The sequence below is a fragment of the Nicotiana tabacum genome, chromosome 1, assembly GCF_000715075.1.
Source record: "Nicotiana tabacum cultivar K326 chromosome 1, ASM71507v2, whole genome shotgun sequence".
Classification (NCBI taxonomy): Eukaryota; Viridiplantae; Streptophyta; class Magnoliopsida; order Solanales; family Solanaceae; genus Nicotiana; species Nicotiana tabacum.
The window spans coordinates 2,609,108-2,680,832 of NC_134080.1; the positions used below are offsets into that span (position 1 = coordinate 2,609,108).

The following is a 71,725-nucleotide window of genomic DNA, read 5'->3' on the forward strand; positions in this document are numbered from 1 at the left end:
AAATAATGAACCGGATAGTTCTTCTCATGAATCTTCAACTACCGCGAAGCATAGTCAATGACCTTGCCATCCTGTATTAATACCGCACCAAGTCCAATACGAAATACATCACAGTAAATTGTATAAAGCCCTGAACCTGTGGGCAAAACCAACACTGGTGCCATAGTCAGAGTTGTCTTAAGCTTCTGAAAGCTCGCCTCACACTCGTCTGACCATCTGAACTAGGCACCCTTCTAGGTCAATCTGGTCATCAGGGTTGCGATAGATGAAAACCTCTTCACAAACCGACGATAGTAGCCTACTAATCCCAAAAAACTCCGGATCTCCGTAGCTGAGGCTGGTCTAGGCCAGTTCTTGACTACCTCTATCTTCTTCGGATCAACATGAATACCCTATGAGGGTACAAAATGACCCATGAATGCAACCGAACTCAACCAAAACTCACACTTCAAAAACTTGGCATACAACTGACTATCCCTCAGAGTCTGAAGAACCACTCTAAGGTGTTGTTCGTGCTCCTCCCGGCTACGGGAATAAATCAAAATATCATCAATGAAGATTATCACAAACGAATCCAAGTAAGGCCTAAACACTCGGTTCATCAAATCCATAATAGCTGTTGGGGAATTTGTCAACCCGAATAACATTACCAAGAACTCATAATGCTCGTACTGAGTGCGGAAAGCTGTCTTAGGGACATCGGATGCCCTAATACTCAACTAATGGTAGCCAGATCTCAAGTCAATCTTCCAAAATACCTTGCCACCCTGAAGCTGATCAAACAAATCATCAATCCTCGGCAATGGATACTTATTCTTGATCGTAACCTTGTTCAACTACCGGTAATCAATATACATTCTAATCAATCCGTCCTTCTTCTTAACAAACAACACCGGCGCACCCTAAGGCGAAACACTAGGTCTAATGAAACCCTTTTCAAGCAAGTCTTGCAACTGCTCCTTTAACTCTTTCAACTCAGGCGGGGCCATACGATATGGTAGAATAGAAATGAGCTGGGTGCCCGGAGCCAAATCAATGCAGAAGTTAATATCCCTTTTCGGGTGGCATACCCGACAAGTTTGAAGGGAATACCTCAGGAAACTCACGAACAACGGGCACAAAATCAATAAAAGGAACCTCAGCACTAGAATCACGGACATAGGCCTAATAGGCCAAACACCCCTTCTTTACCATACGTTGAGCCTTTATATATGAGATAACACTATGGGTAGAATGACCAGAAGTCCCTCTCCACTCTGAACGAGGTAAACTTGGAAAGTCTAAGGTCACAATCTTGGCATGACAGTCCAAGATAGCGTGGTAAGATGATAACCAGTCTATCCTCAATATGACATCAAAATCAACCATGTCCAGGAGTAATAAATCCACACGAGTCTCAAGACCCCCGTTCATAACTATACATGAGCGATGGACTCGATCTACCATGATAGAATCACCTATCGGTGTAGACATATATATAGGGACACTCAAGGAATCACTAGGCATGACAAGGTAAAGTGCAAAATAAGATGACATATAGGAGTATGTAGACCCTGGATCAAATAAAACTGAAGTATCTCTGCCACAAACCAGAACAGTACCTGTAATAACTGCATCATAAGCCCCAGCCTCAGGCCTGGCTGGAAGATCATAACATCAGGGCTGGGCCCCACCACCCTGGAATACATCTCTGGGACGGCCTGCAGCTGGCTGGACTCCACCTCTAGCGGTCTGAGCTCCACCTCTAACACCTCTACCTCCACCTCTAACACCTCTACCTTCACCTCTATCACCTCTACCCCCACCCCTAGCTGGTGGAGCAGGCGGTAGAACACCTGGTACCTGAACCATAGCACGGGAACCCTGCTGATGCGACTGAGTACCCACCAATCTCGAACAAACCCTCCAGATATGACCATACTCGCCACACTCAAAGCATCCACCTGAGTGTTGTGGCTGAGAAAACTGAGACTGACCTTGGCGACCTGAATGACCACCCCGAAAACTCTAGAGCGGCGGTGCACTGATAGGAGCTGGTGGTGCACCATAGGGCTGCTGATCAGAATACTGCATGTGAGAGCCACGGCCACCTGAAGCACCGTGAGAAACTTGAAGGGCCAACTGAAAAGGCCTAAGAGGATGGCCTTTACCATACGAATCTCTGCCTCCAGATGAGGTACCACTGAATCGGCCTGAATAACGAGGCCTCTTGTGTGACCCCTGACCACCTCCCTACGATATAACCCTCTCAACTCTCATGGCCACATTGGCTGCCTCCTGGAAAGAAATTTCACTCCCAGTCTCCTTGTCCATCTGAAGTCGAATAGGCTAGATAAGTCCCTCAATGAACCTCCTCACCCTCTCTCTCTCGGTGGGAAGTATGATAAGAGCATGACGGGCCAAGTTGATGAATTTGATCCCATATTGAGTAACAATCATAGAAACCTGCTGGATACGCTTAAACGGCCTCCGATAGATCTCTCTCTAAGTAATGGAGAGAAACTTCTCCAGGAATAGCTGAGTAAACTGCTCCCAAGTCAAAGTTGGCCATCCGGCGGGTCTAGCCAAATAGTAATCTCTCCACCAAGTCTTGGCGGATTCAGATAAGCGAAAAGTAGCAAAATTGACCCTATTGGTATCCATTATCCCCATGTTCCTGAGAACTTCATGACAGTTGTCTAGAAAATCTTGGGGATCCTCAGAAGATGCACCGCTGAAAGTAGTAGGGAAGAGCTTGGTGAACCTGTCCAATCTCCACAAAGCATCGGCAGACATAGCTGCTCCCCCACCGGTGTGAGCTACCACACCCAGCTGAATTGCTCTAACTGGATGAGCTGTTGGAGTCTGGAACTGGGGAGCTGTCTGCTCCGGAGTGCGAGTAGCAGGAGTCTGGGCTCCTCCTCTAGCCTGAGAGACGGCTGGTGCTACAGGAAACAAGCCTACCCATGTGATACTCTCCATAAGGCCCACTAGATAGACCAGAGCATCCTGGAGTACTAGGGTAGCAATAAACCCCTCTGGGACCTGAGATGGGCCCACCGAAACTGTCTGAGACGGAACCTTATCATCAAAGTCAACCTGAGGCTCCGCCGCTGGTATTGCTGCTCTGGGCTGAGCTCTGACCCTACCTCGGCCTCTAGCACGGCCTCGGCCTCACCCTCTGCCCCTAGCGGGAGTTGCTGCTGGGGGCTCGGGCTGCTGATCAGCAGATGAGGAAGCGCGTGCTCTCACCATTTGCAAAAGAACAGAGTAGAAATTCAATTATCATTGAGAAACCAAACCGCACGACATGAAAGAATAAATGTGAAGTTTTTCCTAACTCTGTATCCTCTAGGGGATAAATACAGACGTCTCTGTACCGATCCCTCAGACTCTACTAAGCTTATCAGTGAATTGTGAGACCTATGTAACCTAGAGCTCTGATACCAACTTGTCACGACTCGGATTTCCCACTCTCGGGAGTCATGATGGCGCCTACTCGTGAAAGTTAGGCAAGCCGCGTAATATAGAATCACTAACCCTTTTATTTAGCCCTTTTAACAATTTAAGTTAACAATGAAATAACAGTGAAATATTAACGATAAATAGATACAAGAGGAAGACTTAATCTGATAAATTAAACATAAATAGTACGACAATGCCAACATACATCTCTACCCGAAATTCGGTGTCACAATATCACGGACTATCTATGAATACTATATACAAATATCTGAAAAGAAAGTAAAATCTATCTTGGAAGCAAATGAAAACAGAATACACATAAAGATAGAAGAGAACGTCGGGCCTGCGGACGCTTGCAGGACTACCTCGGGATCTCTAACTGGACTGAAGGCAGCCACCCAATGCTACTGTCCAAAAGCTGTCGCTCCGGGATTTGCATATAGTGCAGAGTGTAGTATCAGCACAACCGACCCTATGTGTTGGTAAGTGCCTGGCCTAACCCTGGCGAAGTAGTGACGAGGCTAGGACCATACTACTAAATAAACCTGTGGTTACATAATATGCAGCGGAAAAATAAAACAGGAATAACAAGTAGAGATGGGAGGGGGTACATGCTATGGGGGAATATCAGTACCAACAGTAAATTAAGAGAAAAGCATAAGAACAATTTAGAATTTACAGCAAAATAATAAGGAACTCATAACCAATCTATAAACACTTCGTATTATCAATTGTTGCGGCGCGCAACCCGATCCCAAAACATAATAACTCTATTGCGACGTGCAACCCGATCCATATCATTTATCACTGTTGCGGCATGCAACCCGGTCCAATTATATTATTGTTGCGGCGTGCAACCCGATCTAAATATAATATTGTTGCGGCGTGCAACCCGATCCAAATATAATATTGTTGCGGTGTGCAACCCGATCCAAATATAATATTGTTATGACGTACAACCCGATCCAAATATAATATTGTTGCGTCGTACAACCCGATCCACATATACAGTTCAACACCAATCACAAAAAGAGTCCCGATAAGGGATCAATAAAGAAACAACACTATCCTGGCAAGGGGATCGACAGTATAAGTAAATACATCCCGGCAAGGAAAAATCAGCTATAACCCAACTTGTTCGAAGATCTAACTACCTCAACTAGCACCAATACTCAATCATAAGTAATTTCCACGAGGATAGTCATAATCCTTATTCAACTCAAAGAATCCACAACTTAGGCATACGTAGTATTTATTCAGAACACAATAATTTCAATTTAAGACTCACGGTCATGCTTGACACCAACATATAGATACTCGTCACCATGCCTATACGTCGTACTCAACAAGTAACATGTAGCAAATAGGACTCAACTCCTAATCCCTCAAATTAAGGTTAGACCAAACACTTACCTCGAAGCCACGAACACAATTCAAGCCTCTACTATCACTTTACCTCTTGACTCCACTACCAATTCGTTCGTATCTAGCCACAAGTTACTCAATTACATCAATAAATGCTAAATGAATCAATTCTAATGCATGAAAATGAGTTTTCTAAAGTTTTACCCCAAAAGTCAAAAATCGCCCTCGGGCCCATATGGTCCAAACCCGAGGTTCGAACCAAAACCCGATCACCCATTCCCCCATGAACCCAAATATATAATTTATTTTGAAATCGAACCTCAAATCGACGTCCAAATCCCCAATTTTTGAAAAATCTAGGTTCTACCCAAAACACCTAATTTCCCCCATGAAAATCATTGATTTTGAGTTGAAATCATGTGAAAAGATGTTAATGATTGAAGGAAACGAGTTAAAATTGACTTACAATCGATTTGGAAGAAGAGTTGTCTTTGAAAAATCGCCCAAGAGTGTTTTGGTTTTGAAAGAGTGTGAAAAATGAAAGATTTTCGGCTAAGTTATAAAATTGCAGATTGCAGATGTCGCATTTGCGACCAGGGTTCGCAATTACGAACCCTGACTTCTGTTGAGTTCGCATTTGCGAAGAAGTTCTCGCATTTGCGAGTTGGAAATTGCGAACAACTTGTCGTATTTGCGACTACTGGCTAAAGCTGGGGGGATAGCATTTGCGATTGAATCCTCACAATTGCGAGGTAGGCTGGTCTGGGCTACATTTTGCATTTACGACATGGCCCTCGCATTTGCGAGCCAGCCTGCAGGCCGGCACTGAAACAGCTGAAAACCTGCAACTCTCCAAGTCCAAAATCCACCCTGTGGCCTATCCAAAACTAACCCGAGCTCTCGGGGCTCCAAACCAAACATGCACACCAACCTAAAAACATCATACGGACTCGCTCGTGCATTAAAATCACTAAAATAACATCAACAACTATGAATTTAGCACCAAAATCATGAAATTTCTTAAGAACTTCAAATTTTCCCATTTTCTAAAAAATGATCCGATTCACGTTATCTCAAATCCGCTTCTTACCAAATTTCATAGACTTACCTTAAATAACATATAAGACCTGTACCGGCTGCCGGTACCAAAATACGGGCCCGATACCATCAAGTTTTAAACTCATTTCATTTCCACAACTCATAAATAATTCCAGAAAATAATTTTCTTTAAAAATTCATTTCTCGGTCTTGAGACCTTGGAATTCGATTTCGGGCATATGCCCAAGTCCCATATTTTCCTACGGACCCTCCGGAACCGTCAAATCACGGGTCCGGGTCCGTTTACCCAAAATGTTGAGCGAAGTCAACTTAAATCCATTTTAAAAGCAAAATTCATCATTTTTCACAGATTTTCACAAAATGGCTTTCTGGCTACACGCCCGGACTGCGCACGCAAATCGAGGTGATGCCAAAAGAGATTTTTAAGGCCACAAAATGCAAAATTCATTTTAAAACAAGTGATGACCTTTTGGGTCATTACAGGTTAGCAGAGGTTTATATCCGGGAGATTGTTCATCTGCATGGTATTCCAGTGTCCATCATTTCGGATAGAGGTACACAGTTCACATCACGGTTCTGGAGGGCCATTCAGCATGAGTTGGGTACTCGGGTGGAATTGAGTATAGCATTTCACCCTCAGACAGACGTACAGTCCGAGTGCACTATTCAGATTCTTGAGGATATGCTCTGTGCATGTGTGATTGAGTTTGGAGGGTCTTGGGATCAGTTCTTGCCATTGACGGAGTTTGCTTACAACAACAGCTATCAATCCAACATTCAAATGGTGCCGCATGAGGCTTTATATGGTAGATGGTGTAGATCCCCGGTGGGTTGGTTTGAGCCGGGTGAGGCCAGATTATTGGGCACAAACTTGGTTCAAGATGTTTTGAAGAAGGTCAAGGTGATTCAGGATAGACTCCGTACAACCCAGTCCAGACAGAAGAGTTACGTGGATCGAAAGGTTCATGATATTTCTTATATGGTTGGAGAGCGGGTTCTACTTCGGGTTTCGCCTATGAAGGGCGTTATGAAATTTGGGAAGAAAGGGAAGTTGAGTCCGATGTGTATTGGCCCTTTTGAGATATTGAGGCATGTTGGGGAGGTTGCTTATGAGATTGCCTTACCTCCCAGCTTGGCAGGAGTTCATCCAGTATTTCATGTTTCGATGCTGCGGAGGTATTATGGTGTTCCGTCACACGTGTTGGATTTTAGTTCAGTCCAGTTGGACAAGGATCTATCTTATGTTGAGGAGCTAGTGGCAATATTGGATAGGCAGGTTAGAAAGTTAAGGTCAAAGAACATTGCATCCGTGAAGGTTCAGTGGCGGGGTCAGCCGGTAGAGGAGGTGACCTGGGAGACCGAGCAGGATATGCGCAGCCGTTACCCTCATCTTTTCACTACTTCAGGTATGCCTTTATGCTTGTTCGAGGAGGGACGAATGTTTAAGTGTAGGTGGATATGATGACTCGGCCGGTCTTCTTAAGAATTTATGCCCCGATCCCCCATTAACTATTTTCCCCAAGTTTATTTCTGCTATTTTGATTTTCCGGGATGTTCCATTTTGAGTTACGGAGAGTTTTGGGATACTTAGTCCCTAAATGAGAGCTTAAGTGTTGGAAAGTTGACCGTAGTCAGAACAGTATGAAGATAGCCTCTGAATGGAAATCTGATGGTTCTGTTAGCTCCGTTGGGTGATTTGGGCTTAGGGGCGTGTTCGGATTGTATTTTGGAGGTCCGTAGCTAATTTAGGCTTGAAATGCCGAAAGTTGAATTTTTGAAGCTTTCGGTTTGATAGTGAGATTTTGATCAGAGGGTCGGAATGGAATTCTGAAAGTTAGAGTATCTCCGTAGTGTTTAATGTGACGTGTGTGCAAAATTTCAGGTCATTCGGACGAGGTTTGATAGACTTTTTTATCGAAAGCGTATTTTTAGAGTTTTTGGAATTCTTAGGCTTGAATCCGATGAAAAATAGGTGTTGTGATGTTGTTTTGAGCATTCCGAAGGTTGGATCAAGTTTGAATGAAGTTATTGGATATGTTGGTAAGTTTGGTTGAGGTCCTGGGGGCCTCGGGTATGTTTCGGATGCTCAACAGACCATTTTTGGACTTGGAAAAGCATCAGATATTTGCTGGTATGTGTTGCAGACTTTTCTTCATCGCGATCGCGTGGAGAGGATCGCGATCGCGAAGGCTTAGATGAGGCAGAGGGAATTTTGCCCTTCGCGTTCGCGTGAAGAGGAATGTGAACGCGTAGCTATGGGAAAATGTTGAATTGTGAACGCGTGGGCAAGGCCGCATTCGCGTAGAAGGAATAAGGCGGTAGTGGTTTGTTAAGTGTTTCTTTACGCGCTCACGTGGAGTCAACCGCGATCGCATAGGTTGAGGGAGCTAAAGCATCTCGTTTGTGGACGTGGTTCCGTGTTCGCGTAGAGTAAATCTGAGGCGCGTGATTTTTATTCTTTGCGATCGCGTCTAGACTTCCGCGATTGCAATTAAGGGAAAAGCTTGGGAGAATATAAAAATTTCAAATCGAGGTTTTAGCCATTTTTTAGAAAACTTAAGCTTGGGAGCTCGGATTTGAGCGATATTTTGAGGGATTTTCAGAGATATCGATTGGGTAACGATTCTTAATTCCTTTTTGATTGTAACCCACTAATCTAAACATGAATTCTTCATTTAATTTCAGATTGGAGATGAAAATTGGGGAAAATTGGAAGAAAGTTCTTAGACCTAGAAATCGACTTTTGATTGGGAATTTGACCTTGGATTTGGATAATTTTGGTATGCATGAACTCGTGAGAGCGTGAGGATTCTGAAAATATAAATTTTACCCGATTCCGAGACGTTGGCCCGAGGGGCATTTTGGTCATTTTCCCTATTTCGCGTATTAGCTTAGAATTTCTTTTTAGAATCAGTTACTTGAAGTGTTATTTACATTATGAAATTGAATTGAATAGATTCGGCCATTTGGAGTCGAGTACTCGTGGCAAGAGCGTGGTTTCAGATTGATTATTGCGTCGGTCGAGGTAAGTGGCTTGCCTAACCTTGTGTGGGGGACCTTTCCCCTTAGGATTTGGTATATTTGGTAATTGAAATGCCTTGTACGTGAGGTGACGAGTGAGTACTTGAGCTATTTGTTGGAAATCCGGTTTTCATTAAGTAATTACTATTATGTTTCCTTTCCTGTTTTTATTACTCACACTATTAAACATGTTGTTAGCTTAGGAAAGCATGTCTAAGTGATTTAATTGCTTTATTTGCTCAAACTGTATTACCTGAATTATGTGAAGCATGATAGGCTAGAATTACTTGTTGCCTTAATATAAAATTTGCCATTTCTGAATATTTTCCTGTTGTCGTTGTGTATTTACATTGGACTACAGATGTGGGATTCCGGTAGATCTCCCTTGTCTGTTTATTTGGGACTACGGATGTGGGATTTCGGTATATCCCCCTGCACAGTTATATGGAACTACGGGAATGCACCCGGTAGATTCTCCCAGTACTGGGTATTTACATTTGGGACTACGGAACGGGATTCCGGTAGATTCCCGCACACTATGAGTTGGACTACGGGACGGGATCCCGCGAGATCCATTGGATATGTATATATAGGACTACAAGACGGTATCCTGGGAGATCCCCAGTTGTTATTTTGGTGCTAAGTCGCATTTCATTCCGTGATTTGCCTTGTCTCTGTAATAGTTGTTGTTGCCCCTTTTTTATATCTTGTATTACTTTCACTGTTGTATTTATTTATACTATTTTGTTCTACACTGTCAAACTTTATACTTTATTTAACCTCAGTAGGGCCCTGACCTTCCTCGTCACTACCCGACCGTGGTTAGGCTTGGCAAAAACATGTACTTCCAAGTCTTCACACAGAACTACTACTAAGAAACCATCATACATACATAATAGATTGATTAAACATAATAAAGACCAATAATTATCGCAATAAAACGAGAACAACAAGTTGCATCCCCTTATTGAACATATAAATATTTTGTAAAGATGGCACAAGCAAGCGCATCTGGTGTAGTGGTATCATAGTACCCTCCCACGGTACTGACCAGGGTTCGATTCCCTGGATGCGCACTCCTCTCTTTTTTCCGCCACATTTTGCTGTTTCCCCAATTCGTATTCCTTTTTTAAGAGCCCCATGTTCCCCCGCATGGCGACATGGGGGCGAAAAAAGGGAAGAGAGGGATAGGTTTCTCACTTTTGGCATAGAGGGCCCCGGTGGGAGGCTGGCATGACAGGTCAGTGGTAGAGCGCGCCCCTGATAATTGCATCGTTGTACCTAGGACGTGAGGGCTCTCAACTACGTGGATAGATCAATGTGTTCATCGGCGCCTAATCCTAAGATGTGGATCATCCAAGGCACATTAGATAGCGTATGGCGTATTCCTGTTCGAACAAGGTTTGAAACCAAACTTCTCCTTAGGAGGATAGATAGGGCGATTCGGGTGAGTATTGTATCGACGATATTGTCGTTTTGCCACTATCATCCCCTGTAACCTTTCCTCAGTTTGCTGGCACAATATAGTTTTACTTTCTTTGATATTCCTCGTTAATCTTTACTAGCTGTATGTGACTTGCGACGCACCCTCTTTATTTTCTCGCCTCTTTTTCTTTCTCCTCGTTTTCCTTCATCTTAAATTTTTCGCGAGCCGAAGCCTACAGGGTTGTACACATTTACAAGGGTAAAGTATTCTCAAATCATTTGATGTAGTCTATAATGCCCGTACATTTAGTTGAACAATTTAGCATTGCTTCAGCAATGTTTCTCAACACCATACTAGAAAAAAGATCTCAATACAAAAATACTACAAGATATACCCTTGATTTTATAAAAGGAAAGACAAGATAAAATAAAGATTCAAATATATATCACAAGCCAACAAAATTGGAATAAAATCAAGCTGATCATCTCTGCATCGGTCTCATGCGTACTTTGAAAGCTACATTTTCCTGCATATTCTTTAGGGGTCTAGACCATAAGATTGGTAATAGAGCTTTGTCGAACTTCAGGAAACTGCAACCTTTGTTACAACTGTTTATGATTGCAGAATTTTCTTGTAATCCTGGAATGTCCCGTCGAAAGGCGTAACCCTGCCCTCAGAAACGGCCCAGAGTTGATCAACACTGCCAGATATTAAATGTTCATCGTGACTGACCTGTAAATAACATGTAGCAGCAGAGCATTAGAGACCAGCAAAAACAAAATACCGTTATGTTTCCAATTAGCCAAAGAAGCTGATAGAAGTTTCATAGTACCATCAGTACGCCTCCTTGGAACAAGACAAGACCTTGTATCAGAGCCTCCACTGCGTCAAGATCCTACATAGAGCTAGATCAGAATTTTGCATACATCGCTAATCTACCAAAATCAAGCAAGAGATATGTTCCCACTCGAACAGAGTGTCAATAGCAGATAATGCAATCACATATGCAAATACTTTGGATAAACATCATACTGACTACTAGTGCATCCTTTGCCTTAGCTGGTGAGGTGAAACGAAATGCAAGTAAGAAACTAAAACAAGTAAAATATAACTTACCAAGTGATTTGATGGCTCATCAAGAAGCAATATGTGAGGCTTCTTGAAGGTTATCTTTGCAAATGCAACTCTGCTTTTTTGGCCACCTGAGATTCCATAGATCAATTCATAATGTAGAGAATAAGCTATTATCATACTCTTGACTCGAAATGACAACACATAACAGAAGGCGGAACTGATATCATTGTGATCTGACCAGAAAAAATAAATAGAATGCTAATGTACCAGACAAAGTGTACATGGGCTGAAGAGCAAGATTTCCAGTGATACCAAATGAACCTAGATGACCACGTAATTTTTGTTCAGGCACTCCCTGCAGGAAGCCAGAGCAAGGTTATGCATTAAAAGAGAGAATTTGCAGATCCACTTTCTGCAATATCAGATTTAAGAGGGTGATAAAGCCTGTAAATATCTTATTCAGGAGTTCGGACACAAATAAATTAAGAAAAATCAACTTCTAAATCCACCTTCTTATCCAGAATTTCTTGCATTCCTATTTGGCTATTGTTTTTTTTTAATAGGATTTTTTGAGGAGGGAGAAGGAAAAACACTAGTTGAACCTCATCAGCAAGAACAGCAGCCGCCTGTCAAAAATCACAAGCTCTCTTTTCCTTCCATTAACTATTTCATTTTTTATCTTAGAAGTGGAACAGAACTCGATATCCAACTCCATTCAGAACAAAACTTCCAATAATGGACAAGCTTTACCAATCAATGGAAATCAGAGGCAGTGGATAAAGTAGAATGGAAGATTTATTACGCAAAAATGAACATCAATAATGATCCACCATTATGGTGGATCATTATTGATGTTCTTTTTTTCGAATTTACAAGAAAATTCATCATCAATTAGGAGAACTTACTGGAAAGCAACGCATCATGTATAAGAGGGGATTTGAGGACAGATCCAACCCATCAACATGATGCTGACTAAATACAGCAATGCGGACCTAAACAAAAAGAAAAGTGCAGTTAGAATGCATTAACACCGAGTAATTGAAATAGAAAAATGAGACAATTGCCTGCACGACAATCATTATAAGCTCAAAAGATAACCACTAGCATTTGTTTATACAGAAATATTAGTCTATAGACTTTTACTAAATGAAAGGTGACAGGAATTGTAATGAGAGAATGCTAGAACGGCTGAAACGCAAATTGACCAAACAATATGGTATACTGACAAAAGTTGGTGAAAGTTATGATATCAAAGAAAGAACTAGTAGATGTTGGAAGTGATAAACAAAAATAAACCCTCACAAAATCTCCAAGTCTTTGGAAAATAGCTACCTTAGCAGAGCGGAAAACAGTTCCTGAAGTTGGTTGAAGCTCCCCAGAAATAAGCTTAAGTATTGTTGACTTTCCAATACCATTAGGACCAACCACTGGAAAATATATATGGTGAGACAAGGCACATGATATATAGAACAATATAAATGATTAAAAGAAACAATTATAAAGATATACATGCCTAACCCATACTACCTAATTCACAAATAGAGATATCCAATTGTACTTCCAAAAGAAAAACTCAATGTCAAATACAGAGAGGCATATTACTGATCAGAGGAAATGTAAGAGGTTTGCAACAATTAAGCAAAATAAAAATTAAAACACTTGATTGTTAGGCAATAAAGGTCTTACTTGCTACTCGGCTATCCAAATCTATACCAAAATTCAAATTTTTGAACAATATTGGGCCCCCAGGATATCCAAAGGATGCATCACTGCATATGTTACAAGAAGGTAAGAAATTAATTAACTGAGATTTGCTACCGGACAAAGAGATTCAAAAGAATGTATTAGGCACGGAATAAGAGATGCTTAACCTGAAGCTTATAATAGGAGCACCAGGTCTATCATCAGGAGAAGGGAACTCAAACTTGTAGCTGCATACGCAAAACAACATGAGTTCATATAATTAAAAACTGTAACAAGACCGAGATCAGAGTTTTATAGACTCAGGTGATAACATGTTAAACCATCAGAGAAAGTTAAAATAACAGAAATATATAGGAGCAATGTGTTAAAGGAATGAATGCGTACTCAGGATCGTTGATGACTTCATCCACACGACCAATTCGTTCCAGTGCCTGTTAAATTCAAGGAAAACCACTCAAATACTGATCATGGCATGCTAGGGCATCATAACTAGACCTAATCAAATTATTAAACAATCAGATTGGGCAACTGATCAAATCATTTGAGCAAACAACCATAACCACTGAACGCTGACAAGATATGTAGGAGCAGCCTACGATAAAATGAAAAAATACCTTAATTCTAGATTGAACAAGGGATGCACGCTTTGCATTGTACCGGAACTTATCAATAAAGGTCTGCAAAACATTAAAGCCAAAAAATGTATCAACATAATAAACAGCTTAATAAGAAATATGCAAATAAGGTCGCAATTAATCTGTTTGCAATAGTCTACCAATAAAAACTAATAATTGAGAAAGACCTGCATGTGGGCCCTTGTACGTTCATTCGCCTCGAATGCCTTCTGTTGATTCTTAACTTGTTCATCTCGTGTCCTTTCGAATGTATCATAGTCTCCTTTATAGGTACTCAATTTCTGATTTTGTAGATGGATAATGTCTGTGACTACCTGAAGAAAGAAGCAACGATAGGATTATGAGATATCAGAACAAACATCAACCTCTAGACATACTGAACCCAACTATTGTTTTAACTTTTAAGTCAAAGAGAAGAAAACACGTACAGTATTCAAGAACTCTCTAGCATGAGAGACAACTATAAATGTCTTCGGCCACTTCACCAGGTAAGTTTCCAGCCATAAGACAGCATGCAGATCAAGATGATTCTGCAAGAAAAGGAAAACATAAGTTCTATGCCATTCTGCATGCAAAAGAAGCATAAATTCATTGTATGTCTAGATGTATATCTACATCTTCAAGAAAAAATAACACACCGTAGGTTCATCAAGCAACAATAGATCAGGTTCAATGAACAATGCCCGAGCAAGAGCTATTCTCATTCTCCATCCTCCAGAAAATGTTTTAGTCGCTCTCTTTTGCATTTCTGTAGTGAAGCTCAAACCCTGGAAGTAATAGCCACCAATGAGAACTAGTCTAGTCATTACAACTGGCTTGAGCACAAATGACCAATAGGCAAAACATTCTTGAAGCCTTGAAGCGCGTCAAAACTACAACAGAATCAAACCCCAGCTTCTTAAATGATACAGTTCTAACTTTCGATTGCCAAAGATAGATCGACTTCTAGCATCTTCCCATTTTCTCAACTTTCAGTTTTAGATGTTAGTACACAGACCCATAGCTTAAGACGTATAAAGAGTCTAATGCCAAAGTTATGGAAGCCTGAATATCTACAAATAGAAGAAGACACTACATCTATTCTGGAAAAAGTAGCATAAAACGAGAGGACAACATGACATTATCAGAGAAAAAATAATCTTAACAGTTAACAGACAACTTAAACTCTGAGGAGAGGCCAAAAACAGCAAGATATTTCGGCAAACGTAAAGTTAGGACAGAAGCTAGGACAACTTAAACTCTAAGGAGAAGCCAAAACAGCAAGATTAGCTTGAGACTAGCTTGCATACTTTTGTGCCCTATCCAAAACATATTCCTTAGACAAAGTAAGTGGAAGCATAATTGTAGTAACAAGGAAAGAAAAGCAACAGGTATCTCAGGTACACTAATTAGTAGGTCTCAATCTTGCTCATACATTATAAGTTAACATCATTACATGTGCAGTTTATCCCTGATCTACAGCAAAGGTGTGCAATATTAAAAATCAAATGCAAACTCTGCTTTAATTAACACAGTGCATAAAGTGAACAAACTTTCTCAACAGTTATTAGGAGACAGACGCGAGCAAAAGCTTGGGAATCGAATTATTGTGCAAATTCAAACTAACCGAAAGTATAGTTGCTGCACGTGACTCAGCTGAGTAAGCATCAATGAAATCAAGTCTTTTGTATATCTCTTCAAGCCTTTTCGCCATGGCATTTTTGTTGATCTCCCCATTCAACTTATCACTCTTTCCAGCTTCGCCTTCTAGGTCCATTTCTCTCTAGAAAACCATGAAAATACTAAGGAATGGGAATATACTTCATCTCATGAGAACAAAATACATGGGAATATAAGAAAATAAACAGTATAGTATGACATAAAAGCTTAGTCATTTAACTGTTTCTAACCTGTAATTCAAGCAGACGACCCTCTTCTTCCAGAAGTTGAGTTCTCTCCATATCAGTGTTAAGAATACATTGCAAAACTGAGGTATCATCACCAACCACTTCTTGCTCAACATGCAATATCTGGCAATTCTTGGGAATACCATCAATAGCGTGCATAGCCATGTGTCTTAGGAGAGTTGTTTTCCCCGTACCGTTTCTTCCAATAAGGCCTGCACCCAGATCAGAGATTCAGGTAAGGCTGTGGATGCATAAACTTAACTGCCAATCATAGTCAAAAAGAGGAAGTGAACTACGTCACTGGCAATAGGCTATGCTTTTTTCATAAAGTAATAAATATTATTAATGAAGAGCAAAAAAATAGGCTATGCTGTTCTTCTTTGGTCTGAAATGAGTCATCTGCTTACTGTTCTAAATTGCTTCCAATCCCATTTGTATCTAGTTAAAAGTTGGCTTTGTAGAATATACAGTATGAACAAATATATTCATCTCCCCCCAAGTTTCGCCCCTTGAGATTTATGCTATATTATCGCAGTTTTCTTCCCCATGACAAAAATGTGGATACTGGATTCTAGCTACGGTAGAATAGCATGTGCATAATGACTTACTTGCTTAAGAGACTGAAATGTGTATCAAGATAAGTAGATACTTGCACTCTCTGAACAAAATGGCATAGTTTCCTTTTACACAATAATCTTGACTTCTTTCCTTGATGACAACATTTTCTCCCTCCAACATTATTAAATAAATATAAACTAAGTCTATCATGTATTATATCCAAAGAGATGTGTATTTTCAACTAAGTTTCCAACATTTCACATTTCAAACTATCATTTTCAACATTCTTTTACATAACTGCTATCAAATTACATAGTAATCAAATTATTTCTATATACTAACATGTTCAAAAATGTCATCATTTAACTCTGCAATCAGAATGGGTCATTCTTGTCCGCAAGGAGGGAGTAATACCATGTAGATGAGATACAGACTACTTGATATCAAAAGGTCTAGGAAAACGCAAAATCAAACTACAGAGGAATGAGTTTTCATCTATTTTTTTCAAAAATATTCAAGCATACCATAGTGTCTTCCAAAAGAAAGTGTAACAGAACCATCGACAATAAGGTCGCGACCAGCAACAGATATATTGAAATTTTCCATACGGATATCCTTGACAGTTGGTCCATCACCCTGACCATCATGATTCACACACACTAACGGCATACCAGCTTTCACTTCTTCCACTTCTTTCAAATGTGCTTGGTATTCTGCCTGCAGAATCAAGCCATACATATTACCAAAACGAAGGAGTAAGCCAGCCACTTTTTATTTTCCTTTTTTTGTCTTCTTTTCATCCACATGACAGGGAGGAGAGGGTTATACATTTTTAAGCAGTAGTAGGAGAGGGATTACATTTATTCTGTCTCAAACCCTCAAGAGGACAATCGTTATCCAACAAAAGGAGTATTGCGAAATGTCATACACATACACACCCTTTAGAATAATAAATGGAAACTCAGTGAAGGGTCAAGCTATGTTGCGCGAACTCTCCAAAAGTATTGTCGCACCCGTGTCGGGTCCTCCAAAAATGCACTACTTTCGGAGGATCCGAGAAGCACCCGGCAACATTTTTGGAGAGTCCGAGCAACATAGATGTCAAGTCAAATCAGCATGGTTCACAGACAATAAAAGTTGGCTTCCCCAACATAACAACCAATATTTGTGTCAAACAGGTTCATTCTGGTTATTGACAAAATTATCGCACCTCTCTCAGGCGTTCATCTTTCCTCTTCTTCCTTTCGATCTTAATCTTGTCACGTTCTGTGAGCAAAGGACCATCAACTGGTTCTGGCTTTTTATTCTTTGGAGCTTCCTCTTCATCCATTCCATCAAACATTCGCAGCGGCATTTTTAAGCTTCTCACGGTTGGTTGAGGTTTAACCAATCCATGCTTCTCTAACTTCTCTGACAATTTGCTACAAACCTGTCATGATTGGAAAAATCGCTCTTTATGCTACTGAAGATAGATTTCAGACAATTCAATCTATTACCATAACGGGATGCAACAAAAGAAAGACCGACATAGAGGAGTCTAACAACCACAATCATAGTGCCGGTATGATCAAAAACACTGGTAGTAACAAATTACTTATAAATTTGTTCACCGTAATAAAACTTTTTTGGTTCATAAATTGCTCTGTAATGGTTATTCACCATTTGAACTCCTTATGTCCCCTTAAAAAGGCCGTTTTTTCTCTGGTTTAAGAAGTTCTCAATTCAAATGAGCTAATAGGCAATCATCTCGCCTGACAACACCTCAATCCCAAACAAAGTTGGACTTGATTATATGTTTTTGTAATGGTTACTATTTTTTTCCCAGATCAAAATCATTCAAATGCTACTCCACTTATAGATAATTTGTCTTTTAAAGCAGTCATAAGCTCTCTAGAAACCAGAGGTTCTCTGAATCACGCAATTCTTGCTTCATAAACCAAAGCTAACTACCAATATAAACACTAAATTTCTAATTTTTATTCCTCAAAGCTCGTTGTACATAATTAGCAGCTCTCTAAAACTACAGCTTCTCTAAAGCATTACACCTCTTGCTTCATACATGTTGTCAATATAAACAATAAAGTTTTAAATTTTAATTCAATTAAAATGATAATAAAAACTTAGTGAATAACTTTTATTCATCAAAACTAGTAACAGAATAAGTAAATATTTCTGAATCAATTCAAAATTTCGAGAGAAAATATTAAAATAAGCAGAAGCAATAACGAAATTGAGAACGATTAATACCGCACGACATTCGGGGAAGTCAGTAACGCAACCAGAATCGACGAGTAATTCGCCGAGGGCTTCAAAAGCACCTTCACCGTCAAGTCCAAAATCGAAATCTTCATCGGCGAGGACATTGATTATATAGTCAATAATCGGCTGATCTACATCTTCAGCTCGTCGCCCTAAGACTTCGTGCACAACGTTGCTCGTCGCCACTTCCGTCATCTGAACCGGGATGAACGGAAAAATCTGTGCTAGACCGGTTTTATGGGTACAATGTGAGGCGGCTCCGGTTCGTGAATGGTGTTATTGTTGTCTATCTATGAAAATTGTAGCTCGTGTGCTTATCGGTCAATAGAGACGGCGATTTATGAAACCTGAAAGAAGGGTCCGTTATTTTCTTTTTTTATTCCCTTTTATGAATTACATCCCAAAAGGAAAAGGAAATTACACAAATATCTAAATATAAAAAATTTATATGAATTTTACTACAAGGAATTATAAATCACACAAATATCTCAAATTTGGGTTTTTTTTATAAAATATTTGCCACCACTATATAATCATTTTATTTGTTTATCGTTTTACAGCGCTACTATCTCATGAGTTTAAAGAATATTAATTAGATGGGAAAAAAATACATAGACATATGGAATGATACAAATAAATCAAGTATATAATACCGCGTCACCCTCCATGTCACGGTGGGCTCGTAGGGCGATGTGTGGCTCTGATACTATTGATACAATCCAAAGAGAATCACACCCCAAAAGCTAGAGAGAAATTCAAAAATAGCCAAATTTACAAGTAGTGATTGAACAATAGACACAGTTTCAAAAGTAATCGAAATTTAGCAATTTTTTATATAAAATAAATCTAAACGAAAACACTTTTCAAAATCCGGAAAATATTCCAGCATAATAAACGCTAGCTATTTTCATCCAGTCCGAAAACTGACTAGCCCGTGCTATTTTACTAAAAGCTAGCTATTGAGATGGAAGAGCTCAAGGCTATATAAACTTCACATCAACACATTGGAGTATCGATGTGGGACTCAAGTCTCATACCTTGCAATGGACCATAACAAACAAGGTATGGGACTTGAGTCCCACATCAATAATGCAATGTGCTCTTGTGTGATTTATATAGCCTCGGCTCTTTCAATTTTTGGGGTATGATTCTCCCTGAATTGTATCAGTATGAAGTACACTCTTTTCTTTTTTAAAGTTAATTAATATTTATACCGTGAGGGTCGTATGTGAAAACTTGGTCAGCTTCTGTCGTTACAATAATGAGTTTTTTTTACTCTTCGAACCAATCTCAGCCTTCCAAACTCGAAATAATGGATCTGCCCCTCAAACCTTCTTCACTTAAATATCGGAACAATCTTTTTCCATATTAATTTTTTTTCCTTTTCTTTCGTGCTATTTATATATTATGTCCCTTTATTATTTTGAATTTAAGAAAACGGAAAAGGTCCAAAAATATCCTTAAACTATGGTATATAGCTCACTTATGTCCTCCGTTAGTAAACTGGGCCAAAAAAATCCTCCCCGTTACCACAATGGGCCACTAATACCCTTCAACCTAACAGCTCCTTCCATCAGCATTTTGTATCCTACATGGCATCCACATAATCCATGACATGGCATCCACATAAGCTGTTCAACATAAAGCTCTGAATCCAAATAAGCGAATTCCAAACAAAAACGGGAAGGCAGAAGGTCCAAGCCCCATTTCCAAAGAAAAACCTAAGTTCTTCCATTCTTCCATGGCGATTTGAGAGGTGAGGGGATGATACGATAGATCAAGGTTTAACAACTCAAATTGAAGATCAAATTTCCACATTTCTGCTCCAATTTTTGCTCAAATTTCCATATTTCCGCTCAAATTTCCACATTTCTGCTCAATGTCTGATTTATCTGTGAATGTGCATGAAATTCAATATGCAAGAAGGTATCATTGCGGATTGATTGTGCTATATTTGACGGCTTGGTCAGATGCCAATGCTGGAAGAAGGTTCTACAAATGTCCAAGATCCAAGGTTAGTTTTGAATTTATTTTATTTTTGGTCGATTTATGAGATTCATCTTCTTTTGTCGAGTTAGGTCGTTCTTGATTTTTATTGTTTATGTACAAAATTAGAACTGTTGTAAATCCTAATAATGGTGTAGGTTAGTTCTTGCGGGTATTTTGAATGGATTGACAAAGAGCTCCCTCGTCGAGCGGTGATGGTGATCAAAGATTTAAAAACTAAACTTGATGCTGCTAAGGTTGAGAGGAACAATTTGAGGAATAAAGTTTACCTCATGGAACAAGCTACGATAGTTCAAAGGGACTCTAAGAACTTGTTTGATGAAATGGAAGATGTTATGACGATTGAAAGGCACACTTTGAAGATGAAACTTGACGAAATGGAGCAATTTCAACTTGTGGAAGCTGGAAAAGCTAGTAAGTTAGAGGTCAAAGTGAAAAAGATGAGAAATATTATTTTGGTTTCATGGGCTTTATTATTTGCTTTGGTTGTCGTAGGGAAGATGAAGTGAATGTATGTTATTTTAGTGTTTTGTTATAGTATTTTGGTTTAGTTATAGGGGTGATGAAATTAAAACTATGCATGTTTAGTAGGTTGTAGTATGATGAAGTTAATCTATGTATGTTTAATCTATGTGTGATGAAGTTATTCTAGTTCTATTTTTCTTGTTGTTAAAAGGACTGTGAGTACCACTTCTATTTTTCTTTGCCAGATCATGAGCTCCTTATAAGTTAAAAGGACTGTGAGCATATATTCTCCAAATTATCTTAATTCTCAAACGGAAGTTCACAGGCATGTAGGCATCACTTAGAACAACTGAAATGGAGTCACTACTAATATCTCTCAAAGCACTAACATTTATGAAGGTTCAATCATGAGCACAAGAGTTGGTAGAAATTGAACAAGCCTGATATTAACATCGCCAAAGCTTGTGGATTCCAGTATTAAGTCAAATGCATGGGAAGGAATTCAAAATGAGATGAGATCATCTTTTGGTGGTAGTTGTTTCTTTGTGTCATGTCCTGACTCAGATGTGTCATGTAAAGAGAAGGTGCAATTGTTGTTGTTTACTGCTGAATGCTTGTAATACTATCCAGATTTACAAAAAAACACTGTCCAAATTGTCCAGATTTGCAAAAAAAATTGTTGTAAACTGTACAAGTTCATTTATAGACAACACATCATGCTCCAAGCAATAGCTGCAGATATTCGAACCATTTATACTTGACAATTTGCATTGTAGTAGAACAAACCACAGAATTTCAGCATACAAGCATACAATTGTAGTTAATTGATGCTTACTCTACTCAACATATACACATCAACCATATGCAGTAGACTGGCCAAATATCAATAGCACTGCCCAGCAAATTATCAGCACTGCTACTGCCCAACAAACTACCAACACTGCTACCAACAAAACAAACACTGTCAAAATAGCTGCAACAAAATAGCACTGTTGTGCAACTAAACTCGTACAACACTGTCCAGCAAAATATCAAAACAAACAGCATTGATGTAATATTAATTTATTGCTGCTAAACCAAACAACACTGCATCAAAATTTTAGTTTACTGATGCTACAAAACAACACTGTCCAGCCATCAAAACATATTTACAAAACAACTACTAAACCAAACAACACTGCTATAATATTACAGTACCAACCAAAACATCAAAACAAAAGGGTTCTGTGAGTTTCCAGATTTGCAACTACATACAATAACCAAGATTCCTAGATTTGTGAGTTCCCATTGAGTTTCCTACACTTCAACTTCCCGACTTTCTTTTGTCTTGCCACTTTCAATTGATTTCCAGTCACGGCTTCTTTGCCTTTCCAAGTGAGCTTAGTAGGTGAGTAAGGAAGATCAGTGGGATAACTGACACCAGTATGATCTCCTCTGAAAGAGATGACTCTTGTCCCTGCTGAGGCCAATTGTTGCTACCTCATCAGTAGTCGTGTTTGATCTTCAGAAATAATCTTAGGCATTAAATCAGGGTCACTTTCATGCTCACTACCATCACCAAAGGATTGTGCTTGCTGTATTGGTACTCTTGGTGTAGGCATGAACACAAATTCACTTTCACGTTCACCTTCCTGTGTTGGTTGAGTTGGTTGAGGGGCTGAACAACTAACATCCTCAATATTTCCTTCACCACCAACCTATTCAAAAGAAAAACTTTCTATGAAGTTAAGAATAACTGCAATTATATAAGAAGAAAGATAAGTTAAGAATCAAGTACCTTGCATGTCCTTGAATTGTGGTTCAATTCACCACAAATGATGCATGTCATTCTAGTTCCCCTTCTTGATGCAGCCCAATCTCCTTGTCTCTTGCTAGCCTCATCTTTCTCCCTATTTCTTTTGACTTTTGGCCTTCCAACAGTTTTGGCAAGTTGAGGAGGGTCCATAGCATGTTCTGGTAATACTTTCCAGAACTTTTCACCTCTAATAGGCATCAACTTGGCCCTATATGTCATCAGGTAAGCTTCATTGTTGTGCCACCAACTAATTTCAATCATTGGATCCTCTTTCTCGTATTTTAGTGCCCTGATGGTATGAGGGCATGGGATGCCAGTCAACTGCCAGGATCTACAAGTGCATTTTTTTCTCTACTAGATTCACTGTATGTCTATCACTACCCTCAGAAACCTCATAACCAGTTTCACCATTGAAATGAACAGTACATAAGTTGGCTACCTTCAAATAAGCAGCATACAACTTCATACAGTTAGGACTAAACTCACATTCCCATGTTCTAGCTTCTTCTTCCTTCTCTCTCAACCTGTTCATGACCTTGATTCTAATATGTTCAAGCATCTTCAGGATAGGCTTGCCTCTTGCTTCTAAGATCCAAGAGTTGAAGGACTCTGTAAAATTATTGTCCACCATCTGATTTTTGCACAATGTATCAAAGTAGGACCTACACCAATTCTGTGGTGGATACCTAAGCAACTTCTTGGCAGCATCAACAGACAATTCACCAAGATTCTTTAGTTGATCTTTAAAGTCCTTCTCATAAGTGCTCCAAGCAGACCACTTGTCACGCCCCAAAACCAAGGGGCACGTCCGACGCTCGACCGGGCAGCCCCAGCCAAGCGGACCTGGGTGCTTTTCCTATTCCACGTGTTACCCCGCGTTTCCATTTCCCATTAACCAAGTGAAATAGCCATTTATAAATTTAAACACATTCTTACGAGATTTACATAACATACATAGTTACTTAGCGTGGTTTACAAGTTATACTGCCCAAAATACATAAGTACATAACCCACATTTCCTGTCTGCGGAGCCTCTAGGGATACAAAAGAGTGTTACAATACTTGCCGGTAACAAGGCTCCGGCTATACCTTACACCAAAAACCAAAACAATACTCCGAAATAAAAAGCGGAATGAGCCACACAAGGCCCCGGGAGGAAAAAGGCTCACCAATGCTTCTGGTGGAAAGTGAAGGGGAGCTACGTTCGGTGGACTGGAGTACCTGCTATGGATCCACCTACAATCATAACACGAATGTAGCGCCCCGGGCAAAAGGGACGTCAGCACATTTGAATTGTACTGGTATGTATGAACAAACTTGCCCTAAGTAAACTCAAACCATACACAAGTAACAAGTAGTAATGGAACCAACAATCAAATACACATGAAAGAAAACCATCAAGCCAAACAAGTTACAATCTCTCCATTTCCCCTTCAACATTTTCACATCAATGATTTCATAACTTTCTCATATTTTTATTTCAATAGTGATTTCGATCACTTTTCCTCCCTTATTACCTCGGCCACCCTTATCACCACAACCCACACCTTATTACTTCGTGTTGCGGCGCGCAACCCGATCCCACCGAACAATCACAATTCACAAACAACACAACAACAACAACAACAATTCTTAAAGAATTTCTATAGCCATCAATACTATTTCCATCATATTCAACAACTCATATGCATTTTATGTCACCGCGATAATTGCCAATACAAGCCATATATGTTATTACCACAGTTGTTCCAACTGCATCATTTACGATTTCCTTCTATCATTTGTTTCTCAACTCTTACCACATAACACATTCACAATCACACATTTGTTTTATTGCCAATTACGTACACCATTATATCGGGAGACTTAACCACGGACAATCAAATCATACCAATCACAAGAATTCCACAAATAATCCACGTAGATATCACATACCAAATATTCGTACACCAAACAAAGTGACTTTACAAAGGTCAAAGTTAGCCATACATACCTCGTTTGAGCTTTCCTTAAGTTACTACGACGTTTCGAAAATTCTAGCAATCCCAATCTACTTGAGACATAACAAAATTAACACAAATTAGGAAGGTATTCATGGTTTTAGCTCATTTGAGCATTTTATCAAACACTAGTTGAGCATCTTGATTTTAAATTCCTTTTACAAGATTTTCTTCTTTCCCCATCCCAATCTTTACTTATTTATATTCATCAATCTTCTCACAAACCTAATTTGTACATGCATGTATACATAATACTATTACCTCAAGAATCATACCCCAATAACCCACCTCACAATCTCTACAATACCAACACAACCTAGGTTAGGCACCTATGACTTCCAATCCCCATCCCATGAGTTACAATACTTAATTCATACTCATATTTCCATAATAACTCCATATATGTAAGTCTAAGGTGTAGGATTACCTCTTGTAGACCAAATCTTGAAAGACAAATTTGAGGTGTTCTTGAGATTTTGAAGAAACCCTATGAAACCCAATCAAAATCATGTTGTAACTAGTGATTGAGAAGTGAAATCACCATGAAAATACACTTAAAAACTCACCTTAGGTGTGCAATTGAATGCCTTGATCGAGTTGGGGGTGTAGAGGAAGCCATAAGCTTGATAAATGACTCAAATTCTCTTATTTCCGGTCTTTAGGATATTTAAAAACCTTCCAGGCACGCGAGCTTGCGCTATGTTCGCTTGCGGGAGGCAGAATACTCAGCATAATGAGCGACTTCGCGCTAATGTTCGCGCTAGTGACACCTGCCCAGTAAAATGATCATACCTTTCCGTATACACCTCCAATTAATGAACGGTTTGTTGAGTTGGAAACTAGACTCAAAGGGCTTTAATTGGATAGGTTATGAATCACACAACTCCTTATAGAACTGGAGATATGATCGTTCAAAGTGAGGTCTTGTGCGCACTCATTTACAGATTTCGTCTAATATGAAACTTTTCTAACTTGGCTTAGACTTAGGCCTCTCCTTAGACCCCAATTCACCTCTAATATGACTTATACACTTCTTAACATATCCAATTGATATCCATAATATCCTTAATCCTCATTGGCACGCAAGATAAAATATTTGGCCTACCTTGGCACCACGAAATCTTAAATTACTAAGCAATTTTTTTCTGGGGCTTTACATTCTCCCCCGCTTAAGATCATTCGTCCTCGAATGACGATCAAGTTTCATCCATTAGCCATTCCTTATGTAACTTCTGTTTTTTCATATTATGAAATATATTATCAGCCCCAAATTTGGCTAACACCTTAAATTTCCGAAAATTTCGCTAGAGTTTCCGTTGTAACTAGGACTATCCACCTGTCAGAGAATCACCTAAAACTATCCTAAAAACTCATCCATAGCTCGACAAAGTACCATAATGTATATATCAATGACAAGAACCTCAGCATTACAAACACTACTTTATCACGATGATACCTGGGCATGGACTGCACATTTTTAAATCATATCACCTAGAAGGTACCTTTCAAATCAAAACCAACTGTTATGCAATCAAGAGAAAATATTTTATTCCCACAATACTCTCGGCCCACAATGGCCTCCCATATCTACAAACTTTGCCAAAACATATTCACGAGAGTAATTTCGACCCCTAAACTTACTTAACAAGGATAACAAGTAGATATTTCGCATAAGCTAACCATCCACTAACTTCACCTTCAATAATTTCTACCGGAATGATACACAATGATCTCCACCTACCTTCTTAGACATAGATATATGAATCCACAAGATATATCGCGGACAACTATGGGAACATTTCATACTCCTAGTGCGGCCTAATGTGGAATACACTTATGCAATCTTTATTATCAACTCACATAACATCTTCAGGGGAAAATATTGAGAATAGCCTGCTCACCCTCCAAACTCTAAATCTCTAGGCGAACACTCACACTAAACCCATGATGACCTTCAACAATTACTCTAAGATGTGCTATTATAAACTGACCATAAAAATACCTATCAAATATATATGTGATCACACTACGGAGCTTCCTATATGACTTGTCTGATATTACAATACCCAATGGACCTAATACAATGAGGAACAATAGAGTTCAAGATTAGGCTGGAACTATTCAGGAATCCATTAATGCGCTGAGTAGATTTTTTTTTTGAGGTTATATGCTAAGGGACACGAAAGTTATGACTAATAATGCTAACATGGTTAATTACTGTGACGACGTCAATTATTACACAAATGAGGCATAGGGGTAAGTAATACATTGGCAATAGGAATCATTAAAGAGGAATATTCAAGTACATGACCCAGTCGTTTCCTAGGGTGAAGGAAAAATCAATTCATGCTCTGGTACCTTAAATGCGATATGGGATTCAAAATACATGAAGTGGAATTACACTCCTGACGTTAGCTGACACAAGGAATATATGACGTAAGCCCATGAGGATGAAAATGAAATTGAACACTTATGAGATTATCATATTTCAAACAGCTTAACCCATCCTGATAGTTGATCATATATGATAGAACTAAAGATACGACAACTTGTCTTCCAAATCAATATGCTCATGATATGTGCAAAAATCTGATGGCATCTAATCTCACCCCCCTTTCACGAGTAAAACCACATAGCTCTGACATCTAAATGTTGGGATGAAATCATGTACTGGTTAGAGGCATTCTAATGATAAACATGATGCCCCGGGGAGAAAGACAAATGACACTCTTATTCACCCAAGGAGGTGTAATACCAAGGGTAGCAAAACTCCCCTCTCATGACAATGATATAGTCAATTATTCTAGAGACCGAGTGAGAAGAAAGCCATGTAACCCATCCAATCCGACCCATTTAAGACTTTGGAAAAAGGTATACACTTTGGTTTGAAATTATGGCAATTAAATCTCGAACTTTAAGGAAAATCATTACTTACTTTTTTTTTTAAATCCAAGAGACAAGCCCTCGTAGTCCTAGAAAATCGTCAACAATGGCAATAAAGTACTTAAAACCATTACGAGTTGGTATGAAACAAGGCCTCAAAGTGCCCACATGGATAAGTTCGAATGAATGAGACGTCTTAATGCATTTATCGAGGAGAACTAACCTGGGTTATCTAGTCACATGGATAAGCAGAGCAGGTAGATGGTTGTTAGAAGAACACCTACAAAGAATACCAACAATAATTACTTATTCCAACTAAAGGAATATGTCCCCTTCCTTAATGCTACCAGACTTCCTCTTTGATGCCATGAAACATAAATGAATTTTACAATGACAGTTATAAGATGAAATAGATATTAGTGTAGCAAAACTAATGAGCACCATTTGGAACCAACAAGCTTAAACTAAGTCGAAGATATTAGAAATCCATAATAAAGGGGGATTTACCTACTTTCAGTGTCCTTTTAGAAATGGGTACTTGTAGAGTGTAAAAAAAATGAGGTAAATTTAATCGAATCGTATAGTTGGATGACTAGTCAAGACATTGAGATAATATCGCATTGAAGATTATGGGTAAACAACACACGATGCAAGAAAAATGAAAAGAAAGTGAAAGAGCCTTATGGAAGTCCTTTTACATTGTAACCACTAGGAATGGTGGTAATATAAAGCGATTACGAGAAGCTACATTTTTTAAAGAAGATCTCTGTATGAAGTCACGTGATGTATAGCTCTGGAATTCTAAAATCCAATTATGTTTAGCAAATCTACTTCATAATGAAGCACTACAACACACTTCCATACAACCAAATATTGCAAACCACTTTGGGAGATGCTATAAGACTTAACGGAGAGAAAGGCTTTGACATATGAATGTGTTACTAGGTGTATTTCTCATTTGTCAACCCAAAACCTAAAGGCGGGAGTTAGACTGATAAGCAGATCGTTGGACTAGCACAAGTGTAGATAATCCATTATCGGAAAGAGATCATTCAATTTCAGTAATTGCGGCATGATAGCATGACCCTTGATGAACTTGAAATGATATGAGATCCCAATGAGACAGTATAGAATAATCATGGAGGGTTTGCAGATGTTCATAATGAGTTCTTCATAGATTTTAACTTGAGAACTACCCAGATGCTAATAAAATACAGAAGAATATGAGAAATAGGCGTTGTGCTATAATAACCCCCAAATGTGTGCTTGGTCTTGACGGAGAGCCTAACAGAAAGTGTTACAATGACTCATAGAAGGATATGTTCTCTCATGGTTATCGAACAAGTGTGGGGAAACTGGCACAATGAATTCACTAACTAAAGAACACAATGAACACATGTTATGGAGGTGTAAGGAGAAGGTAAACATTTGTTATGAGATGGACATGCTTATGCTATATTAACTCCCAACTGCAATATACGACCATGCCATGAGCAACCACAATACTAGGACAAAGTGAGCTACTTACTGCGGCACGTCCCAAGTGGACACGAACGTTATGGCGACACATGATCTTCCTATGACGTGGATATGAGGATCTCAAATTTCAGAGAGATTTATGCACACGGTGACCATTTCGATTGACATGCACTCATGTGAGGTGTTAAGGTATGCTCTTATGTTACTAGGCAGTGAGAAGCTTTCATGATAGTATTCGCAAGAGAGTAGATTGACTGTTCAAACCATATAAGCCATATACACAACTGAGTAAAAGGGTGACTCGAGCAGGATCGCAACGCTGGGATGCTTTGCATGAAACTTGACACCACATAGGTAAACTTTACGACGGTGCAAGTATAGGCACAAACGAGTAGATTTTGTCCATTTAAATAAAAGATTCTATAAGAAATTCATCGGATATAGTCCCTTGGTGAGAATTTAGGAAAAGCAAGTGGGAAGTATCAATCTTAGAGTTATAACTCAATTCAAGGGCATAATTATAGAACTTAATTCCACAATAACGTAAATAAGAGAATTCATAATATAGTGGATTCAAGAATAGTGCGTCTCGTTCAAAGAGTCAATACACGCAATGTTTTGTTATTCAACACCTTGTTAAGACCTTGTTTATGAGAACTCTTCAATATGGATGTACATATACAATGAGTAGAAATTTTCATTTGACTCCCTTAATGACGTTAGGTTGATAGGGCAATAGCTTAATCGATACCCATCGACTCCACATCCCTAACGTATGTAGGTAACATACTGATATACTATATGATCTGATGGTGAAGAGACATCAATAGGGACAAGGACACTCCCCTCTTAGCGATATGTTTTACCAATCCATCCACAGCTCAGTACATTCTCCTACAAGTCCTTGGGCAATACACTCAGACTCAATGGTGGGATCAATCCCTCCTTACATGCTTCTAATTCACGGATTATGGTATCAAGGTTACCAATCTTGAGAATAAGACTTAGAAAGGAATTCAGTTCCCTAACTTGAACTCTATCACACGATTGGAGAATCAAAGAAGGGTGAAATTCTTAAATATCTGAATAGCCTCCAACTTATAGATATGGTCGACAATACACCGATAAGAAGGACTCTACTAGACACGGCTCTGAGAAATCCTAGGACACTTTAAAACCTTAGACTCTGATACCAAGTTTGTCACGCCCCAAAACCGAGGGGCGCGACCGGCGCTCGACCGGGCAGCCCCAGCCAAGTGGACCTGGGTGCCTTTCCTATTCCACGTGTTACCCCTCGTTTCCATTTCCCATTAACCAAGTGAAATAGCCATTTATAAATTTAAACACATTCTTACGAGATTTACATAGCATACATAGTTACTTAACATGGTTTACAAGTTATACTGCCCAAAATACATAAGTACATAACCCGCATTTCTTGTCTGCAGAGCCTCTAGGGATACAAAAGAGTGATACAATACTTGCCGGTAACAAGGCTCCGGCTATACCTTACACCAAAAACAAAAACAAGACTCCGAAATAAAATACGGCATGAGTCACGCAAGGCCCCGGGAGGAAAAGGGCGCACCAATGCTTCTGGCGGAAAGTGAAGGGGAGCTACGTTCGGTGTACTGGAGTACCTGCTATGGATCCACCTACAATCATAATACGAATGTAGCGCCCCGGGCAAAAGGGACGTCAGCACATTTGAATTGTACTGGTATGTATGAACAAACTTGCCCTAAGTAAACTCAAACCATACACAAGTAACAAGTAGTAATGGAACCAACAATCAAATACACATGAAAGAAAACCATCAAGCCAAACAAGTTACAATCTCTCCATTTCCCCTTCAACATTTTCACTTCAATGATTTCACAACTTTCTCATATTTTCATTTCAATAGTGATTTCGATCACTTTTCCACCCTCATTACCTCGGCCACCCTTATCACCACAACCCACACCTTATTACTTCGTGTTACGGCGTGCAACCCGATCCCACCGAACAATCACAATTCACAAACAACACAACAACAACAACAACAATTCTCAAAGAATTTCTATAGTCATCAATACTATTTCCATCATATTCAACAACTCATATGCATTTTATGTCACTGCGATAATTGCCAATACAAGCCATATATGTTATTACCACAGTTGTTCCAACTGCATCATTTACGATTTCCTTCTATCATTTGTTTCTCAACTCTTACCACATAATACATTCACAATCACACATTTGGTTTATTGCCAATTACGTATACCATTATATCGGGAGACTTAACCACGAACAATCAAATCATACCAATCACAAGAATTCCACAAATAATCCACGTATATATCACATACCAAATATTCGTACACCAAACAAAGTGACTTTACAAAGGTCAAAGTTAGCCATACATACCTCGTTTGAGCTTTCCTTAAGTTACTACGACGTTTCGAAAATTCTAGCAATCCTAATCTACTTGAGACATAACAAAATTAACACAAATTAGGAAGGTATTCATGGTTTCAGCTCATTTGAGCATTTTATCAAACACTAGTTGAGCATCTTGATTTTAAATTCCTTTTACAAGATTTTCTTCTTTCCCCAACCCAATCTTTACTTATTTATATTCATCAATCTTCCCACAAACCTAATTTGTACATGCATGTATACATAATACTATTACCCCAAGAATCATACCCCAATAACCCACCTCACAATCTCTACAATACCAACACAACCTAGGTTAGGCACCTATGACTTCCAATCCCCATCCCATGAGTTACAATACTTAATCCATACTCATATTTCCATAATAACTCCATATATGTAAGTCTAAGGTGTAGGATTACCTCTTGTAAACCAAATCTTGAAAGACAAATTTGGGGTGTTCTTGAGATTTTGAAGAAACCCTATGAAACCCAATCAAAATCATGTTGTAACTAGTGATTGAGAAGTGAAATCACCATGAAAACACACTTAAAAACTCACCCTAGGTGTGCAATTGGATGCCTTGGTCGAGTTGGGGGTATAGAGGAAGCCCTAAGCTTGAGAAATGACTGAAATTCTCTTATTTCCGGTCTTTAGGATATTTAAAAACCTTCCAGGCGCGCGAGCTCGTGCTATGTTCGCGCGTGGGAGGCAGAATACTCAGCATAATGCGCGACTTCGCGCTAATATTTGCGCTAGAAACACCTGCCCAGTAAAATGGTCATAACTTTCCATACACACCTCCGAATGACAAACGGTTTATCTTACATTGGAAACTATACTCAAAGGGCTTTAATTTGATAGGTTATGCATCACACAACTCCTTATAGAACTGGATATATGATCGTTCAAAGTGAGGTCTTGTGCGCACTCATTTACAGATTTCGTCTAATATGAAACTTTTCTAACTTGGCTTAGACTTAGGCCTCTCCTTAGACCCCAATTCACCTCTAATATAACTTATACACTTCTTAACATATCCAATTGATATCCATAATATCCTTAATCCTCATTTGCACTCAAGATAAAATATTTGGCCTACCTTGGCACCACGAAATCTTAAATTACTAAGCAATTTTTTTATGGGGCTTTACACCACCATAGGTATTTTTTCATCTCTCCTAAAATTTTGATCCTTTTACTCCAATTGGCTTCAATATGCCTCACACAAAACCTATGATTTGAGAGAGGGAGGACAGTTCTTATTGCTTCTAACAGACCCTGCACATGTAAATTTAAACAGAATTAACTATATAATAACATAAAATAACTAGAATAGTCAGTTAAACAAAATCATAAGTTGTACCTTTTGCATATCAGACATAAAGGTAATACTGGTTCCATCTTTCAGATTCAATGAGTGCTTCAGCAGCTCCAGAAACCATGTCCATGTCAAGGTGTTTTCCTTATCAACTACAGCCCAAGCCAAGGATAGAAATGATTCTGACAATCTTGTGCAACAGCCACCAATAATTGCCCCTTGCAATGACCCTTTAGGAAAGTCCCGTCTAGTCCAATGAATGGTCTCAACCCTTGTTTGAACCCCAACTTCATTGCATTGAAGCATATGTACATTCTAAGAAATCTTTTTTTACCTTCAGCCATGGCATCTTTTGCTAAATTGATAACTACATGTTTGCTCTCCCTAATCTTATTTGCATATGCTTTTAATCTGTTATAGTCATCTAAAAAGCTTCCTTGCAATTGCTGAAGTGCCATCCTCTTGGCCCTTTTCAATATGGATTTATGTACATTCAATGAAAATTGATTTTTCAAATCTAGTTTCATATCCTTTATTTTGTACTTGGGGTTATTCTGCACCTTACTCCTGAAATATTCAGCTATAGTTTTTGTTTTGGCTCTAGGATTCTCAAATGCATCTTCACAGTTGTGCTCTGTCTTCAATGTTTTTACCTTAAAGCCAGGACCCTTCTTATCTTCAGAGATGAGGCATACAAAAGGGCAGCCTACTACACATCTGTACCTTACTCTTATTTTATCACTTTTTCTAAGCTTCAAAGGTTTGTAATTTGCAATAGCATAGAAGTTCATGACTTTTTTTGCCTCTTCCAAGTCCTTAAATGTCATAGACTTATCAAGCTCTTTGTAGTGACTAAGCTTATCATTAACTTCTTTACCCTTTTGCATCCTAAGTGACTCTAATTCTTCAAAATCATATTCACTAGCATCTGAACCATAATCTGAACTTTTATCACTATCCGATTCACAATCAGTACCTAATTCACACGGATATTGACCTGAAATTGGCTCTTCATGGTCCCCCATATTGAAATATCTATAATATAGACACAAAAGAAAACATAGAGTGACCGCATGAATAATTTAATAATTTTGACAATAAAATATTAAACATACAATAAATTACTGCATATAATATAATGAAAGCAATAAAGCACACACTTTAAGAGATAAAGCACACGTCTATACATGTTTTGTTGATTTCAACAGTTGAAAGCAAGAGAAAAAACAGTCTTTAAGAAGAAATGCACATGGTTCTGTCGATTTCAACAACCCAACCCTACCACACTATAATAAAATATGTGAAAAGGACACTTGCAGCCAAAGACAATATACGTCTAGGACACAAATTGACACCACATAAGGAAACAACAAAGATACCAAACAAAAAGAGTACCAGACCCACATGCAAACACTATACACTAGAAGACAGGTAAAAAATACCAAAACATGACAGAACCCTAGAAAATTACAAAAAAATAAAGTGAAGTTCGACACAAAAACCCAATAAATAGAAGGGAAAATTACCTGAATATCTTCAGATGATTTTCAATTTGAGTTGTTAAACCTTGCTCTATCGTATCATCCCCTCACCTCTCAAATCGCCATGGAAGAATGAACATGGAAGAACTTAGATTTTTGTTTGGAAATGGGGCTTGGACCTTCTGCCTTCCCGTTTTTGTTTGGAATCCGCTTATTTGGATTCAGAGCTTTATGTTGAACAGCTTATGTGGATGCCATGTCATGGATTATGTGGATGCCATGTAGGATACAAAATGCTGATGGAAGGAGCTGTTAGGTTGAAGGGCATTAGTGGGCCCATTGTGCTAACAGGGAGGATTTTTTTGGCCCAGTTTACTAACGGAGGACATAAGTGAGCTATATACCATAGTTTAAGGATATTTTTGGACCCTTTCCGTTAAAAAAATAATCTTTTTAGATCTCTTATGTTTAAAAGACAGATCTCTTACGTGCAAAAGTAAATCTCATGTGTGTAAAAAAAGTAGTTTCATAAAATTTAAAATATATTTGCAAAGAGCCAAAAAATCAATTGAGCCCTTTTTCCCCCAAATTTCATTTACAATGACTATAGATTTTATCTCCTTTTTTTGTTTTTTCTCTCCTTCTTTTTCCTTTTCCTTTTATTAGGGGAATATCAAATCTTTTACCCCCACTTACAAGCTGCAACACGCACTGAAAACCAAGGAAATATTGATATTACAGTGCTGAGTGTGCCTCTCCAACTTGTTGGACGTGTCAAAAACTCAAATATCTCCCGAGTTTCTGGACCTTCAATTTTCCAAACAGTGCGTAAAGTCCAATCTAACTTCTATTTTCCCTTTTTTTTCTGTTCGTTCATACTTCGCACAGTCTTCTTTGCTCATTCAGCTGAAAATCTAGAAATTCCATCAAGTAAAAACCTCGCATTTTCACAATTCTACAAAAATCAATTCATAATCCTCGATTTTTTTTATTTTGAAGTTGGAGATTTTTTTTATTAGTTTAAAATTTATTTGCAGATAACAGAAAGTGAGAATTGAAGATGAGGCTATTGAAAGTGGCGACGTGTAATTTGAATCAATGGGCTATGGATTTCGACTGTAATTTGAAGCACATTAAGGAATCTATAGCCGAGGCTAAAGCTGCGGGAGCTAAGATCAGACTAGGACCCGAGCTTGAAATCACTGGATATGGTTGTGAAGATCATTTTTTGGAACTCGATACTGTTGCTCATGCGTAAGCTTCGAATTTCACAATTCGTTTTTAAGTTATATAAATTGACTGTTAATATCAGTGTAGTTTGACATGTTATAGCATGTTAAATGCCAGTTATTCTCTATCAATGCTGTTAAATAGGTTACTTTAATTATCTTATAAACATTTTATTGTGCTTGTGATAACGTTGGAAGATGATCTGGAAGTAACCTGGTTGTTTATGTCAATGCATAAAACTTAAACTCAAATAGGATATAATTGAGCAATGGCCAGTTGATCAAATTTCAACAAGTTTTCTTGTGAATAAAGCACTTCAAACTTCAATATTCAGGTCTTTCTCCAATAGTCAAAGAAAGACAAAACCAAATAAATAACCTCAATTAGTTTGCAGTATTTGGATTAGAAGTCAGATATCCTTTGCTTGAGTCTCAGTGAACAGAATACTAAATTTAACCTCTGTGAGGACTTACTCGCCCTCACCTACTCTGTCTAATTAAGCGGTCTTCTTTAGCAATTTAGACGGCGTAGATGAGGTGAATCGCACAATTCAACAACATCTGTTCCATACATATAAATCTCATTAAGAGCTTTGTGCATTGGAAAATATGCAGAAGATAATTGGCGCGTCGAATTAATTTTGGCACAGTAGAATATGGATTAACTTTGCTCTTTTTCCCGATTAGAATTGCGAAATATGAAAAAGATATGGAAAATCTTGCAGTATAGATATTTCGTACTAATACTGACATGACATGACATGACACGACATAACATAAAATTAGCTTAGGCACTATACATGATCAAGTAAGGTTGTTACCATTGGTTTCACACATACTAAGTGTTCCATTTTTATATGCCAGGTTTATCTTCTGTAAAAATGACATGCTTTGGGTGCATAAATTTTTTTTTCTAGCAGGTGTTACGACACTTCAACGTACAAGTAACATCAAATTAGCAGTTAGATACTGGCTAAAATAGACATGACTTGTTTTGGAGATAGATGAAGGATGTGCTATGTCAAGATATCTATCTTCTCTCTCCTTTTCCTCTTTATTGCTTTGCACATGTGAATATTTGATGTTCTTGTCAATGTAATGAATATTGATAATATGCTAGTGTTTCCTTTGAGATGAAATTCAGTTTATTTTGCCTTCCCAGATAACGAAACCAGCAAGTCAATTATCATTATTGAAGTACATGTTGATGTTTAAAGAAACACTTGCTGATAAAGTGGCATCAGAAAAAGTAGAGAGTAGCTGACATTAGATTATTGTCTCGAGCTTTTTTCCCCTTTGTAACATTTTCATGAACGTTCAGGTGGGATTGCTTAAAAGAACTACTGTTAGGAGATTGGACTGATGGCATATTATGTAGCTTCGGTATGCCTGTTATCAAAGATTCAGAACGTTACAATTGTCAAGTGTTGTGCCTAAACAGAAAAATAATCATGATAAGGCCAAAGATGTGGCTAGCAAATGATGGCAACTACAGAGAACTCCGGTGGTTTACAGCGTGGAAACAAAAAGAGCATCTTGAGGACTTCCATCTCCCAAGTGAAATTTCATATGCTTTATCTCAGACAACAGTACCTTTCGGTTATGGCTATGTCCAGTTTCTAGACACGTGTGTAACTGCACCAGCAGTCCTTATATATTTCTTTTGCTTTTCTGCCTCTCTTTTAAAGTTTACCTTAATTGTTTCATCAGCTAGAGTATAGAACTCACCTAGGTTGGAAATAATGCTTCAGCATCCGCAAAATTTCAGCCCCATTTCATAGAGATTACTGATTTTGGTGTCCATCATTCTTTGTGGTTCCGTGGTGGTTGAGAAACTGCTACTTAACTATGTTTAATCTCGGTTAGACACTTATATGATTTGCTTATTAACGATGGCATAAATTGAAGGTTTTAAGTACTCGACATTAACTTTTGACTTGTTGTATGAAACTTCTATTTTTGTTAAAAACAAGAAGTGAAAGCACCAAATTCTTGATTGAGATGTGTTTGTCTAAGAAAGAAAAATTAGATAAGAGAAACAAAAATGAAAATTTTCTTCCTAGCCTAAATGCCTCCTTGTGGCCACATATCACGGGGGATCTCTATTTGCTTAGAACACACAATGCTGAACTTAACGCAGTCAAACAAATTATGCATGTGTAGTAATAATAATTTGCAGCTTATTGACTTTACCCACCGTTTTATATGGTTTTGAGTCTTGTTTCAATGTTGCCTTCAGAGCTGTTGCAGCTGAAGTTTGTGAGGAACTTTTTACTCCTCTACCTCCTCACGCTGAGCTTGCATTGAATGGTGTTGAAGTGTTCATGAATGCCAGTGGAAGTCATCATCAATTACGTAAGCTTGATCTTCGCCTTCGCGCCTTTATAAGTGCCACACATACTCGAGGGGGAGTTTACATGTACAGTAATCACCAAGGATGTGATGGTGGCCGTCTCTATTATGGTAGGAAGCTTGCTTTCTGTCCTCTAATAATCTACCATATTAGTAATCTAATCTGTATTTCTTAGCTCAGGTGAAATGAAGATAATAGTATTTATATACTCACTCTGGTAACCTTTTTGTAGCAGTTCCATTATGAGTGTGTATTCATTGTTGATTACCTCTGGCAGATGGATGTTCTTGTGTTGTTGTAAACGGAGATATGGTAGCGCAAGGTTCACAATTTTCCCCGAAGGATGTAGAAATGGTTTTTGCTCAAATAGATCTTGATGCGGTATGCTTGAATCTTGAACTCAATATTTGAAAATGTTGCTATATAATATCCTCGTCTTTTTCCTCATTAGCGAGTTGATGAGAAGATACTTAAGTCTTTTGTGGGCTACCGAACTAGGGCCAACAAGTTGGTTCAGATTATGCTTAAATATTGTTCCGACTCAACTTCAGGATTTGCATGTATGAATTGCTCATCCATGCTTTTTCTTACTGATTCCACATTGTTCATAGCTCAATCCATTTTTTGGTTTCCTTTAAATTTTGATATGTCTACTAAGCAATAGCCAAAACTTATATGTAGAGGTTGTTTGATTGAAAGAAATAACATGATGCAGTGGTAGGAACTTTCGCATATTTTGCATTTTGTAGGCGAGTAAAATCCCTAATGGTTGTTAGCTACCCATTTAGTCAAGTGATAACGGTTCTTCTCCTTTTCTACCAGGTTGCGAGCCTTAGATCATCTGTCAGTAGCTTTCAAGAGCAAGCGAGTTGTAAAGCTAAAGTTTCCAAAGTATTTGTGCCGTACAAGCTTTGCCAATCTTTTAACCTCCAAATGTCACTTTCAAGTCCACTGAAGGTAAGTCGTTGTATAAGGTCAATGGTGGCCAAAACCAACCTATGTTTGTAATGACTAGTGCCTTGTACTTTTCCTTGTTTAAGAAGCTCTGCTGAGTTAAAACTTTATGCGCAAACTCCTTTCCCCTTTTTTATAGACAGATTTTGTTTTACTCTTAATCACAAAATGCTGTTCTGAAGGTCTTCCACATGGTCTTTATCTAATTTGTGAAGATATTAGTGGAAGAACTTTATGGTTTCCATTTTAGGAGCCATTAACTTATGTGTTGACGAGAAATAGGTTATCTCTATATGAGTAATGAATTATTCCTACTTCATCTCTCTTACTCCTCTTGCCCTATCTGACAGGACGGGGTGGAGGCACGAAATTTTCTGATCTTTTCCATTTTCCTGTCAATCTTAGATCACTGGATTCTAACAGTTGCCAGGCTATCAATTTGAAGTCTATACCACAATATTTCAAATGCTTGAAAGATATCCACCTTGGCCAAATCAAACCGGGTTCATCCCATCTGCTGGAATATTCTAGTCTTTCTTGTTAAAGCTCCATCTGCAGCTGTTTCTTAGATGTGTCAAAGCTCCTAATGTTTCAGCTTTATATATGCTAAATTTAGTTCGATCTTCTTTAGAATTCTACTGCATCTTAAGGCAGTTGTTTTGAGTGTAATGTCTGGTGGATTTTCCGTTGCTTAATTAAGTTTGCTTAGTCAATTGCTTTGTGTTTCCAGATTAAATATCACTCTCCGGAGGAGGAAATAGCCCTTGGTCCTGCTTGCTGGCTATGGGATTATCTAAGAAGAAGTGGTGCATCTGGTTTTCTGCTTCCACTTTCTGGTGGTGCTGATAGTTCCTCCGTTGCTGCTATAGTTGGTTCAATGTGCCAGCTTGTAGTAAAAGGTTTATTGAAACCTTCTAAACATCGTCTTGTTGGGTTCTATCTATTTTCTTGTATTTGTAGCTAATGTTTGACAATCGTATTGTTGTCATGTACATAGGTTCCGTCTTAGTTTCTGAGTAAATAAAGATAAGGCAGTCATTGTAATTCCCTACAGCCGCCTGAATCTTAATTAGTTTCCTACATGAACCAAAAGCCTCCTTCATGGAGAAATGATAGATAATTATTGGTGCTGTTTGATTACTCAAATTATCTGATCTCTGGTGAATTATTCTTGAGAAAACATGAGTAGTGTGGAGCTTTGCTTTGTTAAAATTTATGAGTTACTAAAGAATGACCATTTGCTCATATTTTTAGGATTTAACTTTTCATGGAGTAGCTGAACTAAAAATTCTACAGCATGACCAGATTTAGGGGGATCCTTGATTTGTCACTTTTCTTTGTCAAAGTTTCTGCTGCACATCAGCTATTTTCTATTTATAATGTTCTAGAGCTGGCAAACATTTTGTATGAGTATGGTCTTATTATTGTGCATGTTCTGCAATACATTGGATGTGTCTTCATTTATGTTATGCTGACTAATAAATTGCATCATGCTGGTTGGATTGTCTACTTCATTGTTAAAGGTCAAAGTAAATAGCATGACCAGCATGTTGAAGATAAGCAGACTATTCCTGAGCTTTATTTTCTATTCATTAAGTTTTCTATAGTTTGATCACCAGTGATGTCAATGCAGAAATTGCAAATGGCGACGAACAGGTAAAAGCTGATGCCATTCGAATTGGCCATTACACTGATGATCAGTTTCCAACGGATAGCAAAGAATTTGCTAAACGCATTTTTTACACTGTTTTTATGGGATCTGAAAATAGGTGAGAACATCAGCTAAGTGCCATCATTTGGTCCATTCAGGTTTTCTCTTCTGATTTATGTTTATTCTCTAGTTACAATTGAATTCCAAGTAATAATTTACTCCTTTAAAGTTGCTTTGCTAATTGGCAACTGGCAAATGGTTCTTTTTCTTTTTTTGGGGGGGGCTGGCATTGGGCAGCATATTTCTGGTCCAGAACTGACAGCCCTTTTGGTAATCTTAACAAAATGTAGAAAATTTGAACTTGCAAAGATGAGAATTTGGTCATCATGAAATGTTGGGTGGACTCACTGTTGTGCTACTGTCTGCTTAACCAAAGCTGATACCCCTCCTCATGAATTCTAGTCAACCCTGCTTAAATTTCGTTTTTAAATGACATTTATTTATTCTCTAATATCAGGGGAATCATTAGCAGTCTGAGAAGTGAATATTCCCATTCAGTCTAATGACACCTTTGATCTGAACGTTAAGGGTTTAAATTTTGCATGTGTTTAGTTTTATGGTGGATGAGATGAAATTAGAGAGAAAATGATCATCTCCAACCGTAAGCTGATAATCTGATATAAGATTTCAGGCCTTTTCTATTGATTTATAGATGTCACCTTCAATGGAGAACTCCTATGGGCTTCTTCTCTCTTCTGGAGAATACTAACATGGTGTTCTTTTCAGAACTCTATCTTTGACAAAGATTTATTTGAATTGATTATTGAGCCAAACTAGTAATGTTGATAGTGTATGCGTGTGACAGTTCAGAAGCCACAACAACTCGGGCAAAGGTGTTGGCCGATGAGATAGGATCATGGCATCTTAATGTTAGCATCGATGGAGTGGTCTCTTCGCTGATCTCTCTGTTTCAAACACTCACTGGAAAGCGTCCACGCTACAAGGTAGAATAGTTTGAAGTAAATTTTACCATTATCTGATTATTTGCTTTTATGTATTCAGTTTATGTGGGATCTGAAACCCATACCGTCATGTTGGTTGGCCAACTAAGTTGGTTGGATTAAGAGGAGTCATTTCTGAAATAAAGACCAAGTTATTGCTTCACACTGTAATGTTGACCTGATTCTTTATTCGCAGGTAGATGGGGGATCAAACATTGAAAATTTAGGGTTGCAAAACATTCAAGCTCGAGTCCGAATGGTCTTGGCATTCATGTTAGCATCTCTGCTGCCATGGGTCCATAATAAACCTGGTTTTTATCTGGTTTTGGGTAGCTCTAATGTGGATGAAGGGTTGCGTGGTTACTTAACAAAGGTAGAAGAAACTTCGCTGTTTCAAACGTGGTTCTATCAACTGCAGTTATCCTAAAATAGATTTCAGTCAGCCAGGGATTTTCGAGGCATCTACTGCTGTTTGAATTGGTTTTGATTGATAACTCTCTATCTCTACCTTATTGAAAACAAAAGAAGTAATAACTCTCTATCTCTGCAGTATGACTGTAGTTCAGCAGATATAAACCCAATTGGAAGTATCAGTAAGATGGATCTTCGAACATTTCTGAAATGGGCTGCCATTCATCTTGGTTACTCATCTCTGGCAGAGATTGAAGCTGCACCGCCCACTGCTGAGCTGGAGCCTATACGCTCAAATTACAGTCAGGTATCTGATTGAACATACTGCCAATTTCAGTTTAAGATGCTTTTTCTAGTGCTGCCGGTGATTATTGTTTCCTTTTCTAGTATTTTCTCATCCTTCAATCTGGAAAATTGTCATGTACTTCTGATTGGATGCCGGGGGGTAGGGGTGGAGTTGGGAGGGAGTGGGGTGGCGGCGGCTTTGGTCTGAGGGGGGTCTGGCCTCACTTAGCAGATTTCTCGGAGTCACCCTGTCACACCTCCTTTTTACCTACACCCCTGCGAGAAAGGTGTATATAAGGGAGTTTTTTCCAACTTAAAGTGACAATCGAAACGGGATTATTTTATTTAAAATCAGAGTCGCCACTTGGGATAATTTATGGTGTCCCAAGTCACCGGTTCAAATCCCGAATCGAGGAAAAGATTGACTCCGTATTACAGTCCGCGAACCAGAAATCCGGGTAAGGAATTCTGTTAACCCGGGAGAAGGTGTTAGGCATTCCCGAGTTCCGTGGTTCTAGCACGGTCGCTCAACTGTTATATTCGGCTTAATTATCTGATTTTAAACAATTATGAACCTATGTGCAGATTTTAGTTTTAACCACTTCTATTCAATTTTAAAGAAAATTGCAACGTTATTAAAACACGTTTCGAACCACGTCACATAAATGCACCCGTGGTTTTTGACATATTTTAACATCGTTGAGATTTGGATTTGGGTCACATATATGTGCACCCGAGTTTAGGAAGGTAGATTGTTAAAACAACGCTCCTAAAGCAACTACGCGTTTACAATTTTGCGAGGGCCATGGAAGTTCATGACGCCCCTCAATTTCTAAGGACAAAATATTAGTTAAATGAGAGTCGTGCATGTAAGATTTTTCGTTTGGCACGGCGCATCTCATTTCCAATTTTAAAAGGGGATTCAAACTAATTCTCGGAGGGCCTTAAACTATTTGCATTGTCTAATATGGCTCACCTCCCAACTATTTAAAGAAAGCTTAATTATCCAAACACTAATGGGCGAGGATTCTACTATGGTTCAAACTAACAAAAGTACGTTTTCTTTTAGAGAAAAGAGGCTGATGGTTCGAAATTAATATTTGGGCCTAGCATGAGGCCCAACAGCCTACCGACGTGAGGTTGCTCCAGGTGACAATTAGCACCAGTCCAGGCCAGGCCCAAGAGAGAGCCCAAAATGGAAAAGGACCTGCCAAGCAGTCCAGTTCGAGTCCATACATAGCACAAATCGTCAAATTTTGACATTCGAATTTACAGATCAAGTTGATTTGCGAAAATCCAACAGTTAATGATTGAAAATCCACAATTGAACCATTCCTAATACTAATACATTATTACTCAAATCACATGCCATCATCAACATGATTTCAGCAAAATATAATTGATAACATAGACTTAACCTTGTCCAACTCCAAACATGGTAACTAAGACAATTAATAGACCAATTCCGTGAAACCTTTAACATTAAACATCACAGATTCTTTCTAATAACACGCATACACCTATTTGCATACACTGATGTACTAAGTGTAAGGTAATCCAACCAACCCTCAAAGATGACAACCTCAGGAGCCCTTAAATGGATATCATTTGAGCAAAGTTATTGACTCTTCAAGTAGATCCAACACACAAATACATCTAAGTTAATAAGGAAAATGGTTTCAGTACTTAAACGAGTGTGCCAAGCAATAGTATATCATGCCATCAGACCTCTAATACAAAGCTAAAATTTCAGTTGAATATACTTGAAATGACTGAAGTAGAATGAAAGTCCAGTTTTACGATTACAACAACTACATGGCATTCCTTGAAATTATGCTAAGTTCAATTAAAACTGCAAACAAGCTGATTAATAAACATCAACCACAATAAAACTACTCAAATCAGACTTTAAAAGGAGCTGAAATCTGGACATTAAAACCCACTTTTCATTCAACATTCATATCTCCATTGCAATGATTCGAAAGTGTACCTGGAGATTGAGAAGAAACCAAGAAGTAAGGAATCAGTAGTCTAACAACGGTAGAACAACAACAGAAATCACCTCCATGTCCAATAGAACAGTAATAGCTTCAAACCAGTTTTCTATTTCGGCAATAAGATCACAATTTCCAAGAGTTCTAAACCACACAAGAATCAGAAATCTAAGAACATGAGCACACTTTTTCTTTTCATTTTTTTTACCAATAATGCAAAAAAAGTTCAGAATTTTTATCAGAAAGCTCAGCCGTCTGAATTTTGTGATTTTTCCAATCTTTGTTAATGACAAACGGTATGGGATAATTTCAAGATTGTACTGAAAATGGCAGGCGAAGGCTTGGGCCAAATCGTCCCTTGTGTACCACCTGCTGTGATCTTGTCTGGTATACTATTCTAATGCCGATCCACTCAGACTTTGGCTGAAATATGCCATCAACAATTCATCTCTTCTGCCTGCTCCTCTTATTTTGCTACAAAATCCTCTTAAGTGTGCTATTGGGTCACCATGCCCGTCGTACAAATCAAACTTGGGCATTTTGAACCCTGCTGGTAACTAAACATCTGGGAACAAACATAAATCTTTATAGGCCACACTTACTTGACCTCCCAACCCCCTCATATCTCTGAATGATTGTTATAAGCTTTTGACCTTTCTGATCATCTCCTCATGTTCAGGATTTTTGGGTGGCTTCTCGGTTTCTGCCGGGAGATCAAGATGAGGGGTGTAAGAATATGGTTCCGGGACTTTGAAGGTGGGTTCAGGGGATAATACTGGTTGTCGTGAGTCTGGAACAGAGGTTCACTGGAAGATCGGTGTAATGTAGCAGGTGGAGGTGCCATAAAAACATGAGTGATCGGTGGAGGAGGGTGCGTGACTTGTCTGGGTGGTGAAGCTTGAGATGTATGGGAAGTGGTGCCGTGGCATTGTTGGTAGAGGAGAAAGGCCGGAGGTGAGTTCACAGTGGGAGTTCCTGGGGTTGAGCCAATGGTGGAATATAAGCAGGGTTGGCGGGATAAACCGGTGGTGGATGCCCCTTTGCCCAGGCTCGGTACATTTCAGCCATTTGCTGCTTTAACTTATACATCTCTTCCTTCATCGCATTAACATCCAATTCTTCCGCCTCTTTTGACGGGTCAACAATACTTGCCTCCAATTCTCGGTTGGCCATGTTCAGCTTGTCTTTTGATCGGGTGTTGTATAAATGAGTTGCCAGAATGCCAATCAACTAACCACCTGCCTGAACTCAATACATCAACAACAACATTGTTAGCGATTAGGGCTTTAACAGATTGGTAGCCGCACATTTGGGGAATGAATGCACCTAAGCAGTTAACCGTTTCTATTATGCATTTGATCGGATGCTTGCGTCATCCCGACTTTTCCTTTTTCTTCTTTTTTTCTTTTCGTCTTTTCACTCTTGCCCTTGCTTTCTCTTTGTTTTTATCCTCTTATTGCCCTCTTGATTTGCTATTGCTTCTTTCTCTTGATTTCCTTATTTTTCTCTCTTTTCTTTTCTTTTTCTCTCTTGTTTTTCCTCTCCTTTTCGTTTCCTCTCTTTTTATCACTCTTTTTCTTTTGGTTATGGTCGAATCCTATGGAGATTGCCTATGTATCATGACCCCGCATGAATCAGACCGAGCGTAGTTCTGGGAGATAAGTGTGAAAGTAAATAATAAAACATTTTTGGGATTTTCGATTTTCATAAAAGCAAATGCTTTGATTACAAAGACTCAAAACTAACAGACTCCAAAAGAAACTAACAGACTCTGATGAAAAGACGAAATACAGACTCCAAAAATAAACTATCATACTCCAACAAAAGAAAATACAGACTCAACAACAACTGACAGACTCCAGCAGAAAGAAAATACAAACTCAAAACAATTGACAGACTCTAACGGAAAAGGAAATACAGACTCAAATGAAAACATCATGAATACATTAATGCTCCTGGTGCCCGCGGGACATCATTCGATCTCGCCGCGAGCCTATATGCAAGATCCCTTTGAAGTCGATCCAAGTCACTCATTATCTGTTTAACAAATGTCATCACTGCCGCGAAGAAGGCGGTGCGAGTCATATCCTCACAGGCTTGGCACTTCACGACAATGTAATCGGAGATGGTTCTAATTCTTTCTCTTATGACACCTTTTTCTTGCAACAATCGCCCGATCTGCTGGGCCCTGGCTTCCAAAGTTTGCTCGGCCACTTGATTCTGCTCCTGAAGTTGTTGCAAATCTATTTCTAATTGTGACAATGCTATATAACAATGCTCTCTTTCAACCTTGAAGTCTTTCGCCTGTTTGATCATTTTGTTTTCCGTGGCGATGACCCTTTTCTTTAATCTCGCGACCTCATTATCGTATTTTTCTTTCAACTGCTTAACCAGGCGTGCTCGTTCATCTGCGTTTTTAGCCAATTGCTTTTGACCCTTGGCTAGTTCACTTTCTGCTTTGTTCAAATAAAATAATCTCGTTTCGATTGTCACTATAAGTTGGAAAAAACTCCCTTATATACACCCTTCTCGCGGGGTAGGAATCAAAGGAGGTGTGACAGACTCAAATGGTGACCAGAGCTGTCACACCTCCTTTTTACCTACACCTCCCGAGAAGGGTGTATATAAGGGAGTTTTTTCCAACTTAAAGTGACAATCGAAACGGGATTATTTTATTTAAAATCAGAGTCGTCACTTGGGATAATTTATGGTGTTACCGGTTCAAATCCCGAATCGAGGAAAAAGATTGACTTTGTATTACAGTCCGCGAGCCAGAAATCCGGGTAAGGAATTCTGTTAACCCGGGAGAAGGTGTTAGGCATTCCCGAGTTCCGTGGTTCTAGCACGGTCGCTCAACTATTATATTCGGCTTAATTATCTGATTTTAAACAATTATGAACCTATGTGCAGATTTTAGTTTTAACCACTTCTATTCAATTTTAAAGAAAATTGCAACCGTTATTAAAACACGTTTCGAACCACGTCACATAAATGCACCCGTGGTTTTTGACATATTTTAACATCGTTGAGATTTGGATTTGGGACACATATATGCGCACCCGAGTTTAGGAAGGTAGATTGTTAAAACAACGCTCCTAAAGCAACTACGCGTTTACAATTTTGCGAGGGCCATGGAAGTTCAACTAAATGGCGCGCCTCAATTTCTAAGGACAAAATATTAGTTAAATGAGAGTCGTGCATTTAAGATTTTTCGTTTGGCACGGCGCATCTCATTTCCAATTTTAAAAGGGGATTCAAACTAATTCTCGGAGGGCCGTAAACTATTTGCATTGTCTAATACGGCTCACCTCCCAACTATTTAAAGAAAGCTTAATTATCCGAACACTAATGGGCGACGATTCTACTATGGTTCAAACTAACAAAAGTACGTTTTCTTTTAGAGAAAAGAGGCTGATGGTTCGAAATTAATATTTGGGCCTAGCATGAGGCCCAACAGCCTACCGACGTGAGGTTGCTCCAGGTGACAATTAGCACCAGTCCAGTCCAGGCCCAAGAGGCCAGGCCCAAAATGGAAAGGACCTGCCATACAGTCCAGTTCAAGTCCATACATAGCACAAATCGTCAAATTTTGGCATTCGAATTTACAGATCAAGTTGATTTGCGAAAATCCAACAGTTAATGATTGAAAATCCACAATTGAACCATTCCTAATACTAATACATTACTCAAATCACATGCCATCATCAACATGATTTCAGCAAAATATAATTGATAACATAGACTTAACCTTGTCCAACTCCAAACATGGTAACTAAGACAATTAATAGACCAATGCCGTGAAACCTTTAGCATTAAACATCACAGATTCTTTCTACTAACATGCATACACCTATTTACATACACTGATGTACTAAGTGTAAGGTAATCCAATCAACCCTCAAAGATGACACACCCCTTCACAAATTCATCTTTGACTAAATAGTTTCCTGATAGCTTTTGCATTGAAAGTTCAGTGACTTCTCCGTTAGCTATAGCTTTTTGCATTGAAAGTTCAGTGACTTCTCTGTTAGCTATATGCATATAGTGTAATATGAAGAAGTGATTAAGCACAACTAAAAGGTCTTACTTTACACTATCTGTCAAACAGCTGGATGAAGTAGATATGGGTATGACGTATGATGAACTTTCAGTGTATGGAAGATTGCGTAAAATTTTCCGCTGTGGACCCGTATCAATGTTCAAGGTTTGTCCTCTTCGTTCTGTTAGCCATTATGGCTTCAGACTTGCTGTGGGATCATTTTTCTAATGTCTAAATTCCATAGTCTTTGATAAATTACTGAATGATCTTATTGCAGAATTTGTGTTACAAATGGGGTACAAAGTTGACGCCTGCAGAGGTGGCTGACAAAGTGAAATACTTCTTTAAATATTATTCCATCAATAGACACAAGATGACTGTACTAACCCCTTCATATCATGCCGAGGTACTTCACTTTTGTGTTTCATGGATCCTTTACTTGCTTTGAAGTGTCTAAGTCTGTTATAGGTACTTCTCAGGTTTCTTTTAAAGTACATACAAAATAAGAAAAAAGCATACAAATGCCCATATGGGGAAACTTATACATACCCGTATCAGATACTTACTCGTTCCTGTATCCATGTCAGTTAAATCCAGATAGCCAGAGCCGGTAGAAAGGATCAAAACATTGTAATGTTTTTGTTCTGTGAGTTTCATTAGAGAAGCATCATCATCATCTACACATTGGAGCGGTCGGCTATATGAATCCTCACGGGTTATATCGCTCCATTTAAGCTCATCTTAGACTGATATTATACAAAGTAAAGTAAAAATAAAAAGTACTATAAATTCGATATGTTTTCTAATTGCGTATAAATCATGTATGACATCGTTGTTCCATTAGTGATGCATATAACGTTTTTCGTCTTGCAGAGTTATTCGCCCGAGGACAATAGGTTTGATTTGCGCCAGTTCTTGTACAATGTCAGATGGCCTTATCAATTTCGCAAGATTGACGAACTTGTGAATGAGCTTGATGGTGATAGAGTTGCTATTACAAAATCAACTGAGGGGGAAAAGGTCAATGTTACGGCTGATGGTGGGATGGGTGTTGTGGCAGCAGGCTCGGGTGATCCGAGGGCTGGCTTCTAATTCTTGCTGAGGTTTTCCATTGGTATTTGTTCTATGCACAAAGCTTTTTTCATGTAACATTTGATCTTCGTGCATATTTCGTGGATTATGAGAACTTGTGATAGAAAACCTTCTAGCAGCTTTTCATTTTGAAGTTTTATATTTGCCATGAGTGCTTTGAGTCTTCTGAAGGTTTATATTAGTAATTCATACAATTCAGGCTTTCAAAGTTTTTGCTCTCGACGATCTCGCTAGAACTCAACTAGGACTGCAAGAAATGAGCAATACATAATGAAATCTAACCCAGCATGGAAACACAAATAGAATTTGAAGGTAACTGGCACCACCAACAATAAAATATGAACTGCTTTTAGGGAGCTTAGACTATCAATCAAGCATAATGCATTGCTTCTTAGGAGCCAAAAATATAGTTGTGAGTAGTGTCAAAATGGTTAAAAGAAAACAGTTATCCACTCATATTATCTATTAAAATTAAAATATGGGTTGGATAATGAACTTTTTAAAAACGGGTTGAATATGGATAAGAATTATATTATCCACTTTGAAAATAGATAACCAATCGGTTTAATTTTATATTTGTAAAGCCTCAAATTGGGGGTTCCTCAAATTTAGGAGACTGCGAATTCTTCCCGAAGTGATCATATTCAAGAAGCCATAGATAATATGGATATTCATATTATCTGTCGGTCAACCCAATTTTTTATCCTTATTAAATATAGGTGGTCGGATAATTTATCCATTTTTGCATTCTATTTTCGACTCGTTTATATCTGACCCGATCTGTCAGTTTGCTACCCTACTTGTGAGGGCAGCAATAAGTATGCTCCAATCACCCAACTGATCGATAAAGGTTCAAGAGGCACATCATCAAAAGAATAAATGAGTGGAAGAGAACAAATTGGGGAGAAATTCAAAAATAGTCAGATTTACAAGTGGTCATTAAAAAAATAGTCACAATTTCAAAAGTAATCGAAATTTAGACACTTTTCATGTAAAGATAAATTTGAACGAAAACGCTATTCAAAATCCGGAAAATACTCTAGTATAATATACTGGAATTCCAGTATAATAGTATAATATACTGGAGTTCCAGCATAAGTATACTGGAGTTCCAGTATATATACCGGTCCAGCATAATATGTTGGAAGTTCATATACAGGTGCTCCAATCTCCAGTATATTATGCTGGAACTTTCCGTGTGTTGGAGTTCCAGCATAATATGCTGGAAGTTCATACACAGGTGCACCGATCTCCAGTATATTATGATGGAATTTTCTATATTGCAGCAAAATAATGGCTATTTTTCAATGACTTTGCAAATACTGGCTATTTTGAATGACCAGTCTAAAAACTGGCTAGCCCGTGCTATTTTTACAACAAATTGTAAAAAGAAAGTATAGCCCAAATCAAGAGAGAACAACCTTCTGCACTAATTGATTGGAAACAGAAAACAAAATTCATGTAAAAATCATAATGCATGTCAAAATCAGGTGCAATTACACATGCACATAAAATTTGTAGCAAGAAATTATTCAAAAGAATTGTAAACTATATATGCTCCAAATTGTCATCACCAACAGAAATTCAATAAATAAAGAAAGATGCTCAGTAAAAGTACACGCGTCTGTTTAATTCTCAAAAGAATGATGTCCATTTACCCTTTAATAAAAAAAATATATTATATACACAATATATATATATATATATATATATCTTTAATGAAAAAATATTATATACACATAATATATGTGTGCATGTATTCTTTGCTTAAATTTATTTGACGTTCTACAACTGAGAGATACTTGTAACGTGCAACTTATATATCCAGCTATGTTCTTGAGTTCGTAATTCATCCATATTATCCATTAAAAAATAGGTTGGATAATGAACTTTTAAAAACGGGTCGAATATGGATAAGAACCATATTATCCACTTAAAAAATGATTAACCAAATGGATAACCAATGGATAACTAATGTGTTTAACTTTTACATTTGTAAAGCCTCAAATTGGGGGTTCCTCTAGTTTGGGAGACTAAGAATTCTCCCATAAAGTGATCATATTCAAGAAATCATGGATAATATGGATATCCATATTATCCGCCGGATAACCTATATTTAAACGGCTCAAATACGATTCGGGTCGGATAATTTATCCATTTTTTGAATTATCCGTTTTCGACCCTCTCATATCCGACCCGACCCGCTCGTTTGTCACCCTACGTGCAGCTTACATATCCAGCTATGTTCTTGAGTTTGTAAACACTATTAAAAGAAAATTTTGATACGTGAAATAACCACAAATTAGACAAGGATTATCAAGGGTTATTGTTTTTAAGTGTATGTTCAACTTGCAAGAGTTAAATGCCAATCATCCAAGGATATGCAAGGGTTATTGTTTTATAAGTGTATCTGCGTATGTACTATAACTTAATTAAGAGTTACGTTTATCTTGATTCGTTATCCAATTTGCCCTGTGGTGGAGTTTAAGGCTTAACAATAGTTAATTTGGTACCTATAAAAAAGGGGCTGACTTTGAGCTAGCTCAGACACACTGTTATAAAAATAATAATAAAATGGTGTTTGGAAGGAATTAAATTGGGAAATAAGTTCAACGCATCTAATATTTAAAATGGATAATCATACACTAAACAAAATGTCAAGAGTTGTATTTAACAGAGATTTAAGTAACATACAAGTAGTTCACCAAGAAGGGAAACATTGTTCCACGAAAATCTTCACCTATAAAAAACTAAGCGAACTCGTGCTTTAACAATTGACAAAACTTGCACTAACCCTCACCTCAACCTATTCTATATCCTCATTTCATGCATCTTTTCAGCAGTGTCAATGGAGATTTTTCAGAATAGCTTACAGCTCATCATGGCCGTCTTCTTCTTCTTCCGATGAACCACCACCTGGGGCTCCACCTGATCTTTGATAAACAGCTGTGATAATTGGGTTGCAGATTGCCTCTACCTCCTTAAGCTTCTCTTCGTAATCCTCTTTCTCGGCGCTTTGGTTGTCGTCTAGCCATTCGAGGGCTTCTTTTGTTGCTGTTTCAATCTTCTCCTTCTCATCAGACTCCAGCTTGTCAGCTAGCTTGTCCTTGTCGTTGATCTGGTTTTTCATGTTGTACACGTAGGTTTCAAGACTGTTACGGGCATCAATTCTCTCCTTCACCTTCTTGTCTTCCTCGGCAAACTCTTCTGCTTCACGAACCATACGCTCAATCTCTTCTTGGCTTAAGCGGCCCTTGTCGTTTGTAATGGTAATCTTCTCGGATTTACCAGTGCCCTTGTCTTCTGCTTTGACATTCAAGATACCATTGGCATCAACTTCAAATGTCACCTCAATTTGTGGGGTTCCCCTGTTCAAAACAATGTCAAAAATCCAATTCAGATACCAATAGGTTTCCAAAATGTAATGTACAATAACTAGAAGAAGAAATGTAACAGACCTTGGAGCCGGGGCAATTCCTGTCAGATCAAACTTTCCAAGCAGCCTACAGTCCTTAGTAAGACTCCTTTCACCTTCAAAAACCTGTCATCAACAGTGAGAATTGAAACATACTAGAGGACAAATTAAAGAATATTTCTAAAACTGTGAGCTAATTACGATTGCACAAACTTGAAGCAAAGCAATACCTGAATGGAGACGGTGGTCTGCTGGTCTTGGTAAGTGGTGAAGACTTGGGACTTCTTGGTTGGGATGACGGTGTTCCTAGGAATCAATTTGGTCATGACACCACCAACAGTTTCAATACCAAGGGTGAGAGGAGCGACATCCAGGAGAAGAATATCTGCACATAAGAAACATGCGACAATCAATCACTAAAAGCTGCTAACACATCATAAACAACACCGAAAAGCAAATTATGACAAGAAAACTAATTAGATCATGTACCTTTAGTTTCATCTCCACCCTCTCCACTAAGGATACCACCTTGAACAGCAGCACCATAAGCAACTGCCTCATCAGGATTTACACCCTTGTTGGGCTCCTTCCCGTCAAAATAGTCCTTCAGGAGCTGTTGCACTTTAGGAATTCTGGTGCTTCCACCAACAAGAACTATCTCATCAATCTGGTTCTTCTCTAACCCAGCATCTTCCATAGCCTTCTTCACGGGTCCCATTGTCTTTCTGAAGAGATCATTGTTCAACTCCTCAAAGCGAGCACGGGTCAATGGTTCAGAGAAATCAGTACCATCAAATAGTGATTCAATCTCAACCCGGACTTGGTGCTGGCTACTCAGGGCTCTCTTGGCACGCTCAGCTTCTCTCCTTAGCTTTCCAAGAGCTCTGTTATCCTTGCTGATGTCCTTACCATGCTTCTTCTTAATCAACTTGATGAAGTACTCCATAATCCTTTGATCAAAGTCCTCACCTGCAACAAAATATGGAGCCTTCAGAACAAAATCTAAGAAGGATTATCTCATAGGATGAAAGTTATCAAGCTTCCTCATCGACTTGAAGTATGCGAATCTATTCCATTTTCCAATACGCAGTGTCAAAACCCAAATCAGACCTCAGCTATCATAACAGATTCCAAAAAATTGACACACTAATGTGCAATCAGTAATAAAATCAATTTTATTCATTAAGGTTAAGTTGTGAGCCCATCAAACACTACAATCAGGACATCCTAACAGCCCTATGGTTAACAGTGGTGTTCTTGGTAATAAAAGTGTAGACCGTAGTATATCTCAAATTTCAATTGTTAGATATCTAAAGATCCTTACCTCCAAGATGGGTGTCACCGTTGGTAGAAAGAACCTCAAACACTCCATTATCAATGGTCAGAATACTGACATCAAATGTCCCGCCACCAAGGTCAAAGACAAGAATGTTCTTCTCACCACCTTTCTTGTCCAGTCCATAGGCGATGGCTGCAGCTGTTGGCTCGTTAATAATTCTAGCAACATTTAATCCAGCAATAACGCCAGCATCCTTTGTTGCCTGTCTTTGTGCATCATTGAAATATGCTGCAGAGAGAAAAGAGAGTAACACTCAGTCATGAAGGAAAAAAAGAAAACCAAAAATTGAGCAGTGGGAACTTGATTACAACATACCAGGAACAGTAACCACAGCATCCTTAATTTTCTTCCCAAGGAATGCTTCAGCTGTCTCCTTCATTTTTGTCAAAATCATGGCACTGATTTCCTCAGGACTAAATACCTTAGTTTCTCCATCCTTGATTTTGACTTGTATGTAGGGCTTACTATCCTTGTTTACAATCTTGTATGGGACCAGCTTCATATCCCTCTGTACTTCCTTGTCCTCAAACCTGAAATTATGGTAAAGTATCTCTAAGCATAATAAAGAGACAATCATATGAAAACATATGAAACTAATTGAAAATTGACCATTACTTTCTTCCAATAAGCCTCTTAACATCAAAGATAGTCCTTTCAGGGTTGACAGCTGCCTGGTTCTTTGCAGCCTCACCAATCAACCTCTCACTATCAGTGAATCCAACCCATGATGGTGTAATACGGTTTCCTTGGTCATTAGCTATAATCTCAACGTGACCATTCTTGTAAACACCGACACAAGAATAGGTTGTCCCAAGGTCAATTCCAATAACTGTTCCAAGTTTGGTAGCCTCCTCTTTTGCAATGGAAAGTGCAGAAAGACATCCTGTTTCAGGGTAAAGTAAGATCATAAATGACACTCGTTAGACTCAGTAAGTCATATTTGAAACACATTAGATAACACAGCAGAAGGAATATATGTATGCATGTGTGTGTGTACTATCTATCGATCAACCAATCAACTATGCCTCGTTCGTAAATCAATCACAAATTAGTTTGGTTTAGCTATATATATCATTTGTACCTATTCCACTCAACTCGGGTCCATACATGCTATTCAGTAGAAATAAAGGGCCATACAACTTTGATAAGCTAACAACATAAACCAACAGCTTTTTAGCATATTTAAAGTTTCATTCAGCTAAATAAAAAGTGTCAAGTATAAGTATCCATAGGGATCTGACAACAACCCTTACAAATGTGCATCCATATCCACAGGCCATATATTCATCCCAAGACAGTAGCATTCCATCAAGTATAAATTTGAAATACCTATAGTAAAAAAGTTGTTTTGCTATGTAATGTTCAGGGATATGTGAAATTTGAACGTGACAGTGATCTTGTTTCTCTGTTTTATGGAGTTGAAAAATCTAATCTAGAGGCGTACACTAAGTAGAAACATCGTATATCAGCATCTAATTACATGATGTTACTCTACAATATTTATTACTCAAAAAGAAGACGTAGTATCATAAGAAGTTATCTAAATATTTATTCCTTATGACGGTAGCACCCGAGCCAACTTACGAATACCTCAGCTATTTTTCAGTAAAATTAATTTGGCTTACGAATACCTCAGCTATTCTACTTGGTACCTGCTAGGCACCTCAAACTATTCTACCTAGTGCCTGCTAGTTCAGCGCCGATACCGGTAACTTTGCTCATGGGAAGAAATCATTTGGTGTCCATATTTAAAAAGAGTATAGCACCTAAACCTCTAGTTTCATTCCGAGTGCAACATTGTTTCCACTTAATAAAAACCACGAACATCAGAAATTCTCAATTAAACTTTAAATCTATCAATCTACCGTGCTTCAATCCATCATAACACATGAAACCTTGACGATTCTATTCCAGTACTAACTCAATTTCTATTAAACTTAAATCAACGAAAAAAAATAAGCCATAAAAATCCTCAAACAGATCCGAAATTGCAAAAAAACTATCATCAGATCCAGAATTACCCATCAAACATGCAAATCTACTAACACATACATTATACATAAAAGCTAACAGATCTAGTCTACTACATTTCACCATTACATTAAACATAACAAAACAAGCTTAAATTTTTTTTAAAATAAACAAAAAATAAAAACAGATCTACGAGCAAATCGAAACGGCGAATTTACCGAATAGGACGATCGCTAGCACGACGAGAGAACTTCCTCGCCTCAAATAGCCAGCCATGGCTTTTAACCGTATCAACGTACAATACACTCTGCTATATGTACAACACAATGTGTTCGTTAAATATGTATGTATATTATGACCCGTTGCAAGTCCTCAGTTGTGAAGGCTTGAAGAAATGACGTGAAAATTTGGTGATGGAGGATTTTATACTGTGAGGAACTGAAGAGAAAGTGGAGCTTTGGGCTTTCGATCGATAGCCGAAAGTCTCGCTTCAACGAGTGAAATGAAACATGTCATTGTTGATGACGTGGACCAATAGGAAGTGGAGGATGAACTTGTTGCGCCAATGACGATTGATTTTGTGTTGGGATGATCTAGGCCGTTAATTTCTTTTCTTGGAACGTGGCTCAGTTAGGTTATTTTGATTGATTGGATTTATTTCATATATTTGTGTCATAGGCCTTCACTTCCAACCTCCATTACCATAATGGTAAGCAACCTCCACTTCCAACAAAAGGTTGTGAGTTCGAGTCTCCCAAGAGCAAGGTGAGAAGTTTTTGAAGGGAAGGATACCGGGGTTTCTATTTGGAAACAGCCTCTTTATCCCAGGTCTTTATCATATCATACTATATTATAAGCGGGAAGTCGTTTAATGTAAAGTTAATTTATTAAAATATCCTTCAAAAGTTAAATGACTAATTTACCCTCTATCTAAAAGTAAAATTACCTCTCATTAAATGATTAATTTGAGCTACTTAATGTTAGGTTAATACTTAAATGGAAGAGCTTTTTATCTTCTATAACTACTCCCAACATTTTGATATGTTTAGTATGCCGTGTAGCCTTTTCATGTAATGTGTGAATTTTATCTTACACTTTATTAGTAATAAATTGTAGCCTTTTAAGCTTACCTTCTCTTATTAATTCCCATTGATCAATTCTTTTTCTCATTCCTTTTTAGAAATTTCACTGCAGTTCTTAGAGTCTCTTCAAATTGTTAAAGCCCCTTTGAATCATTTCTCTCGTAGATACAATTTTTTTGGTTCTTTATCTTTCGAGTGTCTCCCATTTCGGATTGACAAGAGGTTTGATAGTAGGCTATATAATTGATATTTACATCTTAATATGATCATATTTTGTTGTTGTTTTATAGATAAATTGCCAACAAAATGCTCTAAATACTTTTCTTTTGTTTAGCATGGAATATTATATGAGAGGAAGCAACATTAAGTGTTTTAGAGGCGATAATGTGAAGAAAAACGTCCACTCGAGAATTACCCGAACACAAAGAAGCATAAATGGCCTGGGCAAGAAGTTTCTTTTTCAATTAGTTAAAGATTCAATTTTATGTGATTTTTTCAGAACTTTTGCTAATGGGCGAAAGTATTTGTATTGTTTTTAGGTATTTTGGAGAAAGATGTTGGAAGAATTCATCACCGGTAGTTTAGTATATATTATCTGTTTGTCTCTTCTTTTTCTTTCTTTCTGCTTTGGCTTTAATTCCTTCTGTTAGATTTTTAGTTTTATTCTTTTTGTTTGTTACGTATTTTTCGTATTTGGGATTTTGCGTATTTTTTGACTTACTTAAATGAATGAATTGAAAATCGCTTTGTGAATTTTTGCAAATTGGTTCTTAGATATGTATATTCTGCTTTTGAATGTTTTAAGATTATTGAGAAAATTAGGGTTGAGATTGAAGAGTTTGGTGCCAAATATTGGTAATAATCATTTTTCTTTTACTCTTATTATTATTATTTCGATTTTGTCTTTGGGTTTGGTAGGAGTGAAATGTTAAGGGGTGGGGTTGGGATTGAACCATCCTAAAGCAAAGTTGGTAAATAGTATATTGTAGAAATATTATTAATTTTTGACATGTTCAAGTTTTAGACTAATAAAAAAATATCTAATTATTGTAACTTCTAATCAATTGATTGTCATGGGGTTTCCTTTTGATAAAACTAAGGTCAATCAACGATAACCAATAGTTTTTTCTTAGGGAATTTTTCATAAACCACCATCTTTTAAGTCTAATTAGCCATTTATAGATACTCTTTGCTATATTACGTGTTATAAATACATTTTATGTTTTTATACAATGTATTTTATGTAATTAGCTGTTGTATTTTATGGCATTAACGTTAAATACAGAAGGTTAAACTGGTTAAAAATGGAAGGAAATCAAATCACATGATATTCTCCTAATTTAACTCCACGAACTAAGGAAATCAAATCACTCCTAATTTAACTCCACGAACTAAGGAAATCAAATCACATGATATTCTCCTAATTTAACTCAACGAACTAAAACAATCCCTCATTAATCTGTATTTGAAAGATACGTAATAAAGATTATAGCTGAATAAAGAGAAATACATATGAATAATACAGTTGAATAGAACTGTATACAGTTGAATACAACAAAATACAACTTAATTCATCTGAATAAAACACTTGAATACAACAAAATACAACTGAATACAGCTGAATAAAACTCTTGAATGTAACAAAATACAACTAACTTCTGCTGAATAAAATAGTTAAATACAACTGATTAAAACTGAATACAAGAGAATACACATAACTTTTTAATACATCTAAAATATATGAATTAATGCTACTAAATACATGTGAATACAACTGAAATATACATTCGAATACAACTGAATACAAATAGGTGATTTGGGCGATCTAGAGAGAGTAGCAGCCTGATGGCTTGGCCGGCCGGCGGCCAGCCATTAATTCCGGCTGGTCAGCCCCTTAACACATCTGCCCAACCTCCTACAACAACTACAAACAATCTCCAACCCTCAAATCCCACAAACGAAGCCATGAATTACGCAAAAGCTATGAACCCTACTTCAACGACCACTGCCAAGCAGACTCGAGCCGCTACAGTTGAACCAATTGCTCTTCGTCTATCAAAATCAACGAACTAAACTTACCCTAGGCGATTGTAATGGAGTGATAATGAGGAGAACTAGAGAATTTGGGTGGGAGGAGAGGTATGAATCGTGGGTTGAGGGAGAAAGAGTAAAGTGTATGCAAAAAGAGAGAGAACGTGATTAGTCAATTTTACTGTGATTATGTGAGAGAAAAGACTAAAAAAGAGAGAGAGAAATATTATTTAGCATATATAGTGCCTTAAATGTAGGATGTAACTATAATTAGATATTTGGCTATAAAGTATAAAAGGTATCTATAGGATGTAATATTTTAAAATGGTATTTATTTAAAATAAATAGGGTACTAAGGTTTTCTATAGGGTGTAAAAATTCCTTTTTCTTAAGAGCAGAAAAGCCCAATAGTATAAAAGTTAAATTATTAAAAGTCCTTGAGATTATTAATTTTCAGGAATTACACTTTATTTGCATTAATATTTTCGAGTGGAAGAAGCTAAAAGATATTATTCAAATCCGCCATAACTGTGATATTTCTCATATTAAAGATATTAAAATTCCATCTTCTTAGATTGTGCAAGCTTGCAACGTTAAAGCTTGACTTTTCATGTTGTTTCCTCGTAGAAGTAGGTCATAAAATGAATAAAATAACGTTACGAACAATATGAATACGAGTTAGTACATTACACTATTTTGTCTCAACTTCTAAATCAAACAAAAGGTAAGGATAATTCATTTTTGAGTTGGGAATGGGCAGGGCAAGAAAGTAACAATCATATCCGATATTAGACAATTTTATTTTTTTCTTTAATTTTTGTTTACAACTCAAAAATACTTTTCAATAATATCTACGCAATGTTATAATGTAGTCATTCTAATAGACATGTTCATCAATTTCGACTTGCACTTTTCTACTTCAAATTTTTTATTGTTACACTACAATATGATTTTTATAGTTTGCGCTATTTGATACGGAATGCACGTACAACGCACGTGTTCAGAAACTAGTAATAATATTAAAGGGAAAAGGGTCAAAATTACTTTAAACTATGCAAAATGAGACAGATACCTCAATTAATAATTGAGGTTAAACATACCCTTGTCGTTATTAAAACGGGTCAATTTTACCCTTATCCTTAAATCAAGTGCTTTCGGTGTTTTGTGTAGTAAGAGATACCATCAAAACTTAAAGGTAAGTTTTACATAATGATGGTCAGACCGACTATGTTGTATGAGTCTGAGTGTTGCCCATTCAAGAGCAAACATGTCTAGAAGATGAAGGTAGCAGAGTTGAGGATGTTGAGATGGATACAATGGCACACCGGGTTAGATAGGATTAAGAATGAAGTTATTCGCGACAATATATATGTGGCCCCTATTAAAGACATGATACGGGAAGCGGGACTTAGATGATTAGGACATGTGAGGAGGACAAGCACAAATGCCCCGGTGAGGAGGTGTGAAAGATAGGGGTGTCAATGGATATTCGAAAACCGACTAAACCGACCGAACTGTACCGCACCGAACCGAACTGATTTTTAGGTTTCTTTTTAAGAAATCGTAGGTTTTTATATAAATCTATAATTGCACCGATAATTAGGGTAGATTTTTTATTTTATAAAAATACCGAACCGTACTGAATAAATTTTATATGTGGAAAATATATTTATTTAGTAACTTTAAAAATAATAATGCATTAAATTCTCTTTGGGCCTTGGAATTATGAAAATTATTACAAGCCAACAAGTAATTAAATTCAAAATACTAATTCCTAAAACCTATTATGCTACTTCTACTTAAACTAAGTATTTCAAGTATCTTTATTAGCAAGACACAAAGTATTCTAGCGATTATGAGTAGCAAACTACAATGTAGTATTGAATATGTTTCCTTTCATATAATTCAGATTTATTTTTTTGAATATTTAATCTTCTATAGACTTTATTCTTGAGTCTCAACTTGGTATATCTTTCAACTAGTATGATTTATATTTTCTTTGTCTTTATTTGATTTCTTTTACGTTGTTGAAGTATAGCTGATGGATCTATACTCTAGCCATCTTTCTTTTCTTTTTTTAATTCATCATCCTTTAAACAGTAAAAATGTCTATAAAGTTTTGTTAAGTCCTATAAAAGAACGTGTATGTTATTGCATTCTACGTCTACTGGTGAATTTTACATGATATTAAAAAAATACCGAAAATTAACCGAACCGTACCGATACCGAAGAGAAACCGATATGATTGGGACGGTTTCAAAAAGTTTAATTTTGGTTATACATAATAGAATAACAGAAAAATTGTTGTGGTACAAATTTTATAAAATAACCGGCCGAACCGAACCATTGACACCCCTAGTGAGAGGTTGGCATAGGAGGGCCTAAAAAGAGGTAGAGTGTAGGCCAAAGAAGTATTGGAGAGAGGTAATCAGACAAGACATGGCATATCTCCAGCTGAACGGAGATATGGCCCTTGATAGAAAGGTGTGGAGGTCAAGGATTAGAGTGGTAGGTTAGGTAGTCTAGCGTTTTCCTTATTCATACCGGTAGTATTAGTACGTACTCTCTTACTTTATTGGTATTAGGTTTCTATGACTACCTGTCATTTTTACTAGTACGGTCAATATACGATCTTGTTGTTATTTATGCTGCTTATACAAGCTTCTCGTTGTTATCCCTTCTTGTTTTTCTTTTCATTAATGTTGTACTTATGCTTTTCTGAGCCAAAGATCTATTGAAATAACCTCTCTATCTCCACAAAATAAATGTAAGATTTGCGTATACGTTATCTCAAATCCTACTATGTGGAGTTATACTGGGTAGGTTATTCTAGTTTTTAAACAAAAGGCAAATTTGAACTTCTTGCATAATATAGGGGCAAATGTGACCATTCTCCCTTTATAAAACTTTCGAAAATAAAGATCTTGAAAAACAACATTAAAGAAAAGAAGAATATTACAAATAAAGAGAGAGAATTCTATTGATTTTGAGAGATAATTTACAATAGGATAAAATCCTTCTATTTACAGGGGAAAAGTGACTCAACCACAGAGCAACAAACTATTTAAAAGATAGACAATCACCTACAATACAATTTTATTTATAACACTCCCCCTTGAATGTCTATTCAACAGATAATGTGCCTCGTTAAAAATACTAACTAAAATAAAACTCAGTAGAAAAAAGTTCTAGTGAAGGAAAAAAGTACACATATTTAGAAATAGGACAAAACCATATAAGGGAAAAAGAGTACAACGCGTATTAACTCTCCCTGATGAGAGCATCAATGCGCATCTTTGAGCCTTCACATCCTAATCTTGTACATTGGCTTCTTGAAGGTTGACGTCGGTAGATATTTGGTGAACAAATCAACCATATTATCACTTGAATGAATCTGTTTCACATTAATACCACCATTCATTTGAAGACCATGTGTGAAAAATAACTTTTGTGAAATGTACTTTATCATATCTCCTTTTATGAATCCTCCCTTCAATTGGGCTATGCATGTTGTATTGTCTCATATAAAGTTGTGGGTAGTTTGTCACACTTCAAACCGTATTTTTCTCGAATAAGATGTATTATTGACCTCAACCACACACATTCTTAACTTGTTTCATGAATAATAGTTATCTCATCATGATTAGATGAAGTAGCCATGATTAGTTGCTTAGTGGATTACCAAGATAAGATTGTGCCTACACATGTAAACACATAGCATGTTTGAAATCGAGCCTTGTGTGGATAAGATAAATACCCATCATCGACATACGAGATCGAAACTACAATCGTTTTTATAAAATAAGCTCATATCGGTAGTACTTTCTTAATATCACAATGTGTGTTTGATTTCATTCAATGTCTCATTGTAGAAACAGGGCTAATCTTGTTGAGACAAATTGAAAAATTTATGTCAGGCCTTTTAGTATTAGCAAGATATATTAGTGCACCAATTGCATTAAGATATGGTACTTCAAGACCAAGAAGATCTTCATTCTTTTCTTGAGGTCGGAACGGATCCTTATTCATATCAAGTGATCGAACAACCATCGGAGTACTTAACGGATGTGCTCCACCCATGAGATATTCAAGATTATTCTCCCCCCACCCCCCCAAAAAAAAAATTAAATAAAAAATATGAGCTATGTCCATTTATAAGTAGTTTATTACAAAAACTGGCCAATTTATAAAATATTATTAATATTAGCAAAATAAAAAGTCAAAATTTTGCTTTATTTTGAGTGAGTGTTATTAGAATAGATTGAGTACACCTTAAGGAGCTTGAATCTCAGTTTTGGGATGATTTGGTAGAGTTTTGAGGTGGTTTGAATTGAAAATTAGATGTAGAAGATGAACACGAAAAAAATTATGTGTATCACATTGTGTATCACTTATGTATCAAATGTGTATCACATGTATATCTATGTTTACCTGCGTGTGAGATGCATGCGTAATACATGTGTCGCAGAAGAATTCTTCGAACTCGATTTTAACTATGTATTTTGATAGCAAATCAGTCAAAATTACCTCCAATCTTCCTTAAATTTTGTAGACTGATTCATCTATATATTTTCAATGAATCTCAACCATACTCATTGAAAAAAGTTCATTTTTTCGCTTAGATTTTTGGAATCTTCTATATATTATTTTTTGTATTTCATCACTTTATTTGCTATCTCGTCCATAAAATTTTCTTTCCGTCTTTCATTTAATGTTGCTAATCACGTTTGAAAATATAGAAGAAGATCTTTGTGTATGATACTTGAAAAGAAAGAATCTTATTTCTTTGAATTTTTAATTTTTATATATATTCAACTAGTTTTGATAAATCTATGATTAATGACTAAATGTTGGTAAGTTAGACTTTTTCAGGACATTTATGAAAGATTCCCAAAAATAAATAGAAAATGTAGTCTCTCTTCTATTCTCCTTTTTCTCGATTGGACCCGAACTTGGCCCCCACTAAATTCGCGGTCCAGAATAAATGTTTACTGGTTCCAACTAGTAAGTTGTAAACACTCATCATTAATTTTATTTGCTAAAAGAAGAAAATAAACGTGCGAAAAATAACTGTGATTGCAAAATCTTGAATGTTTAAATTAGGAGTTTGTGGTTAGTGGTGGATCAAATTTCATTAAAGTGTTAATCACACGATATTGAAGTTAAAGTTCAACAACAACAACAACAACCCAGTATAATCCCACTTAGTGGGGTCTGGGAAGGGTAGTGTGTACGCAGACCTTACCCCTATCCTGTGGTAGAGAGGCTGTTTCCAAATAGAGTGGTTAGTGGTGGATCAAATTTCATTAAAGTGTTAATCACACGATATTGAAGTTAAAGTTCAACAACAACAACAACAACCCAGTATAATCCCACTTAGTGGGGTCTGGGAAGGGTAGTGTGTACGCAGACCTTACCCCTACTCTGGGGTAGAGAGGTTGTTTCCAAATAGAAACCCGACATCCTTCCCTCTAAGAACTTCCCACCTTGCTCTTGGAGAGACTCGAACTCATTACCTCTTGGTTGGAAGTGAAGGTTGCTTACCATCAGAGCAACCCCTCTTGCCTTATTGAAGTTAAAGTTAATAGTTTCAATTTACAACTTAATCTTTAATAAATACTATAAAAGATTTTAATCTCCCCAAACTCTAAAGTCGCCCATAAATAAAATTATTGTCATATATGAAGTTTAACCATCATTACCCTCTTCTCATATTTTCCAAAATTATAATTAGGATTATAATCTTACTTTTTATATGGGATAAATAATAAGTATCGAGTTTAATAATTTATTATTGGTTTGACTAGTATTAATAATCAAATGGCGGATAAATATAATCCCAAATTTAACGTCGAGATTAGGGTACGAATACGATCCCAAGCATTTGTCTCATACTACTGAAAAAATAATTTTTTGTAGCCTTTTTGTTATATATTCCGCAAAAACTTTATTTCGACCCAGCCCTAAAAGATATTTTTTTGATTAGTTTTGAACTTTTGAAAAAAACAAAAATTCTGATTTACTTTTAACAAAAACTGCTTTCCAAATTTCTGCTTTAACCAAAAAATTTTGATTCCAAAAATAAATAAACAAATACTCCTACATAATAAAATATAATATATAATAAAATTAAAAGAAAAGTAAAAAGGTTCAATCTGAATAGTGATGAAAACTAGCTCACAGTAAGTAGCTCCAGTACAACAGCGGTTAAAATTTTACCTAAAAAATAATACACTTTTAAAAAACCCATTTCCAATCCCTAAAAAGCTTTCAACTTTCAACAATGGCGATCACTTCGCCATCGGCTCCGACTTTCTCGGCGTCTCTCTGCTGCACTCGCACTGACTCAGCCGCTGTTCCAGCTCGTTCACTCAAATCCTCGCCGATCCAAACTAGGTTCCAGAATCGCCGATTCACGTTATCCTGTCGGCTTGATTCATCTTCCTCCGTACCTTCTAATGGCTTCGACGGCGATCTTCAGTACGAACTTCAGCATGGAAGCGTTTCGACTCACTATCGCCGGCGAGGTTCACCGGTGTTCGTCACGCTTCCGGTTGATGCCGTCAGCTTACCGGCAGGGATTATGAAGAGGAAGAAGGCGATGGCGCAGTCGTTTCGTGCTTTGGCGGCGGCGGGAGTTGAAGGAGTTGTGATGGAGGTGTGGTGGGGGCTGGTGGAGAGGGAATTGCCCAGGGTTTATAATTGGCAAGGGTATTTGGAGATTGTGGTTTTGGCTAGACGATGTGGTTTGAAAGTTCGAGCTGTAATGGCTTTTCATCAGTGCGGTACTGGGCCTGATGATCCCTTCTGGTTGGTACACTTTCAAAAGTTCAATCTATTACACGCATAAATGACATTTGTTTTGCTTCCTCGTTCAGACACGTTTAGCTTTGTTTTGTTTTGAAAAGGAAACATATTTCTCAAAACACAATATATTATCTTAAAGAATAGAATGTCTATCAACAATAAGTAGGCCACTAGGCCTCAATCCCAAACAAGCTGAGGCTGGCTATATGAATCCTCACTGACCATATTTAAGCTCAATTCATGCCTAAGAATAGAATGTCTATCTTTAAAAAAAGATGGAATGTCTATCTACTACAAGTGTTTCACATTATTGACTGCTGCATTAATTTAGTTGCATTGCATTTGCCATTCATTGGTTGAACTTTTTGAACAATATTTGCCTGTAGTGTGATCAAAGTGTACGCTTGAATGTGTCTCTTTTGGTGGTCTAGTAAGTTTGCAATTTGAATTGTAATTGAGTAGATTTTTTGTGTTCTAGCAAAGCATTAGGGCTTACTTGAGGGTGTTTACGTGGGTAAATGAAGTTTATGGATTGTATGATTCTGAATATTGGAAACAGTACTTAGGTGTTTGTTATATTCACCTTATATAGCTCAGACACCTTTACTTAGTTTTAGTAATGGCATTTTGGAATGTAGTAAGAGAAGCTGCTTGGACTGTCTTGGAGTTAGATTCGACCCATATAATGTCCTTGGTATGGAACAAGTTAGCATTCTTATTTAGTGGGATACACATTCAGAATGCTTAGTGCTATGAAAGAAAAGCTCAAGATCCTAAAGATATAAGCAAAAGGAATTTTGATTTGTTCAGCTGCATTTTAGGGATATTGCATTCCCATCTTGTTCAGCTGCATTTTGTTCAGCTGCAAGATCCTAATGATATTGCATTCCCATTTTGTTATCAGTTCTGTAGGCAAAGATCAAGATCACCCTAGTCTGAAGAATGTACTCATATATCTACCCATGCTACGTTCTGTTATCCTAATAAATATATCTGCCTGCTCTATATTGTTTTTCCTTTTGTTTAAAACCCAAGAGAGGACTAAGTATTGCATGGAATTACATACTGATTAAATGAAGGAAAAAGGAAAAAATCTTAATACTGATTAACGTAGTTATGCTAAAAGTTGCAATGACTAGGTTAATTATGTCATCATTGTGGTGGTTCTTTGTCGGCATCAGTAGAGAAGTGAGTTTGACGGTTATTTTGCTAGCAATGGCTAGCATTGTTTCCAGCTGGTTCTAGTCTGACTATGTTTGTGGGTAACTAAGAGAATATGGAGAGAAGTGTTTAGTTATGCAGAAGAACATTTAGCTTCTGATGGCCTTTTTCTGCAGCTGGTGAGTCACTGGAACCTCTGTATATCAACAATAGATTCAGCATTACAGAATGCTCTCTCCTCTGTTTGTAAACCTTGATTGGAAGTTGGAACTATAGTTGTTTAGCTTTTGTTGTTTTAGGGTACTTGCAGGAGGCAAACTATATTTCGTCCTAATCTAAAGTAAGAAGTCCTCACTGGGGCAATACTTTAGATTAGAGAGTTGATTTGTAATTTACGAAGGACTTGTTCTGGATCTTATTGCCAAAACATGGCGGGGTGGATTGGGAGAAAGTTTACAATAAGTTCTCATTGGGGAAAATTTGGATCGGTGTTGATTTTAATATATGTATGTATGGCTGACCCCAACTTGTTTGGTATTGAGGCGTAGTTGTTGTTGTTGTAGTAGAAGTTTTCAGGGTCTCGTTACCAAACATGGCCTGAATTATAAGATGAGTGTGAGCCTAAGTTTAGCTACAAATTGAAAGAAGAGCATGTGTGACACTGAGCCTGCTTTAAATTATCTTCCCCATTGCCTTAATTTGTGTGGAGGGTGAATGTCCAGAGTTAAGGAGTCCAAATGTAGGTCATGGATTGTGATGGCAGGCATGAGAACCTTAGGGTATCCATACAAACTTCACAGGTCATTTCTATGTGATGATACTACTTCAAAAAAACCAGATTATTCCTGTAAGATTGCCCTTCCAAATATACTAAGTTAACAGAAATGAAAATAGAACTTGATATATTCACTGGAACAGGGTGAAAAGAAATAATTGCGAAAGATCATTCATTTGGACAGAGAAAAAAGGTCAACATTACACAAGACGTGCCTCAATAGACTATTGTACAATATGGTTAAGCTCCAGGCATACAAATGGAAATATCTTTAAGTTTTAGAAAGTTAATGTTACAGGCTTTGTTTTGCCTAATATCTTCAATTCTGGAATGGGTGTGATGCATTACTTAGATACAACTGTTTCTGTCAGATTTCCTTATATTGAAAAGACAAAAACTGTCTAGCCAGATTTTGTGCCTCATCTTTTTTATGTTGTTTTGCCACCTTCAATTAAGCGTTGTGCTAGCTTGCTCTCTTCCCTTGGAAATGATCTCTGCTAGTGATTAATTCACAATCTGAATTTTTCTTCTTTATGCTGCTGCCAGGATTCCCCTTCCTCTGTGGGTTTCTGAAGAAATGGATAAAGATCCAGATTTAGCATATTCAGACAGGTTTGGGCGACGAAATATGGAATATATATCCCTAGGGTGTGATGTTCTTCCCGTTCTGCACGGACGATCTCCAATCCAAGCATATGCTGAATTTATGAGGAGCTTCCGTGACACCTTCAGACCATTTCTTGGTGGTGTCATAACTGTATGATGCTCACTTAATGCTTCACCTACTAATTTTAATGGTATTATACCTATGCAATTTGACTTTATGTTGCAGGGTATCCAAGTTGGAATGGGTCCTGCTGGTGAGTTAAGATATCCTTCATGCCCTTTACAGAAGCTGAGCTGGACATGGCGCTCACGCGAACTTGGCGAATTTCAATGCTATGACAAGGTGTGAAAGACTGACGTTATGTATCTCAAGTGATTTTTTCCTGTTATTCCTATCCAACCAAATTTGTGATTGTCTTCTTTTAAACTGGCAGTATATGCTTGCATCTTTAAATGCTTGTGCTGGGGAGAGAGGGATGCGTGAGTGGGCCAATGGCGGCCCTATTGGTGCCAGTAATTTAATGCAGGATCCTGAAAGCACAGATTTCTTCAAAAGTGACGGTTCTTGGAACACACCATATGGAGAGTTCTTCCTTGCATGGTATTCAGAGATGTTGCTGCTTCATGGTGAGAGGATTTGCAGGGAAGCAGAGACCACATTTCGTGGTCTTGAAGTTAATTTGACAGGCAAAGTGGCTGGGATTCACTGGCATTATGGTACACGGTCTCACCCGTCAGAGCTAACAGCTGGCTACTACAATACATCAATTCGAGATGGTTTCCTGCCAATTGCTCGCATGTTTGGTAGGTACGGTTTTACCATGTGTTGTACATGTTTCGAAATGCGGGATGCAGAAGAGCAGCAGATGAATCCTGTCAGTGGTCCCGAAGGTTTTGTAAAACAACTTTTGCTTGCTGCTAGGATATGTGACATTCCCCTGCAAGGTGAAAACACTGCAAGTAGCTTGGATGACGAATCATATCAACAGGTGTTAAGGATGTCTAAGTTCTATTCGGATGGTCCAGGAACACCTACCTTTTCATTCAATTTTGTCAGAATGGACAAGAACTTGTTTGAATATCGGAATTGGGTTAGCTTTACTCGTTTTGTGAGACAAATGGCAGATGTCAAAATTTTTCGAGCCAAGCTAGGATTTGGGGAAGGTGATATGCCGCTTTCATCTTTATCAGCATCCGCCACTGCTGGAGCAGTTCTTGCATACTAGCTAGAAACTTCAACCTATAGGCATTGCTTATGCTAATTGCGTATTCTCACCCTCCACAAGTCAAGGGTGTGTATATGTCTAGCATCTTGTGATCTATGATTGTGAATTGCGTAGCAAAAGCTTGGTCTATTTTGCGTAATTTTTTCTCTCCGTATACTGTAATGGTTCGCGATCAAGTTGAAAAGGGGTATTTCCTTGTATCATAACGGTGCCTTCCTATTATTTTTAGAATGGATGGCCTCTCTATTTCAGCTCAAAAGGTATATCTGTCAGGCAAGTTCAGTTAGAACAATTAACTCCTTTTAGTATTCTGATATGGTTGGTATTGCTGGGTCTTGTGACAAGGATAGTATATGACCAATATAATTAAGTGACATGAAAAACAATTTAAACAAATACAAGAAGGATATGTTATGTACTGACAGGTTAATTTGACAGTGTCTTCCAAATTTTTTGAGATGGATGGCCTCTATCAGCTCAGAGGTCTATCTGTTTGGAAAGATAATTCAGTTCAGTTAAAACAATCCACATTCCAGTCCTTTTTACACTTGTAGTAGGAGTGGTATTGCTTGGGCTTGTCTGAAGCATAAATAACTTTTATTTGTCAGTATAATTGACCGGTTGTAACATGTTACATATTCTCTTTTAAAATTATTATGTTTTTGTTTACTATAAACAGTAACATGCAAAAATGTTGTGATAAATTTGATAATGTATTTTTTTTTCTTTTTCACAGTGTCTAACAAACAGGGACGTGAGAAACGATTCCAATGACCCATGTTGTGCGAATCCTTTAAAAATGTTATCGCGCTCGTGCCAGATTTTTTAGAAAATGCAAGGCGTTTCCCTGCACCCATCAATGACATTGAGTAGTAAAGGTAATTGGTAAACAATGAATATTTAGTTAATTACAATAAAAAATTAAGTCATAACAACACTAATAATCATCGATCATTTAATTTAATTTAATAGTAATAGAGTTAAATACATTATCGACTGGAAATACAAGTTATTTCTCAAAAGTTTGTATGATAGATGAATATATTCATACCAACGAAAGATATGCGTACCTGTATCCGAGCAACATAGTAGATGACGTAATTTAATCTTTCGGAAATTTTTGAAAATGGTGACTAGTAGGGGTGGCAAAATATTTAAAAGAAAATAGTTAACCACCCATATTATCCATTAAAAAATGGATTGGATAATGAACTTTTTAAAACGGGTCAAATATGGATAAGAACCATATTATCCATTTAGAAAATGGATAAGCAATGGGTAACAAATGGATAACCAATGGGTCTAACTTTTACATTTGTAAAGCCTCAAATTGGGGGTTCCTCAAGTTAGAGAGACCAAGAATTTTCCCAAAAGTAATCATATGCAAGAAGTCATGGATAATATGGTCGGGTCGGATAATTGATCCGTTTTTTCATTATCCATTTTCGACCCGAACCATATTCGACCCGACCCACCCGTTTGCCGTTATAAATGGTTAAACATTCATTCATCTCCAGCAGGAGTCCATGTGAATTAAGAAGTGAAAGGGATTAGCCCACTTTAACAAGGAAAATAAGGTGACAGACAGAGCATCCAAAAGAAATGGTGCAGACTAACACAAAAGCTAAATATGTCTATTTAATTTTCAATTGCTTTGCCTTAACCTAACCTATTACCATATGATCTAGGTTTTAAATTTTAAAAAAAGTATTTGAGACTGAGACGTAAAATGGAACCAATCGACCAATTTGTTCCCATTCAAGGTGTTTGATAATTATTCCACGTGCATTAAAAAGGATAGAGTAAAAGGGTAAAAAATTTAGCATAGGTCGCATAACCTATCAGCGACATACTGTTTCATAAAACTACAGACCTCTGAACGCCCTTTACTTTGTGATACGATCCGTTTTGACAAAAATAAAAAAAATAAAAACAAAGAAGAAAAAGAAAAAGAAAAAGAAAAAGAAGATGATGATGAAGAAGACGACAATGCTATCGACCGGATTTAGAATTTAGA

The 71,725-nt window shown here is 37.6% G+C and overlaps 5 protein-coding genes, 1 long non-coding RNA gene and 1 other non-coding gene across 10 annotated transcripts; 4 read left to right on the forward strand and 3 right to left on the reverse strand.

Annotated features, from left to right (window-relative positions):
* Positions 1–9,894: 9,894 nt before the first annotated feature.
* TRNAG-CCC (transfer RNA glycine (anticodon CCC)) lies at positions 9,895–9,965 on the forward strand. The gene has a single exon. It is a non-coding gene; the product is annotated as a tRNA-Gly (tRNA).
* Positions 9,966–10,564: 599 nt separating this feature from the next.
* On the reverse strand, positions 10,565–18,834 carry LOC107808702 (ABC transporter F family member 3). The gene is made up of 18 exons (XM_016633240.2): positions 18,420–18,834; positions 17,383–17,601; positions 16,697–16,889; positions 15,618–15,826; positions 15,335–15,490; positions 14,367–14,495; positions 14,157–14,258; positions 13,896–14,042; positions 13,708–13,770; positions 13,478–13,524; positions 13,261–13,320; positions 13,076–13,158; positions 12,722–12,816; positions 12,295–12,381; positions 11,657–11,744; positions 11,432–11,517; positions 11,148–11,210; positions 10,565–11,047 (listed from the first exon to the last, which is right to left on the reverse strand). Exons 1-18 carry the CDS (start codon positions 18,624–18,626, stop codon positions 10,928–10,930), a joined length of 2,154 nt encoding a protein of 717 aa, XP_016488726.1. The 5' UTR covers positions 18,627–18,834; the 3' UTR covers positions 10,565–10,927.
* A 4,195-nt stretch (positions 18,835–23,029) lies between these two features.
* On the reverse strand, positions 23,030–33,830 carry LOC107828248 (uncharacterized). The gene is made up of 4 exons (XM_075222758.1): positions 33,140–33,830; positions 32,851–33,092; positions 32,687–32,765; positions 23,030–23,439 (listed from the first exon to the last, which is right to left on the reverse strand). Exons 1-4 carry the CDS (start codon positions 33,828–33,830, stop codon positions 23,030–23,032), a joined length of 1,422 nt encoding a protein of 473 aa, XP_075078859.1.
* Positions 33,831–34,976: 1,146 nt separating this feature from the next.
* Positions 34,977–49,500, forward strand: LOC107828249 (glutamine-dependent NAD(+) synthetase). 4 transcript variants are annotated; one of them, XM_075227119.1, is made up of 14 exons: positions 34,977–35,110; positions 35,324–35,540; positions 36,837–37,142; positions 37,755–37,978; positions 38,146–38,249; positions 38,691–38,825; positions 39,553–39,721; positions 40,456–40,591; positions 41,339–41,477; positions 41,671–41,847; positions 42,025–42,192; positions 48,273–48,368; positions 48,481–48,609; positions 49,077–49,500. In XM_075227119.1, exons 2-14 carry the CDS (start codon positions 35,347–35,349, stop codon positions 49,293–49,295), a joined length of 2,196 nt encoding a protein of 731 aa, XP_075083220.1. In that variant the 5' UTR covers positions 34,977–35,110; positions 35,324–35,346; the 3' UTR covers positions 49,296–49,500. The 4 variants fall into 4 exon arrangements, with proteins under 4 accessions (XP_075083220.1, XP_075083274.1, XP_075083192.1 ...); XM_075227173.1 differs by having other exon boundaries at positions 35,029–35,216; positions 36,436–37,142; XM_075227091.1 differs by having other exon boundaries at positions 35,051–35,216.
* Positions 49,501–51,899: 2,399 nt separating this feature from the next.
* Positions 51,900–56,474, reverse strand: LOC107805460 (luminal-binding protein). The gene is made up of 8 exons (NM_001425929.1): positions 56,239–56,474; positions 54,665–54,932; positions 54,365–54,579; positions 54,035–54,277; positions 53,200–53,679; positions 52,941–53,095; positions 52,754–52,836; positions 51,900–52,663 (listed from the first exon to the last, which is right to left on the reverse strand). The coding sequence occupies exons 1-8, from the start codon at positions 56,294–56,296 to the stop codon at positions 52,165–52,167; spliced, it is 2,001 nt and encodes a 666-aa protein (NP_001412858.1). The 5' UTR covers positions 56,297–56,474; the 3' UTR covers positions 51,900–52,164.
* A 248-nt stretch (positions 56,475–56,722) lies between these two features.
* LOC107805452 (uncharacterized) lies at positions 56,723–57,720 on the forward strand. The gene is made up of 2 exons (XR_001652424.2): positions 56,723–56,848; positions 57,437–57,720. It is a non-coding gene; the product is annotated as an uncharacterized LOC107805452 (long non-coding RNA).
* Positions 57,721–65,345: 7,625 nt separating this feature from the next.
* Positions 65,346–69,967, forward strand: LOC107805468 (beta-amylase 1, chloroplastic). Its single transcript, XM_016629523.2, has 4 exons — positions 65,346–65,943; positions 68,423–68,633; positions 68,709–68,825; positions 68,917–69,967. The coding sequence occupies exons 1-4, from the start codon at positions 65,417–65,419 to the stop codon at positions 69,706–69,708; spliced, it is 1,647 nt and encodes a 548-aa protein (XP_016485009.2). The 5' UTR covers positions 65,346–65,416; the 3' UTR covers positions 69,709–69,967.
* The last annotated feature ends 1,758 nt before the right edge of the window (positions 69,968–71,725 follow it).

Coding starts and splice junctions, on each gene's coding strand:
- LOC107828248 (XM_075222758.1), bottom strand. CDS start 33,830: ATGGGGGACCATGAAGAGCCAATTTCAGGTCAATATCCGTGTGAATTA. Junction 33,093..33,139: donor AAAAGATGCCATGGCTGAAG/GTAAAAAAAGAT, acceptor AATGCAATGAAG/TTGGGGTTCAAACAAGGGTT. Junction 32,766..32,850: donor TTATGTCTGATATGCAAAAG/GTACAACTTATG, acceptor TTACATGTGCAG/GGTCTGTTAGAAGCAATAAG.
- LOC107828249 (XM_075227119.1), top strand. CDS start 35,347: ATGAGGCTATTGAAAGTGGCGACGTGTAATTTGAATCAATGGGCTATG. Junction 37,143..37,754: donor TATGTCCAGTTTCTAGACAC/GTGTGTAACTGC, acceptor TGTTGCCTTCAG/AGCTGTTGCAGCTGAAGTTT. Junction 38,826..39,552: donor CACTTTCAAGTCCACTGAAG/GTAAGTCGTTGT, acceptor TTGTGTTTCCAG/ATTAAATATCACTCTCCGGA.
- LOC107805460 (NM_001425929.1), bottom strand. CDS start 56,296: ATGGCTGGCTATTTGAGGCGAGGAAGTTCTCTCGTCGTGCTAGCGATC. Junction 54,933..56,238: donor GCTAGCGATCGTCCTATTCG/GTAAATTCGCCG, acceptor ACCCTGAAACAG/GATGTCTTTCTGCACTTTCC. Junction 53,096..53,199: donor GGGTGGAGATGAAACTAAAG/GTACATGATCTA, acceptor TCTTATGTGCAG/ATATTCTTCTCCTGGATGTC.
- LOC107808702 (XM_016633240.2), bottom strand. CDS start 18,626: ATGACGGAAGTGGCGACGAGCAACGTTGTGCACGAAGTCTTAGGGCGA. Junction 13,321..13,477: donor GAAGTCATCAACGATCCTGA/GTACGCATTCAT, acceptor TTGCGTATGCAG/CTACAAGTTTGAGTTCCCTT. Junction 11,518..11,656: donor GCCCATGTACACTTTGTCTG/GTACATTAGCAT, acceptor ATGGAATCTCAG/GTGGCCAAAAAAGCAGAGTT.
- LOC107805468 (XM_016629523.2), top strand. CDS start 65,417: ATGGCGATCACTTCGCCATCGGCTCCGACTTTCTCGGCGTCTCTCTGC. Junction 65,944..68,422: donor GGGCCTGATGATCCCTTCTG/GTTGGTACACTT, acceptor TGCTGCTGCCAG/GATTCCCCTTCCTCTGTGGG. Junction 68,634..68,708: donor TTCTTGGTGGTGTCATAACT/GTATGATGCTCA, acceptor TTTATGTTGCAG/GGTATCCAAGTTGGAATGGG.